We start from the raw sequence: 72,089 nt of genomic DNA, 5'->3' as shown, positions 1-72,089 counted from the left end.
GTAAAATATATTAATTGGTGTATAATATGAATATTCATTCCGATAACTCAAGAAACATTTATCTATACAGCTATAAAGAATTAATAGATTAACTTATTCTTATCTTTAAATCCCTTGTGCACAATATTCCCCACGACCCTGATTCAACAACATGTTTTAAAAGATTAAAATTTGTATATAGATTATGCATATATATCCAGAGCTATCCACAAAAGCTACACGAGTTGATTCTACCATCATCTCCAGTGATAGCGACACCATAATCGTTCCAGGTCATGTTTCATCTTATTAAATAGGTTTCCAATATCACTATGCCTATTTTACCGCATCTGATGGATCTTGATAGTAAATAATTTGGTAGCAAAAGAGCACTCCATTTCTTTCACGCGTGATAGGTGTTATCCAGCTTACAATAATAGAAGGATATACTTTTAGATTGGTCGCTGGTGCTATAATAAGCTGCTGAATGGGTCCGGTTGCTGGACAAAGAAAAAACATAGAGTCTCTTTTTTAAAAAGAATGTCAGTTTCGGGAAACGTTCATCAAACTATGCTGCAAATGTACGTTAAACCACTTTTTTGACTTAATCATACGAAGATCAAGCAAATTGACTTCTGGATATCAACTGTATTAGCTATTTTCAAAAGGATGGAAAAGAAAGAACTAAAACAGAAACAAAGACAGAAACAACCGAAAGGACCCGAAATGCGTGGCAGTGCTAGAAAACGCTTTGCAAATACAATTACTCTATCCAGGAAAGAAAGTTCAGACTGCTAACTATCTAAATTGACTGTTTCAGCTTATGACTACCATTGGGCAGTACACAATATTATCATGTGCGTTTTTTCCAACTTATCTCTTGTTGGTATATGCAACTTCACTACAATTTGACGAAAACATGTTGAGCACGACATATGTAATTTTTCATACGAGGTCACTATTCATTTATAAGGTGATAATCAGCCAGTATTGTTGGGATTTTATATAACTAGATGGTCTGAGCAATTCTGCATTGCATCTAAACTTAATCTTGAAATATATATAGTGATAATCAAGATCATCAGACAATTCACTTACTTGTTTCTAGAGTTCTTTCAATTATACTGGTACTGAAGTTTGACGAAAAACCAGCTAACGTAGCCATAACTGTGATTTTGTATTCTCAGTATTCTACTGGGTCTATAATGGTATATTTCCCATGATAAAAAGCTATAAAACAATTTATTTCAATACTTAATTAAGTGCAGTATAATCGCTCCTCAGTATAAAAGTTTTACTTTCAGAAAGATTTTGGAGCCACGTGGCCGAGACATTTTAGATTCTAAATTTTAAATGATGCAGAATAACAAATCTGTTTCTGCAACGAGAGTTTATTAGGCGTCTTATGATCAAGTCATATATAGGTATATATAGTTTCTTTTAAAGAGGTGTGCATATGTGGCGTACCAATTGATTATAACAATTTTATACATGTTTGGTTTAAATATCACATTCTCAGCGAACATTCATTTAGAGCATGACCAGTCATTAATTTGTAGCTAATATTTTGTTGCATTTTATAACCTTTATTTTCGAAGTCAAAGGCAGAAAATCGACGATTGTGAATTCAATAGTCTCCCTTTGTGCCATTACGTCTACATGAGTGTCAATCAGCATCCATCTTGAAGAGTGATAAAGGATTTTAAGATCAATTGACTTGAACATATCAATAAACTGTAGCAGCAAGGAGGCTGAACAGACCAAACGTATGAGACGTCTATTTTTAACATTAACACTTCCTCCAAAAATCGATTGGAAGGCGTCTCTTGGCTCAAGGAGACCGAACAGGCGACATGGTCTACGATGGCGAAGACCCGCAACTAGGATCCCTCGTGTTACTGCTTCGATGGTTAAACTATAATAGCTGACGGCGACAGGTCTGTAATTAAATTGTCGTTGTTATAATAGGGAGTGATTTTGCACTAACCATCGGATCTCGTACAGCAAAACTAGCTCGACAACTACTAGATAAAAGTAATAAATATCTCCCAGTCAGTGATTCTGTCAATCAGCAACTACAACAGCGTCAGGAAGTCAAAGAGGTATTTAGCAAAAAGTAAAGAAGAGTTGTTTATACCAGTCACTGATGCTACTGAAGGTCTTCTTTCTACGTTAGAGGAACCCGGCCAAGCAATTGTGAAGAAAAGAGATAAAGACCAAAAACTACAAGTAAGATTCTTCCTGCTGATAAACCTCAATTACAAGATAAAATACTGCAAGTGATGGATGGTATCGACAACGTTCGTGTTGAAATTGATGAAGTGAAGAATCTTCTTAAACCAGAACCAGAACCAGAGGCCCATAAAACACCACCTGCCTAATTAACGGTAAAAGGTCTCTAGAAACTTCAAAATAACCCTGTAGCGGTTGTTGAGACAAGATTATCCTGTTTGTAAAACCGTTTTAGATCCAGAAACCGCCGATATTCTAGAATCAAACTGACTTCCGTTTGTATTTGGAACGTTCCTTGGTATAAGTAAAATCACTAAAACTTATATGTCTGCATTTGACGCTTTTACAAGTTAAATCAATGAAGCAACAAAAGCTCCATTATCTGGAGATATATTATCGTCCAAACAAAACACTTCTCGGACCGACCCGTATTGAGGAAGAAGGAGCACTTGGAAATGGCCATGACACTGACAAACAGTACGGCGTGGTCGTAGAAAACAAACCCTTCTGATGATTCACGACAAACTCGCCCCAGTAATGTCCTTCCTGACGTTGATCGACTGGAAATTTTGATTTGCGTGCGACGAGCTGGTAATAATTCCCCTCAAATCATCAACGAACCAGTTAAAATCTGTCAGCGATATTTCTCTGGCGGTATAATGGACGCGGATATTTATTGGGTGATTATCGATGAAAATCTTGACGATTGCTACAGCAACTAATCGACACAATACAATTGGGTTAAGGACGAGAAAATAACGATCATAGACAATGCTCAACACAAACCTGAAATGGGTGATAAATTCACGAGTACCAGTATATAAAATTGCCTACGGAGATAGCAATATTGTTCAAGGTCTATTCAGTACGGTAAACCAAGAAGCAATTCCGATTGCAAAGCAACTAGGAATAAAAGCCATTGACGTTGTTCGTGATAAGGATATTGGCTCCACTGGCGATGTTGCTGGTCAAGCATTCTCGTCAATCCGTAACAAACATACGCGATTAATACGCAGATCGGCAGCGGTCAAACATCCAATCAAATTAACCAGCACCGAAGTGATAACAGCAGGGTAAGTAAAATAATAAATCAAGCTGCAAATAAGCGGTTAATAACCGTCAGTGAGAGAGAAAGGAATATAACAGTAAGTATGATAGCAGAAGGTGGTTTGACTCGACGTCGTCTTCGTTGATACACCAGTGCACGACCTCATTGGTAAATCATTGTAGACAACGGCGAATATAAATGTAATGTTCTAGCATATCTCTGTTACTGCATATGACATAAGCGCCCCAGTCCTAAAAGATGAATCGGTGCGAACCTATCAGTATTGTTCATATGATACGCGTGTACCTCACGCAAGTGTTCGAAGATAACTACAAATCCAGGATACAAGCATATATTGCTTGCCCATTAATCATTCATTGAGATTGAAGGTCGATTTTAAAAGCAAATAACATGATGCGGATGTCAATTTGGTATTGTTAATAATGGTGTTTTAACTTTGTTCAGTAGTGCCACGTATGGGATTGACTGAAAGGAGATTGAAACAAGTCTCACATACATTGGTGCCACAACAATTATGGGACTGGCCTGATGCATCGATGATTATTCACGGTCCGCTGGTGCGTCAGTCATGTTTGCGAAGGATACCACTAATCACCCCAAGAGCCACAACGTGACAATGAACGCCGCTAGAACTGAGGTCGCATGAATAAATTAAAATTTTGGATTCACAGGAAGTCGATCGACGGTAAATGACGTTGAATACATTTGATGCGTAATTCCACTGACACAAATATTTGGGCTCTGTTGGGGTTTCAGAAAAGTTATTTTTTAGCGCCAAACACACGTTGGTGCTTGTTAGAAAATCCACCGACAATGACGCAGTTTGGCGCTCCGATACAGTTGCTGCTGGTAAAGTAGTATCGACAAAACTTTCATGGTGGACGTCAACAATGATACCCTCGCTGACTGAAAAACGGCGGCAGCTCTCTTTCATGGAACCAGGAGGCAAATTGACGCTGTCGGGGTTTGCGTTGACCTTCGAAGGTGTAGAGAGTAACGTTATTGGGTTATTCAAATGGCAGGTAGCATCACAGCATGGAGTGTCAGCGTCACGCCATGTGTTCATAGTGTTTCAGTATACCGCCCTATTAAAGTCATAGAAATTCTATGGTGTTTGATAATCTCGGGGTTAGTGACGTTTTCCTGCTTATATAAGAAAATCAATTGCCATCCGAAGAAGGGTTGCTTAACTGTGAACACGTGTGCATCATCAGTTGATAGCATTTATGGCACGTGATATTGATTCTGGTTTGCATATATCTGAACGGAATTTCATATGGTTGTATCCGATCTAACACGACTTTAACACTTGGATTTGTTCAGGCAATCAATTGTCGTCGTATACTTCAGAGCTCACGTATCGAAACCAGCTTTCATTGTCAATTACAGGGCAATCGTTGTAATACTATCAGACAAAGCAATGCTACTTGAAGATGTTGGTGGAGGAATGAGAATCATTAACGCACCAGTGGAAAATATAATCGGATCACAAGTGATAGGATAAAAAGTGATCATTGCAAAGCAATTGGATACTTTGTGATATTATAATGACATATCATCACGTGTATGTGACTCTGAGTCCTGGTGAGGACTAACAGAAACGACTGACATCAGCGAAAAAGGCTGAAATCGGCTGGGTTGCAAGGCCCATATACATTATCGCTGACAAACACTACAACGACGCCAAGAAATCAACGACCCACGTGCGACTTGATCTGTATGCGGGAGCCATTAAAGACTTAGAAACAAAGGTAGGTATATATGCACTTCTTGCGGTTATGCTAACGCTGATTGCAGCTCAACCTCCGGCTCTTGCAAAAGAAGCTGTACTTGGTTCTGTTGGAACTGCTGACGGGATGGCATCGAAGAAAACGACAGGACACGGCCTTAAGTCCTCAACGAAAAGATAAGTGGAGAAGAGGTGTTAGACTTCCAGGAACGACATTCGGTCGAGCCGCTCTCCGCACAGGTCGGAGACTACTAGGAACCCGTCATTAACGATAGCGCTAAGCAACCTTTAGAACTCAAGACCTTCCAATGTCCACTTTTGGTCTACATAAAAACTAGAGGGGATTTCATGCGTCATCAGTTAATTGACAAAGCAAATCCCGTTAAAACTGGAATCATTAATCACGATGGATATTTCAGTCCCGGATTTCACTGGCTTGCATATGCTGTCGATCGACGTATTGTTTTTTATTTTGTTTCATATGAATTGGCACTAACAAAGGAATTTCTTAACTATATCATGAGAATTGCTAGCATATTGCAGTGCAAACCAAAGGTCTGGTATTCCACATTACCAACACATACATTAACAGAGCCAACTATATGCGGTCCTAAATCGCTAACGATTCTAGCTGCTATACCAAGGCCATGGGTCAATGGTTGTCCTCCACCGCATACAACCATGCACAAGTACACTAATGGTCGTTTCAGAACAGTTTAGTAGTTTGTAATGGTATGCACAGTAACGCATGGATCCGCAATATGGTCGATACAAAATAAAAATAACAAGCACAGTGCTGATGTCACCGAAGTGTACAGGCTCCCAGTGTTTAGCTCTGTCCGATTTAGAATATTTACCTCATACCCATGTTGCCATTCGACCGATCTATTTTCTGGAACCGTGTCAGTGGTGTTAAATCAAAATACCGAGAAAATAGTCATATTGACTTCCGAAGACAAAAACTTAACAGAAACGACGTATCTTGTATTTGTCGCAAAAACGCCTCAATTCTTTACGTAGGATTCACATAATAAATCCATCGACAATGATGGCGCTGGCAAATCATGTTCACATTAGATCATAGTGCAATCTCGAATCGTGTCATGGTCTCGTATAATCCTTCAGATATGAACAAGCTAGTTTGTGGCAATTAAGCTATCGTCGACACGAATACGGTAATACCATAATACCTATGTCGTATCACGGTTATCGACGTTGTTGAGTACTATTAATCGGCTGTAGTTGTTGGAAAAGTCATCTTTGTGATATCACCAGTAAAAGGAATCATCGCTGCCGTTATCGCTCGTGTTGCTGATGTTCTTAATATCATCGCAAAGAAACTATCAACTTGCGCGACTGAGGACATACATGAAAGTACTATACAGTTGTCAGCGACATCGCACGCACTAGCGAGGTTATCTTAGTTAATATCGTCGGGGCTCAATAACGCTTTAATATCAGATAAGGAATATTTTGAAACGAGCAATATATATCATGACGCGTGTGCCGCGCTGAAAGTAGAACGTTCCAACTCAGATCGCAATATGATCCCAGCACCATCGAGTGTACACATTCTATTGAATATATATATATATATATATATATATATATATATATATATATATATATATATATATATATATATATATATATATATATATATATATATATATATATATATAAAACTAGCAATTCAAGAATTGCCGATTGTGAAACGCGAGGCCCACTTGGATACATTGCTGCTAATATAACACTGCCAACAACGACGATATCAGCGACGTCAACGGAGCTGAAGTTTAACGTTAGCTTTCCCTCTGGTGTCCCATCCAAATAAATCGCGCTTCCAGAACTGCGAATCTATTATAGCTGGCCATATATTAGATCAAAGTCAATTTGGGTTTGTCCACCAACAACTCAATGGTATTTCCCTACAAGAATAACCTCGTAGGATCGCCCGACTGGGCCGAGGTCGGATTGTCGACTGGAAGTTATTAAATCGAACAAATCAACGTTGGGTTTCAAGGCAGAGTTTAATCTATGACACGGCGAGAATCCAAAATCACAATAACAGTACACGAGTCGACGTTATCTGTCACCACATGAATTTCAACGCTTGATTACACCGTCGATATATATCAATCATCGATCAGCACTGTGTTTGGATGGAAATTGGTATCAACACAGCAACAACCACCAGTACAACCGCCACGAAAATCCGACTTGTCACAAACAAACGAGCATTCAAAAAAACCCATCCAACTACAGAAATTCTAGCGACTAGAGCGAACTACTTGAAATAAAGGAGACAATAACCAGGATTCATCAAGTCTCTGATAGTCGGACTTATGATGAAGGACGGGTCACAGCAGAGCTCAGTAGGATTAATGATGAATATCAGCTAGAGGTCAGAGACTTACGGAGACTAATGTCAGATTACCTAAATAAATATACCAATGATTATTTAAAGAAACAAATCATTGCAACGATACAACATCTAAACATCTAAACAAAGTAATACTGGACGTAGCAAATTATAGCAAAAGCATTATATAATAAATTATTCATCTGGTTCGTCAAGAAGGCAACTCATATGCAGATATTTCTTGATTGTTATACGATTTCAGAAGCTGAATTACCGAAACTTAAAGAACCAGGTTTTCACAGAACGGTGTCGGAAAAAGCTGTCAGTAACGTCGTCGATGGCAGCTATGTAGAAGACCCTAGAAAATCAAAGTAGGCGCTAAAAAAGATGTTTAGGCCAGGGTGGTGCCCATTGGCAAGTATTTTGCTGGGGCTGGGCATACTGCTTGCCGTAAGTTGGTGTTGCTGGTATATTATTTACGTCCAACAGTCTTCTTTATATATATATATATTATTCACAGATTAAATAACACAGCCTGCATTTCAGTAACAAACTATTGACTATTTCATGCCCGGAACGTGAATATTCTGCAAACTATTACTAGCTATAAGACCAATCTGTTCATCAGAGATCGATTGTATTATAATAATAGGTTACGAAACTTTCACGTTCTGGGCAAGAATAACCCTTCTTTTTAGCTATACAGAAGAGCGAAACGCGACACCCTTTCATGACCAAACGCCTAATTCCCCGGGGGATATATTATATATTGCATATACGCATATAGAACCAGGCGTCGCAACTGCAAGAACATGCCATGAAAGAACTCGCATCCTAATTGGTGTGCCTGTATATACAGAAAAGATGGACAAACACAATTAGAACGTGTTATTGCGTTCTCTCTCATTAGCGGTTATAAAATACGTAGACGTGGCTTGAATACAAATTGGTGTAATGCTTAGTCAGGGGCTTACGTTCTGCAGAGTTATCTCCACGATACACAGTTTTAATGTATTCGAGATATTAAAATATTTTTTTTAGCATTTATATAAATTCTACCTTGCTGTGAGTTTGTTACACGAACAAAAAACATACTTGCATTATTTTTACACAAGTCGTGCTGTTTATTATCCTTCCAGTCGGCAATCTTAAATCTTGTGCGAGATCCTGGGATCGATATACTAGTGTCTGAGACATTAATGTCTCAGATATTGAAATCTTATTCGCTGATTATTCTTCGATCTTGTCGACGCAATTATGCCTTCTGCGACACTTCGTACTGAAGCTAAGGAAATGCTAAAATATCTGCCGGCTGCGGTAATTGATGCAAATACTATTCCTTCACCTGTCCGTGGGGTCACAGATCTAACTAGCCATGGATTCTTCTCGACTGATTAACCAAGAGCCGGATCGATCTGCAAATACCAAATTTGGAATTACTCAATTATATCCATAGGGCCAAGAACGTGTTGAAGAGTGATGATATAGCGTATGTATGGTCACCTTTCACAATTAAGCAAGACCATATTTTCATCGATTCTACGATTAAAGGACGAGTGAGCAGCGAAAATCATTGATTATCTAGCGGCTGGACAAAGATGAGTTTACAGAATAAACCTATCGTCGTCGTCTCTGACTTTGACTTCGTTGTCGATATTGATATCAGTGGCGACGCTGACATAACTTGCATTATCCGTGATAAATGTGACCCTGTTTGGGAATCACAAGATAGATAGAAATTCTAGACCAGGGGTGCTAACTGATATCGACAGACAATATAATGAGCGGACATATCCCGCGACCCCAGTTGTTTACGCGAAGCATCCAGTAAATGAACCTAATATTGATTCTCTTCATCCTTTGCGCCGATCACTCCAACTCGGGTCACTCGCTATAGGGTCCAAGGACATTGATGCAGGCGTGAAGAATGGTATCTTCGTCCGGAACTGTGAAGTAAAGCGAATTACATAACACTTTATGAACGCGTAAAGAGGAAATTATCCAACAGATCTGCGACGCAAAACATAAACCAATGACATAAGGTGTTAGATTGCGTGGAGCTATAATACAAAAAGAAAACACTGAGCTGGAGAAGATGTAGAAACGCCCAACTGAAGAACAATAACTAATTAAATCCTTTATGAGGCAAATAATCATTTGAGGGGTTCTCCGAAAGTAATCGTTGATCATAACGTACAAGCATGGACGTCGACTATAACAATATTTGTGAGGGAAAAAACGGTCAAGTATTACTTTGGTAACAGGTCGACCTGTGTCACTATGGTTGTTTGAGAGCGCTGAATGTTTTGCAGCCGGACGGCAGGCACGCAACGTCGCGAATTTGATCAATTGGTGACTCAGTCTGGTGAACTTCATCCTTTGCGCCGATCACTCGTACGAAATTTCTTCACGGTCAGATGAACAAGGTTGTGTTAAAATACAGCAATGATAAAGGTGTCATATACCAGTTACCGAATAATTGTTTTGCTCAGCAAAAGTATTCGTGGAGACCAACGTTTGGGGAATTTCTAGTATACGCTCAGCAGTCATGTGTCTAGCACTGGCACGGCGGTCCTTGGAACACAATTATGACTTCAGTGACGTCATCTAGGTTAATATGGTTTCGTGTTATAAAAGAAGCTTTCTTGGAATGGGCGAATGTACGAGGTATTTGAGATAAACCGCGACCTTCCGATGGATTTGGGAATGTAGAATCGTTCGAATTTGCTGAGAGTATTCATATGGTCATCGTTGTCAGGTATGGTCATTATTTTAACGAACCAGATCCAGACATAATGGTCGGTTGTGCAAAGAATTAGCGTGGCTGGGAACCAGTAGTGCTAGGATATATATACTCGATGCCAAGATATTGTTATCGCTGACAGTGAGTAAAACAATAACTTCATCCAGACGTCAAACAGAGGTTTGGTTGCAATTGTACAATATTGATCATCGACGACGCAGAACTCGGATTTCTAATTGCCTATATCGCGACATAAAAAGGTATATCTTAATGACCACCGTGGTTCTGGTAAAACGACACGCGCATTAAAATTGTATAGGGATTCAGACATGCTTGTACTACTCCCAATTCATCCACTTGCCAGAGAAATTAAATAATGAAGGGATAATATCATACTTATCACAGGTACTTGTAATGGCGTTGTGTTTCGTAGACTCCAACGCCAATGGGTGAAAAATATATTCCTAAAATCATCGTCTAGGATGAGATATGCACTGTATCCAAGGATACTTGAAAATGTTTCTTGGTTGGTTATCGCAAAATCAAATGCAATTATCATGTTCATCGATCATGGTCAACCACCACCCTTTGTCCGACAATCACCACATAGTCTGTTGAAAGAAACCGCAGATTATTACAAAGAAATACCATGCGACCACAGGGCCACCGATGAATCTCTGAGATAGCTAAACATGTTAATGCGACTGCAAAGTGACCAGATGCAATGTGAAAAAATGCGTAAGGTAATTCCAGAGACGACGATAGATCATTTCTGAATCTTTTGACGACCTAGAGATCGTACAGTCGCATCCAGGAAAATCGTCCATGATTCACTTCAACGTAAATTATTCTCATTTCATAAAGAAAAAATTCCAGATCTGCGCGTACTGATGTGTTATCGTCCAGAAGATACCCGTCGAAAGAATATTGATTCTGAGATTCTAGCGCGCTAGCAAGCAACGGAACGCAGATGAAACGAAAACGTGTTCTTGGTGATATCGTTGAATTCGATGTGCATGTTTTTGAGAAATCGCTAGCGGAGCCATGGGTGAGAGATTGTAAATCTCCATGGACTCTTGGATATGCTATAACCATGCATTCGTCACAGGGATTAACAATCGCGTATACTAATATCTGGATTGTCAATCGTCGCATCAAATGGTCACATTAGCAGTATTGAGGGTTACGAAAATGTTTCAACTACGGAGAATTGTCGTAGACAATTCCAAGATGCCTGCGGAAGTCAATCAAGTTCAGGAAACCAGCGATGCGAGAAAAATTAGTTGGTTATCAGCAAAATGACTTAAAGCATAAAAAACAAATTTGATCTTGATGTGGAGTTCATCATGGAGTTGAAAGAAAGACAAAACAATCGTTGTGCGCGCTATAACACAATACTGTTGTGGCAATATTCTTCTAATGACCCACGACAGTTCACCGTGGACAGAATCGATAGTAGTATCGGCCACACATGCCAAAATATGATGCTGAAATGCTTTAGTGTAAACGACGTCGGGGGGCAGACCCTTTAGGAATTAGTTCTAAGAAACTATTTGCAGGTGCCAGTGACATGATGCGCTAGCGAATCCATGCTGGTGGTAATTGGGTATCTTCACGAATTACGTGTAATTGTTAACGGATAAATCCACGTTGAGGAGTCTTTGAATGTATCCTATAGATTGAAGGCCTACCCGTAGATGTAACTATCTGTAAATTGTATGTCTGGTTACACTCCAAATAGGATCGGTTGCTCCTCTTTTAACACCTTCAAATTCGCCAGGTTCACATAAAAACCTGAGAGTCACGATACCGAGTACTGGTGAGGAAGAGTCATGTTGCTGCTCGCATAGTCGCTCACTGGTATGTATGTCTTCGCAATCGCATTGATGGACTGAATAGAAATTCCAGGAATGACTTCGTTCTTTAACTCGGATTTCACATGAGGTATTCTTGCAAGCCATTGACAAGATCTGTCCTTGCTCAGTAATTCATGGGCGTACTGATGCATAAAAAGTTGCTCAGCAATTGTTCGATGAAATCTCCCAACGATTGCCTGATCGCCATGTAACATAGTGTGCCTTCGTCTGATTTTCGCGTTGTGTTGTTTCACCAAAGATGTTACTGCACCACGAAATTCCCTGGCACGATCAACCTGTAGCAATTGAAGCTATCACAGGCCGCCATGCTGTCCAGCTCTAATAAAACCTCAGTTCGAAATAGTAGCTGAAAAAATAAAGTACTCTACGTGTTTATTTATTTCTTGTTTATTTTTTTGACGACCAACGTTGGTAGGTACCCTCTCTGCTGCTATTAATTTACCACCATACCAAGTTTGATGGATATTTTTCAACTCGTTCTCGCTGTCGTTTTTCCTCATCTGTTTCATCTTCATCTGTTTCATCTTTATTTGTTCTATGTTTCAAGTAATATTCAAGTTCTGATGGTGGTTTTTCTATTTTGGGATTTATGTTCTTTCTTTTTCTGTAATAGTTCATCAAACTTCTGTATCGATCTCCACCGCAATTTTTGCAAATCTGATATAATCCTCTAACGCCGTTGTTACAACCAACACAACTTCGTGGACCAGCATGAGGGTTTTTCTTTATAAGATAATTATGTTTCTTGCAATATTCTCCACGGCATTTTTTATTACATTTGTTAGTGGTTCCTTGACGCAGCCACGCACAGTTGTTCATTATATTAATGATATCTGTTTAATTTAATTTAATTTTATCATCACCCCTGTTACCCAAATATTTTATCAAGACCCACACGATATCTTGTTCTTGGATCATGTAAATTTATTGTTATAAATCCATGTGGGGTAGCTTGCGCTCGTGAGAAGAAATTTTTGAATTTAATTATATCCATGTCACCACCACACCAAGTTTGATGAATATTTCGCAACGTGTGTGTGTCTACGCCATTAAACACAACTAAAATGTTGCAGTTGTCTCTGATCACCTTCGGAATTTGTGTATATCGTTGAGTAACATAGATCACGTCTGTATTTTTGTGTCTACCTCGGGAAAATATTCTGGCTGGATTTGATTGTTTATCTAGCATCACATCGTCGTATACAACTAAATTATTAATAAATCCGTCTATGGAATCTACGGATGGTGCTTCATCAATATCGGTTATAAACTCTATAACATCATTATCTTCATCCAGTAATCGTGCGTTTTCATTGAAATCTTTAAGTACATCATAACATCGTTGATCATCAACGGATGGTGCTACTAAATATAATATATCCCATTTCAACCATCTCATTATCAGATTAAGTAATAATTGCGTCTTACCCGATCCAGATGGTCCTATGATAATCATTCTGATGGAGTTCGGTAGCGCAGGATGATGCTTAACTGGCTCTCGCTGCCGAGTTGCTGAGAAATCAATTATATCCATATATATTATAACATGAATCTATATTGTTTACGCTGTAAAGTTAAAACTCCAACTACTGATTTAGCTACAGTTATAACAAAAAATAAAAAAATAGCGTACGGTGGAAAATGTTCTATATGCGGTAGAAAGAAATTTTCGTTTTTACCTAATAGGCGCGGTGGTGATATTGCTAATTTGATGTCAAAGTTTCCAGGTACTCCATGGGCTAAATATCCAGGAGAAAAACATCTACCAGGATATAATTATTGCGGTCCTGGTACTCGACTCGATATCAGGCTCGATGATCAAGATCAACCAAAACCAGGCGAGGAACCAATAAACGCTATTGATCGAGCTTGTCATGCTCATGATGTAGCTTATAAAAGTCAAAATCTACAAGATAGGCATATTGCAGATGTAAAATTAATTCATTCATTAAATTCCATAAAAAATAAAAATATTAGAGAATCATTAGCTAATTGGTTAGTAAGATCCTCGATGAAAGGTAAATTAGCGATTGGGGCTGGTAATTAATAATGGAATCAATTTATTATTCACCAGTTGGATACTGGAGAGGCAAAGCAGCAATTGGTAAACTCGCTGATGCAGCGGCGGTTAAACATTCTACTGCTAAAGCGTGGTTATCTAAACAAGCAATATGGCAAATTTATCTACCACGTCCTAAACAAATTCAGTACGCGTATTTCGATGTCAGTGTTCCTAATGAAGTTCATCAAGCTGATATTCTGTTTTTACCGCATGATACTGTGCGTGGAAAAACGTACAAGTACGCGTTAACCGTAGTTGATGTTGCAAGTAGATATAAAGAAGCAGAGCCGCTATCAGCGAAAACATCATCTGAAGTAGCCGATGCGTTTGAACGAATTTATCAACGAGGTGGTCTGCGATGGCCACAGCTACTACAGGTTGATCCTGGTAAGGAATTTCTTGGTCCAGTATCATCGCTGATGAAACAACATAATACCAAAATACGACGAGGTCATACTGCAATTCACCGTGATCAAGCAATTGTTGAGCGATTTAATCGAACACTTGCTGAGCGGTTATTTGGATATCAATACGCGAGGAAATTTATTCAGGATAAAAGATCTCGCGAGTGGGTTGCAAGATTATCAGGCGTGATAGCTGCATTAAATAATGAGATCACACGAACAACCAACATGAAACCCATTAGCGCGGTTACAAAAAAAATATACCAACACAACGAAAAGATGTTGGAAAACAAAAAATATTAGGTGATGTTACAGTCAGATATTTATATGAGCCTGGTGAACTTGAAGGTGGTAAAGCGAGAGCGACTGATCCTATTTGGAGTGTTACCACACACAAAATATCTACCGTGACAAGATCCACCGGGAGAAACGTAGGCGTTTCCAGACCTGCAATCTACAGATTAGATTCAACGTGGATTTACACGTGAACAACTACAAATAATTCCCGCGGATACACAACTACCATCAAAATCACTCCGGTGATTTCGATCACTTAACTAGCACTAGCGCTAAGGGTGCCAGCGCCTCTACGTCGATTACACTCAAGACAGGTTAACATGGTATTTTCTCGTGTATGACCGCGACTATTATCTTTTCTATCTACGGTAAATTGTCTTGAATCATTACTAGAATACCGCCATAACATTATACAATTACAACTGGTGCAATGATTATTCTGCTGCTGTTTTAACTCAATAATAAATTCAACATCAAGATCAAAGTCACGTTTATTTTTTTTATCAGATTGTTTGTATCCGATTAATTTTTTTCTTATTATATCATCATCGATGATGTTAAATTTATCAACGATTTCAGGAATTATGATTCTACGTAATTGAGATATATTTCTGACCCTCGATACCGCCAAATAAACTAAATTTGACCACTCGATGCGATCGTCTACAATCCAGACTCGTGTGTCAGAAATAGTTAATCCCTGAGACGAGTGGATTGTCATAGCGTATCCCAACACCCATGGAGATTTGTCAGCGTTTATTGCATCTTCGACCACACTGATATCAACAGCGACAATATCATTTAATACGAGATTCTGTTTCCTTGACTCTGTCAAGGGTCCTGGAATATCAACATTAATATTCTGTTTTCGTGTATCTGATGGTCTATAACACAACGGTACGGGCAATTCTGAGTATTTTTCTTTATGTAGTTGAAATAACTGTTGTTGTAAAGCGTCTCTGATTATTTTTCTACTTGCTACGATCAAATCGGTGGGTCTCCATAAATTCAAAAAATCACTCATTGATGTCTCTGAGATCACTCCACGTATTATTTCACACTGAATTTTGTTTGATTGTAATCTGATTAATTTTTTTAATTCCTTTAAATTTGCATCAAGAGCTCTATGATCATCATCTATTTCTTCGTAATAATCAACGAAATTTTTTAACCAATCATGTGGAGATGGTCCAACAAAGGGCGGCGGTTGACCATGATCGCCACACATTATTATGGCGGTATTTTTTGTCAACAACCAATCAAGAAACATTTTTAATGTATCCAATGACACCGTGCATATCTCATCCCAAATAATTATTTTAGGTATATATTTTTCTCCCATCCGTTCAGGAGTCCATGTATCTCCGCGCCACCGAAAGAAACTATGATACGTACACGATTGTACTTGCCGTTGTTTCATCTCACGTGCGAGTCTATGTGTGGGTGTCAGCACGATCATATCTGAATTTCTAAAAACATTAATCGTTCGAGTTGTTTTGCCGCATCCACCAGGTCCATTGAGATATACTGTCTTATATCTGGTTATTGGATCACTCAACGATGGTGCTTTCGACATTTCTGATATTTTATTACCCTCACGATAAAAATCTCTCATTGGAACATCTGCTGATTCTGTGTAATTGTGTAATAGTTCCTTTTTTATTCTCCACGAACCCCATCGTTCATCATTACTTGTAAATTTCATAACAGGTTCTAAATATTTACTTGAAATATAAAACGAATCGGTTGCGACTCTGACTGCGGTCTCAGGAAATCTATTAATCATCGATAATAAATTTATAGAAACATAAGCCAACATGGAAGATCTTAGATGAGTATATTGCGGGGATACGTCATTTATGTAACTAACGATCGTACCTAATTTTGTTCCGTCGGATAAATAAACACTCTCTCGATTTACAAATATATTTTTCGCTGTTGTGTCAGCGATTATAAAATCGTACTCGGCATCATCTAAAATTAATCGTGCGTGATGTCTTTTATAATCATATGCACCACCTTGAGTAAATTTACCTATAATTTTTCTACCGAGATCTTTTGCGGTTTTGAGTTTATTAGGAATATCATCTTCGGAAACATCCTTAAACTCGCTGATAACTTCAGAATCTGACATGGGCAACCAAACTTTGGTCTGTGCATGATATGATATAATTGCCTCACTGACCACCAACGATGTCAGTATCGCACAATCTAGCATATATCGTAACAAAACTATAGGTGCCCAACGTTTTTCACAAAAATGTCTACCAAACCAAACATAACAAATCTTGTGAAGATTTTCGTTAAACTCGAATGATTCAATACAGGCGAATCCAGTCAGATCAAAATCAGGTAATGGTCCATTAATTGCCACTCGCGTCATCTCGTTTGTAGGGTGACCAAATCTTTTAAAGTACACAGAACAATCTCCGTATCCCAGAAAACTTCCTGGATAACATGCAACCATATCAACCGAAATAACATCATTGTAATTGTATTTGGTATTCCATAATCCGCCATGTCCATATTCGACGCAACTTGCGCGTACGTCCTCGAGTAAATCAAATCGTGTTGGTTTCCATGAATTTCGTTCTCTGGCGAAATGAGCCGCAACAGATGGAACGGTAAAACAATTAGTTAGTAATTTGTCAGTATTTTCCGCGTGCTTGCACTGTAAAAACGTCGCAAGATTTTTCATCTCGTCATGGAGGGATTCTGTGCGATATATTTCACCGTTCGGTTTGACAAACTGATCAAATTCACCCTCCTCATTACTTTTAAATAACCATACCGATACAGGATCGGTTTTACTTATTTCTTTAATAAAATCAAACATATCTGTGGGGTAAAATCTAACAGTTCGATCACGTGGAAATATTGTTACTGCGTTAGTCCATGCGTGCGCGTTATGATCGATAATATTTATTGGAGCTCCCTTCGATTTATATTTCGATTGGTACAGTACTTCTCCCGTTATTGTCGCCACAGTTATTGGAAATTTTAATATTTTTCCTAACTCAGCAACATCTTTTATTGTAGCACCGGTATCCTTAACCGAATCAGCCCACGAGTTTATTTTTTCACGCCTTAAATCAGTTAATCCATTTCCACGCATCGCGTTTGTAAAGTGTTCTATTACTCGCTCGGCTACACAATTTAACCTTGAAAATTTCATCGGCGCTAGTTTATCAACGTTGGGTTTTTTATTTATCTCATAAATTCCATAAATAACCGCTGTTACAGGATACGCTCGTTCATAATACGGTTTGTCAATACCCGTCAGTAGACCCGGTCTGGAATTTTTACTTAATATGACGGTTTTATTATTACCAAGGACAGGATCATATTTGTCACGGATAATCCAACTACCTGTTTCTGTTAATACAATAAATTTTACTCTGAAGAAATATTTTTGATTGCCCTCGTATTCAGCGATGTAGTTAATGATAGTTGCCGCTCGCTTGTCGTTCATTGTGGCGTCCGTGACTTCGTCGACACTGACTTTGTCGACACTGACTTTGTCAGTGTTGCTTATAATCTTGAACGTTGACCATGCATGAGATGCACCATCCGTGTAAAATTCTTTCTTGACGTCGTGAATTTTCGAGATCAAACTTTTATTTTTCGGATCAACCAAATCTCGCACTGGCAAGTCAGAAGATAATCTGTCAAGGTTGAATTTATATTTAACAGGCCTAGTTTGGGATAATCTCTCAAACTCGTTCATATAATTAAAACAAATATTTAAATAAAGAAAATTATATATATATATATATATATATATATATATATATATATATATATATATATATATATATATATATATACAATGTCTCAATGCAGATGGTTGATGATCGGCTCAGTAAATCGATGCAACAAATCCTGCAGAAAGGAATTTTGTTGGATGCACTCACAAAACATACGACGAGGAAGTCTAGGACCAATACCATGTCTGCGGTGTGGTATTGGAGTGCGAGGAAAAACAGAATTATGTGGAAAGTGCGGCGGAAAACGGTTCAGAGAACTTAAAAGATATTATGACAAAAAAAATAATAGCGGTGAAAACGCTATAAAATCCGTGAGGGATTATATATCAAGATTTCAGACAAACAATGATTTAAACGTATAATATTATTATAATGGAGCAAAATATATTTGTCCCACATCCTGTCATAACAAACTATGAATCAAATATTAATGGTATCATCAGACACTGAAAGTTGAAGAGACAAGTTGGTTATATTAATAATTTTGGTTATCTTAGATTTACAATTGGAAAGAAACATTATCTGTGTCATAGATTTACGTATGAATGTCATAATGGGATGATCAATGACGGTCTTGTTATTGATCATATTGATGGAAATCCTCAAAACAATAATTTATCCAACCTTCGTGTTGTCACATACAGCGAGAATAATACGCGCGGTAATACAGGAAGATGTAAGACAATCGGAAAGAGAGCGGTAATTTCCACAAACATAGAAACTGGTGAAGAAATAATATTTCGTTCAATGCATTCAGCTGCAAAATATTTTGATATTCACTCGCAATCAGTACAAAGAGTGGCAGAAAATATATATAAAACAGCTTTATCGAAAAAATATAAGCAGAAAATCATCTTTCAGTATCAATAATTATCATCACCACATTATTAACTATCATCACCACATTGAATTAATTTTTTTAATTTATGTCACAGTAGGTCCTCCATACACTACTGAATTTTTGATTATATAAAAGGGAGATTACTTTGCAATATATAGTTTTCTTCGTAGATTTTGATTTTTTATGATCGTAATTAGTCAGTTTAACTAATTACATTGTAATTAATTACTCGTAGAAGTATTATTTATGGTTTTTAAATATTTCCCATCATACAACATTACGAGAGATCATGACAATGTTATTGATCCGCAGGAAGCTGTGTGTAGAACAGAAACCGTTGTCATGGTAATCGATCTGCAGGTGTGTTCATGCCACTGCTATTATCGATTCACAGTCTGCTTAGGAAAAATGCTGTTATAAATACAGAAACTGTTATTATTCAGAAACTGTTATTATTCAGAAACTGTTGTTATAAATACAGAAACTGTTATTATTCAGAAACTGTTATTATTCAGAAACTGTTGTTATTCAGAAACTGTTATTATTCAGAAACCGCTGTTTAGTGTAAATATTGGTTCCTTAGCTATATAGCTTAACTATATATTAACTTCCAAAACATATGTTCGTAACAAGGTTTGATAGCTCAATCAGTATGGTATTGGACTGTGACGCTCGCGGTCCAGGATCAACCCCCCATGGCTGACAATTTGTCGGTGGTGTACGCATAATTGCGATTTTTATCATAGTGGGGGGAACCGCAAACCCCCCCCCCCCCGCGCTCAGCAAAATTCCCACCCACAATATTGACTTGTGGGTGATACATATTTTCGTATCACCCACTGGATTAATTATTGTGGGTGGGTTTTTGCTGAGCGTGTATGTTTGTACTGTCCTTAGTTAGTTATATGATTGTGCCGTCCAATGCATAATCTGAGCTCGCTAATACACTCGATAGGGGCTCTTCATTCATTGTATATATCCATTTCATTGTATATATCCATTTCCTTAGTTAGTTATATGTTTGTGCCGTCCAATTCATAATCTGAGCTCGCTAATACACTCGATAGGGGCTCTTCATTCATTGTATATAACCATTTCATTGTATATAACCATTTCATTGTATATATCCATTTCATTGTATATATCCATTTCATTGTATATATCCATTTCATTGTATATATCCATTTCCTTAGTTAGTTATATGTTTGTGCCGTCCAATTCATAATCTGAGCTCGCTAATACACTCGATAGGGGCTCTTCATTCATTGTATATAACCATTTCATTGTATATAACCATTTCATTGTATATATCCATTTCATTGTATATATCCATTTCATTGTATATATCCATTTCATTGTATATAACCATTTCATTGTATATGTTGTGCTGTCCCTGAAACATCCCGACGAACTCGCTAATACACTCGATAGGGGTTCTGGGATATTTTTTTTTATTTTAAAGATTTATATATTATATAATGAACCATGAAAATATCAATGATGTAATTGTTGCTATTAAAAAATTGAAAAAAGATGGAATTAATATATCTGATGAACTTAATCCTGAAAAAATAGTTTCTGATTTTGAGATTTTACAAGAACGTAAAACCCAGGGGACACACACACTATCATCTGAATACAGGCTCATGAAACGGATTCAGGCGGCAATGTTTCAGTCGCTAGCTACCGTAGAAGATGATCATGTGAAGGAGTTCGTTCCTCTCTCTGCCGCCGTAGAAAGAATTAAATCGTTATTATCCCACGAGTATGAGGCAAAGAAAACGATTAGTACTCGCATAAGACTATTAAGAAAAATTATGTTAGAGAGTAACTTCGTTACTGGTGAAACGATCCAGAGTAGTAATTCCGATGAAGATGACTGAGATCTTTGATCAGAAATATTATTTCTGAATTTGATGGGTTAGTTGGTACTTAGAATCGAAGATTCTTATTTATGCAATTTATAACTCTGATTGGCTACTTGGTACTTAGAATCAAAGATTCTTATTTATTATTTATTTCTGAATTAATTTATTTATTTACTGAATTAATTTGTTTTTTTTTTACTGAAATTTAACAAAATTGTACAAATTTCTTAATTTTGACTACCATTTACCCCATCAAAAACATAAAATTGTACAAATTTCTTAATTTTGACTACCATTTACCCCATCAAAAACATAAAATTGTACAAATTTCTTAATTTTGACTACCATTTACCCCATCAAAAGCATAAAATTGTACAAATTTCTTAATTTTACAAATTATTTATTTCTGAATTATTATTTTATTTCTGAATTATTATTTATTTATTTCTGAATTAATTAATTTATTTTTACTGAAATTTAACAAAATTGTACAAATTTCTTAATTTGAGTACCATTTACCCCATCAAAAACATAAAATTGTACAAATTTCTTAATTTGACTACCATTTACCCCATCAAAAACATAAAATTGTACAAATTTCTTAATTTGACTACCATTTACCCCATCAAATTTACAAAATTGTACAAATTTCTTAATTTGAGTACCATTTACCCCATCAAAAACATAAAATTGTACAAATTTCTTAATTTTACAAATTATTTATTTCTGAATTATTATTTTATTTCTGAATTATTATTTATTTATAACTCTGATGGGTGAGTTGGTAAACCCTCCATTACATAAAGATCTACGATAAAAGTCTTACGACAGAAATCCTAAAGATTTCACATACAGATTTATTACAAGTTCTTCTTCACGTATGTCAATTAAGCGATTAAGGTGGTCTGTGAGTTTAAAATTGATTCCTGTTAACATATTATTGTGACACCGCAAATACACGGGATTAGTTGGTTCTTGCACGATTAAACTTCCAGGGGGAACTTGTGGTGTGAACGTGTACAGGATGTATCCTTGTTGAGCCTGATTTGATCTTCCGAGATCTATTTGATAGCTGCCATCGATTACGTCACAAACCAGATTGACCGCGACCATCGGTGTTATATTAACGATTCCCGGAGATATGTGTCTTCCGCCGCCGTGTGGATCATTATCATGTCTAAGAACAGCTGCTGGTGGAATTAATTTTCTCCATGCATCGAGTATTTTAGGAAAAAACTCATCAATGACATCACTGACAGATTTTCTTAACTCGGTTACACTATACCCGGGAAATTTAAAATTTGGTACATCGGCTTCTGTTAATTTATATTTATCTAACCATATTTTTGCAAAAGTTCCTTCAGAAAATCCTAAACTAAGCATTGCTTGAACTATTCGGTTATTAATATATTCCATATCTGATATAAGCTGATTTAATATTTCCACACGCGTGATGATTTTTTCACGCGATGACGCTGATATGTCAAAAATATGTTCGTTAAAATATTGATTTAGTTGATCTAGTTGTTTTTTACATTCTTGATTGATTTCCTGAAAATATTTAATAATATCACTACGATAAATAGCAAAACTATTTGCTCTTTCCCCGGAATTGTTAAAAGCCCATAACTCATCAAAATCGTGAATTAAAACCTTGCTGAGCATTGATTTACCTTTTAAAATACGTAGTTTTTCCCCGTATGATGGATTAATTTCATGATATGATTGCCTATCCGTGACATAATCAGACTTTTTCGGCTCTGATGGTATCGGTGTTATCGGTGGTGATATTTCAGGCCATCCTAGCACGGATCTTATCGTGGATTGATAAATATCAACGGCATAATCAGGCGAGTTTATTTCAATCGTCGAGGACAGGGTGGGTTCATGAACATTAATTGATATTTTTGATTCTTTTCCCGTTATTGATTTTATTCTACGCGCAAATTCCTCACTGATCTCTTCAATCTCGTAACTGCCAGTTGGTATTCCAACAACAACCCAGTCAGGTGTTCCATCGGGTTTGTTGTTGTTAGCAAATATAAGCGAATTATTTGCTGGTGTACCATTAAATGATTTTGATCTGATATTTGGCCAGCTGTAATATACTCGTAATTGTGCTAGTGCTATTTCTTTTACTGGAATTGCAGTGGGAAAATTAACACTAAATTCAGGATTAATTGAACTTACCGAGATCATCGTTATCTTTGGCGGAGTTGTGTTGGTCACGATCTGCTGGAGTAATTCTGTCATTATTGATACTTGTATCTTTAATACCTTCGTCGTATATTTTGGTTATCATTGAAAACTCGAAATCAGATATAATTCCATCACTGAGACTCGCTGATAACAACGAGGATAATTTCGAGTATGTTACCGTCGCTGTATGTAATTTTATTTTGTAATCGGATAATTTTTCGTTCGTACAAGTACATATTTTTTTTGTGATGATATTGAGCACACCTGCAATCGTTGTTGCTGCTGAAATACAAATAGTTACAGCTACTGGTGCCATCGTTGTCAACGCTGATAATATTACACCGGTTCCAGCAACAACAGCGGATACTGAATAAACAATCACATCAACGATAACCAATCGTCGTCGATATTTTTTTACTTTTACTGTATATTGATCGACTTGATCTTTTAGCGCCGCCTGCCATTCACGCGCTTGATTGTACCTGTATTGTGCACCGTCCATATATATTTTTATGCAGTAACCAATTGAGGTGTTTCAGCTACAAATTCCAAACACCACCAGAAGGATGTTGCGGTTAATTTCTTATCATCTGCTTCCAGAATAAATATTTCTTCGGTTCCGTTATTTAATACAACAGATACAACCCCGGAAAACCTGTCGGTGGAATGACGCCATGGAAACGTTGTAAATATTTCAAATTTTGCAGCACTGAACACGGACAACCTGTACACGCCAGTGACTGTTGCGGTATATTTGATAGTATTATTTTGCTGCGACCATGTTGCAAATCCCGATGATACCGTGCATACGATGTTTGTGATATGCCCGGGAGTTATTCCAGCTGGAATTTTAATCAAATTGGTTTTATTGATAATCTCAGGAATTCCCGCTACGGCGTCTTGCTGTGTTTGTTTGATCGTGTCTAGGTTACTTTTGATATCAACGAGTTTCATGTCAATGGCGCGTGGAGTACCGAAGAATTTATCTATGGCATCATCGGTTTTTTGAAAATTTCTTCGAAATCTTCCAAAAGCGCCTGCGTGAACGTCATACTCAGCCCGTAACGTGGATAATTTACCGTCTACGGTGCCATAGTTGACGTCGACGTATTTTTTTGTTGCTGCGTCTTCGTCAGATGTTGGATCTCTTAAAACTACTATTTTGTTCCCGTTCATGCTGAGTTCACCCATCATTGTGTCACCGGTGTTTCTCACGCGATTAGCAACACTTTTTGCAATTTCATCTCTGATGGTTTTAAGTGACATACTTGAATCTCTGATTCTACCACCGTCAGTAAACACGGGAATATTATCCGTAACTGCACCGAGTACTCGCCGGACTATATCATTCCATTTGATATTGCTGGTTTTTAGTTTACCATATCGATCCTGAAAAATAACAACTTCATCTGGGTCAACTCCAGCCAGGTTCATGATATCAGCGAGGTCATCCTTAGTCACATACTTCGACAGATCAACGTCGCCGGGCTTTTTCTTAACGCGTGAAGAAGATCTTCCGTAAATGTCAACCATTATAATAAGACCCGTTGTTTAAAATGCTTTACGCGCAACAAATCGGTTGCTTGTATAATCGTGCTCGACTTTATGTGGCGGCCTGGATGATTTTGATATAGCGTCGAGTACATTAATTACTTCACGGCCGCATATTGGCGGATCTGTCATTGTTTGTGTGGGTAGCGTTGAATACCAAACTTTGGAACCTCTGGTTGTTGCGTGGAGTGGTGCAACATACTTGATAAATTCAACAGGTGGAGCTAACCCGTACGAATCAAAATAAACAATTCCACGCGGATCAACCGCGTATGATACCCAATGAGTACCGGGTCCGGAACGTTCATCGAGATTAATAATACCTGTTTCTAGTTTGTTTGGTTGTTTCGGTAATTGATCTCGCATAAAAACACCTCTAAAGGCAGATATTTTTAATTTTTTAGCGGCATTAAGTAAATCAAAATTTGATGCTGGAACGTCTAACGAAATGATCCTAGAAGCCTTAGGCCTCTCCCCCAACGAGATCCTGGCAATCTTAAGCCGCGCCCCTTTTCTTTGTATCCTTGCCCTGTTGCTTTCTTTAGTGCCATTCCAGCGGCTGTTCCAACAGCACCTAACGCGGCCGCTTTTGCTACGGCTGGAACAGCTGCAGCTATTAATGCCGGAATAGCCGCGAGTAGTGGAAATATACCACCCGTTTTAACCATGTCTTTGATGGCGCTCGGGGAGAGATGGAATTGAACTCCAGTTTTTGATTCTAGGGCTTTATTGAAATGTTTAATCTGATTATTTGTCAACGATAATTTGTTTGGACCACCACTAATATGATCTCGTTTTAGTGATATTTTAGTTCCGCATTTGTTGGCGGTTTTTGATTGAAGCTTTTTTACCTGACCGGGGGTCAGAGTAACATTAACATGACTATACGACATTTTTATATAAATAATATTTTTCTAAATAACACGATTAAAGATTTTCCACTGGTGCATCAACGACCCTCATTCGACCACTACCACCTTCAAGTAACATGGCCTTGTCGCTAAGTATGACCGCGATTGCTCTGTAAAAGGCACCACCAGGTGGTGGGTTAGTAACATGAGCTCGAAAGTGTATATCAACAACAGATTGTTTGGATAAATCAAGATGTTCTAGTGAAAAATAATAAATCGGATATAGACCTGTAAAATCTAATTGTGATATTTGCAAACCGGTATCTATATTTTGATCACGTCCCATGAATGACATTAAACGATGATATGCGCGCGCTACATGATTTTGATCAAAATTTAACAATATATCCTCGGCTGGTTCTTGATGTCCATTTATCCGTAAGGAAACTTCATTAACTCCAAGGTTATCAAATATCATATGCGAATGTTCTTGATTATTTATCCGGTTAATATTTTGCAATGCAATAAAAATATGTCGTGGTGCAGAAACACCCTGTTGTGATGCTATATGCCATGTAAATAAACCATTAATATTGCTTTGAGCAGCATCTGTGGTTACTGTTAACCATGATAGCAATGATTTACCGCCTTGATCCATAAAAGATAGTAATTTTTGTTCCTCAGTAATAGATGGAGTCATTACTGGCATCCATAGTGAAAGTTTTGATATATTTACTTTACCATCAGCAACACCATCACCTCGCCAGATTGCATCATTATCATCACCTTTTCTTACGAGCACAATTGTGTGTTTAGCTCCAAAGATGACTTTTCTAACATTTCTGCAAAATCCAAAGATGTGAGATAATGGAATTGCACACGAAAAATTTCTATCATTTCCTAACAGCGCTGATCGGCGTGTTGCAAATCCTAGGTTGTAAGTCGCATTAACGGTTCCTATAATATCAAAAGCAGCAGCTGGTCTGGCTGCGTGTTCAAAGTCAACTGGCTGTGGATCAACTGCAGTATCTCGGTCTGTTTGTATTTTGGTATACTGAACATGATCAGCGTTGTTGGTAATATCTTTGGCAAACATCATTGTTGGACCAGCTGATCTTGTAAAGTCGTCAGAATATCTCGCCAGACCAATTATTGTTGTAGCAACGTCGACATCATTCTGAATTGATTCAATATTTTTTCCATCAATCATGTATGTGGCGCCACTAAATAATGCCATGATCCCGTTGTTGACAAAACCAACACGCAAATTAGCAGCATATGCCGTATTAGCTACAACATTCGTTACAAGTCTACCTTCTACTTCAATAAACGCTTCAGCGGGCAAGAAATATCTACTTGTATCATGAACCTGTAATTCGATTCTCCCTCGCTGATTTGGTAGTCTTGCGTCATAAGAATAAAATTGATAATCACGTATAGATTCATACTTAAGGACAGGTGCCTCCATATCAAATGCTGGGTCTGATTCGCGCCTGAACATTTTTATTATAGTTACCATTTTTCAAATGATGATCATCGTCGACGAAGACCGCTCCCTGCTATTAAATTTTTTGCTGTTATATTTTTTTCTGCTTCTTCAGATATCGCCGCTAGTTTTTGATTTGCAGCCTGATTTATTATTTTACTTACGTCTGCGGGCATCACCTCAGTACTTGCCAGTTTCACCGGTGGTTGTTGTTTTCGTCGCAATAATCGTGCTAGTCTTTCCTTGATCGCCGAGAACGCCTTACCAGCAACATTGACAATTGCACCAGGAGCTTTATCACGAACAATATCAATAGCCTTCATCGATAATTGTTTTGCTACAGGTGCTACTTTTGGAGCTATCCTCGTGAATAATCCCCGAATGACATCACCAAGTCCATTTCCGTAAATAACACTATAGATTGGTAATCGTGAGTTTACCGCTCTAACCTGTGTGGGTTTACGATGATTATTATGCACAATCATCTTATTTTATTTACCATTTATCTAACAACTAGTCATCAACGAGCTCATCAATAAGTTCTCGGTAAACGCCAATATCCATGATACCACCTTGAAATAGTCGCCGACAAATATCAGCTGCTTCATTGGTTATTTCCGGTGAATTATTTCCGGCACGTTTTCCTCCTATGAGAACTTCTAACCGTGACACGTCATTGATGATATTATCAGGACATAAACCAGATCCTGTTTTAGGTTCATCTTGAGGTGTTTTAAATACTGGTGGTTGCATTACCGGAGTAAGTACTTCAGTGGTGGCCGGGGGTGATCCAGGTGGTGAATCTGTCGGTGTAAATGTCATTTTCGGTGCAGAAATTTTACGTAAAGGTGAAGGAATTTTCTTCGAGGAGGGTGATTTAAGTGACTCTTTAGCCCTTTTAATTTCCGACTTCAACCTTTGCTGCGGCGAAGAAGATTGCTGTTGTTCTATTTGTTGCAGAGGTGGAGGAAGCTGATACTGGGAGGACTCTCCTTGTCCTAGTTGTTCCCGTCTCCCTCTAAGTCTATTTACTTCTTCATTAAATCTTTTAAATTCTTGACCTCTAGCTTGTTTTTTATTGTAATATACGCGATATATCCATTTAATGAAATCATCATCATTTGTTTTTCCATAAAAGGGTTTTAAAAAATTAGATTTATCAGATATATTATCTAATATCATCTCAGGTAATTTCTCTATTTCAGTTTTTCTAATTTCCTCAACAACTCCTTCGTTAAATCTTGCAATTAATTTTAAGCTTTCTCCTGCTGATTTGGATTTAGATGCAAGTTTTTTTCTCACATCGGCGACTTCAGTACGAAGTTCTCCAATACCTTCAAGTATTTCCTCACCAACAGGTGGAGGTTGAGCTGCAGCTATGTCAGTTGGAAGGTCTCGTAAAATCTTCTTTGCCTGTTTAGTTCTTCTTGCTATTTTTTCTGATACCGGAAGAAGATCTTCTTTGATGACAGTTGTAACTTTCTCAGTAGCTGCAGTGACGGGTTTAAATAGTTTTTTAGTTTCTTCTTCATACTCAACTTTTGCTTCTTGCTGCGCTTGTAGATTTTTTCTAAATGAGTCTTTGACAGGAAGAAATTTTTTAATTGCTTCTAATCGTTCTCGAGCTGTTCTTGCAGTATGAGATTCTGGATGTATCATTTTATTATAACATAATAATTTAATTAATATCAGCAGAAGAGGAGCAGCAGAGAGGGTACCTACCAACGTTGGTCGTCAAAAAAATAAACAAGAAATAAATAAACACGTAGAGTACTTTATTTTTTCAGCTACTATTTCGAACTGAGGTTTTATTAGTCCAATCGGTCATTGCAGAAATAAAACATCTCAAGGAAAAGTTCATTTGTAAAATCTTGACCTTTCTACGAGATGATTTTATTTGTTTGTTTTATTTGTTTTGTCGGAATTCTATGGTCTGTTCACCCTCTCTGCTGCTACAGGTACCTTAGATAAAACGGATAATTACACCAATTTAAAACTGTCAGCGTTGAATTGAACAGACTTGTTGAATTATGAAATGGAAATAAGCATTCAGCTTTCTCAGTACAGTCCAAAATGGCAGGCATGATCCAGGGAAGAGAACTACTAGACTAAAAAGTATATGATTTTCTGAAGGGAAGAGGTGTGGTCAGAACAAAAATGGAGGAAGAGACGGCAGGGTTGTGTTGTTCTTCACTTTATTGGTTTCAGCCATTGACAGTAGTTAAAACATGCTTGAAACATTTTGAAGATTTTGCTTGTTTAGACTCTTTAAAGTGTTCAAGAGAAATTAACAACATAATAAATATATTGGTATATTCCAATGTTATTTCTATACTTTGTAACGTTTGTTAGCATTTTACTCTCGATATTTGACTCATATCATGGCAGGTAGGTCTCTGGCCAGTTGTTCAGCTTAAGTAATTCATAACGTGTCTAACAATCATCAGTATGTATGGTGAACTATCCAAACAGCTGATTAAAAGAGATATTCTAATTAATGAAGGGATAAATATCCATAGCTAAGAAAACGAAGAATTTGTCTGCTGTTTTATCAGATCATAAGTGATGCACATATCTTGAATAGTCAGAATACTTGTTAGGCTTACATAAAAACTGTGGCTTGTCTACGATTAATATGTCATCTGGTAAGGAACAATGTAAAATTACAGTTCTGATTCAGTAACATATGTTATGGATATGAATGGAATGAAAGAAAAATTCTGGCAAGGAAGATTTTGAAACTTTTGATTCAGATATTTGAAAATAAAAATTATGAAGCCACCAAAATAAATTTGGACTGGTAGGTGACCCTAATTAATATAGAATCATCTTATATTCCCCATGAGAAAGTTATGTAAACACTTTTATTGAACAAATAATTATGGAATAAGAATCTTCCGGAAATGATATCACTTGTATATTTTTCCTATGACCTGATGGTCATGCAGTTTCTTACTTGTATCTAAATGTTAGAAGCTCTGACCATATATACCATTAGAGGGAGCCACCGTGGTTGCCTTTAGATACAATTAAGGCGGAGCCACTGTTGCTACATAGTTAGTCTCCTAGTCAGCGGTTTGTGAGTTTGAAACCTGTCTGGACTAGCTCTGGTTAATTTATGTTGGTCAAGGCAATTTACTCCTGTTTTCTTAACAGTCAGTAGTTTCATATGTGCAAGTGCCATTTCAAAACAAATCAATATCAGTCAAAAAAGCTAGTTCTGATGCCTTCTCTTTTTGTAATAGGGAGGGGGTCCCATACCTCATAAAAATGAGGGCCAGAAAATACAGAATGTTTACTAGAGTAAGTTTTCTTTAGAGTCAGATGGTGAAAAATATGTCCTGGAAATGCTTCAAATATAGAATCTTTCAGGGGCCCACAGAATCTGTTGCCTACTAACCCCACTCCAATGATACTAAATATTTCTGCTTTCACCCCAGTGTGCATATGAATGTGTCTCAGTAACTTAGAAAAGTAGATCATGTCATACAATGGTGTCTGTTTTAGATTATTCAGGCAATATGAATGTGTACTGTTCATAATTTCCAATATATAATTTTTTTTAATTCCTTATGGGTCATTTCATTTGTAATTTGCGATGGCTACCAGTAATATTTGACAAATTCAAATCTTGCATTGCTTGCCAAGTCATCATTGCCCCAGATAAACTGCGAATCAATGTATTTCACTCAGTTAGTTTCATACAGGTTCTTTCCTTCGAATATGCCACATTTGTAAGCATTTTTCTTTCACTTACAAGATTGATGTCTCTATATACATTTGTTTAAACAAAGACCCAATTTAAACATTGTCTAATATTATTACATGATGCCACATAGAACATTGATAGAATAAACTTAAAAAGGAAACACTTGTGATGTAAACAAGTACAGTAAACTAGTCCAACTTAAACCAGTCCAGCTTAAACGAGCCCCTTTCCTATAGTCTCAGTTGACAGGGTGTTTGCTTGTTTCTTGCATAAAATCAGTTGTTCAGATAATATCAAACACTAAAAATGCCAGGAAAACAAGGGAGAAAATCATTGAAGCCTGAAATTCTATTGAAAATTAAACAATCTTTGGGAATTGTATTTCATCAGTACATGTAGTCTTTTCTCAGATGTAGCTGATGAATTTGTTGAATCAGACTCAATTACTCATCCAAATATATGAGGAAATAAAAAAAAATAAGAAACATTATTTTTGGAGACAACCCTTACCATGCTTGGAAGTAACTAATGTCAATGATACCGAAAAGAGGCTGAGATATATGCATTGTACCAAATGTACAAATGTATGCATTGTACTAAGTGAAAAATGTTTGGTCTGATGAAGATACACCAAATGTAAAGAGGTCATTGATAGAGAGAATGCCTCCAAGGATCATATGGCTGTGGAGATATTGATTTTGCTTGATTGTGATTATCATTTAAAATTAAAAAATACCTCGTTATTTTAGTAAAAGTTTAACTTCACTCAGTTCATTTTAATTTTATGAGTGAAATACACCAATAGGTCCCAAAAGTTATCTGGTGCACTGAGTAATGTTTGTATTTATTTATTTAACTTTTTATGCTTCTTTGGAATAAATGTAACTCCTTGTGGAGATGGGGTTCAAAATGTTAGACATCTTTCTCATAGTCAGTTACGAATCATCTAACAGCTACATTTGCTTATAGGGATCAGCTACATCGGATTGATAATTTATCACACACAACACACACACGCACACACACACACACAATTGGAGGGAGAGATCTGTCCATCACACTTTATTGTAGGCAAGATAGCAGAAAACTGTTGAGCTTGGTCAGACCATATTGGACATTTAAATAATTTGATTTGATGCCAAGACCTGATTAGGTTCCAGTGACTGTGACCTTATTTTAAAACTTTTTAAACATTCACTAGATTTATTTTAAATAAATTTAGGCATTTTTTACCAGACATTGTTAGCACATTTACATAAAAAGTAATCTGAGGTTCATGAATAAAATTTGGTACACATAGTTTCTTTTTATATTATTATGTAAACGACACTATTAGATTTCCAGGCCATTGTAGCAATTTACACATTTTAAAAAGTTTTGTAGCTGTACTGTTCATAGACCAGAGCTTATGGGATGGTCTGTTGACTATCGTCTAAATGACCATATGTCCATTAGAGCATGTATTATTGCTACACTTACTAAACTACTTGAAGGATTGCTATTAAACTTTACACACACATTATTTCATGGTCAAGTTGGTCTTGATTAAAATGATGCCACATGGACATCCAAAATAATATTGCCACCATACTGTCACTAATCCTGCTGAATAGATGGTCACTTAAACATGGCATTTTCACCAAGACTTCTTAAGATATCTAGTTGGTCCTAAAAGAACATGGTGCTGATCTGACTTCCAATATTTCCACCATAGCAGCCATCTTAAACATGTTATCATTACTTCTTCTGCATGGAAAGTCATAATGACTTGAGGTTTCACCAGAACACTTCTTATCATGTCTAATTGGCCCGAACTGAACATGTGCCAATTTGATGTCAGCAGCCATCTTGAAAATCTTGTTGTCATTACTTCGCCTTAATGGATGGTCATATCATAATGGGTTTTTTACTGAACGTTTTCTTATGACGTGGTCCTGAACGAAAATGGTTTCAATGTGATGTACAGTGTGACCACCATAGCAGTCTTCTTGAAAATCTTGTTTTATAGTTATACCTCCAAAAGGGAAAATCGTATCAACATGGTTTTCCTCCAGAAGATTTATTATGATATAGTGTTGGTGCTAAATAAAGTATTGATTATCCTAAATGAATTGGCTCCAATCTCATTCTGACATTGAATATATCCACCACAGCAGCTAACTGGAACATCTTGTTATTGGGGAATAAAGGTTATGATACTCAGCAGAAATGCTGTTCTGCCAGGAGAGCATAAGTCACATTGAACGATTTTTGTGTGGACTTTGATATTTTTGGTATGCAGTGTTTTATAATTGTTAATATCTTGTTTTTTCAACATTTGGGTTTGTTTTGTGGAGAGGTCCATGATTTATGCCTCCTGGTCCATTGTTTTGACAAATGTAAAACTTAGCTTCACTTTTGAAAAGCTGTAGCTTTCTGTATGCTCCTTACTTTGACTGAACTATTGTATATCATGAGAGGAGGATTAAATATAGACCTGAAAAATCTCAATGTTTCCATATCAGCTTTTTAAAAAAAATATTTTTACACCTTGCTATAGTTTTCCTTCACTCTGTGAAGTACCAGCATCACATAATACTATCAATTGTTGTGATGGTTAGGGGGAAAATTGTTATTTATATTTTTTAAAAGCAACTCATTCTTCTTCTTTTTATCGTCATCCTTGTCATTATTCCAACATTATAGGTTGACGAGTCTGTCGTCGCTCTGAAGACAGATGAGGATTTAAAGGAATATGTTCCTAAGTAAGGTAACAGAATAGCAGTGCTTGCCTTCGCTAGATGCATTGTATCTTCCGAATCCATGAAGAAAGGAAGCTAAAGTGAGGATAGAAAGCGTAATCGTTTGATGCAGTTGAAAGATCGACTCAGTTCGAAGAAATGTAATGTTGCTAATGAAGACAATAATCAGTCTCATGGACGCTATCTTTCATTAATTGGAAATAGAAATGCAAAGAAGGTACAGAGAAGGTTGGAAGTTTGATGGTTGGAGTTTGATCCAGTAACAGAGACTCATAAGCTGGTCAAAACAGATAATGGTGGAGGTACAAGACAATTTAGACTTGACTTGCACATTACAATGACAAAAGTACTGGAAATAGCACAGATATTATTCTTTAATAATGGAGAGTCAATGCGAGGCAAGCTGGAAGAGTTTACATTTGATATCAGTGACTTTAGCAGATGTTCCATTCCTCAAGAAAATCTTTAGAGGAAGTATATAATGAAACAAAAATGAAATTGTTGCGTGTATATATGGCAACAACTAGGAGAAGCACCTCATTTGGACATGATGAGACTACAGATAATGAATCATCAGACCTTACCACCAATAAAGAAGCATCGGAAGTTCAAAGAGACTTACACTTGGGACAATTACCAGAACTTGGCATATAAACTAGCGTGAATGTAGTTTCCAATGATTCTTCATTTGATAATACCTTACGACTCTGTCCAGAAAAAATTAATTTGTCCCATGATATGGCAACTTGTGGTCACTCTCTAGATGATAGCAGTGAGATTATGTTCTCCCTCTTAAATCCAACATCTGAAATTTCTGACATAAATGAGACCATTGAGGCATGTGTGAAAGTAATTCAGCTCATAGAGGACATGTCTTTAAAGAATTTGTTGAGTTCTTCTTGAAAAATAGTAGTTTGGATTTAAGGGGAACAAACATTGAAATAGATATTATATTACCCAATGGTCAAAATGAGGCTGGGGAGAACAGGGGTGATATTTTACGCGATGCGCTATCAGACTATTGGCATGCATTCTATGAAACAGGCACAGTTGGCAATCATATTAAAGTTCCAGTGATTTCTCACATTATGATTGAGAAACATTGGAAAACATGTGCCAGAATAATTGCTCTTGAGTACAAACAAGAGAGATATTTTCCTATTCAGCTTGCTTTACCTTCTCAGTCAAGTGCAATGGATGGTCCAGGCAACAGTGACACCTACAGTGACTGTCTTGTCAGTACATGTATGGAGTATGTTCCTGACATGGAAAGGGATGTTACTTATGAAAGCATCAACTGATTTTGAATCTAAACTTTGACGATATACTTGAAGCTTGTGAATCGAATGATGTGTGTCACAGACCAACCACAGATAACATTAGTACAATACTGAAACAGGTCGCCCAAAAGGAACTCATCCAGGCATCTGCCTTTGTTGCTGAATGTTGGCTTGATATTTTCTGTTTGGCTTTTCAACCACTGCTACCAGGACACCTTAGTGAATTATTTTTTTGTCTGTCACCCACAACACAAAAAGTGCTGCAGCTACTGGATGTTCAAGATGTTCAGTGCACAGAGGGAAACTGTTCAGTACCTGAAGAAGTATATTAAAGGTCTTTCTGAAGACATGCAGGCACTTCTTGAGATTTGTCACAGGTAAGCATGCAAAGTATAGGAAACTCATAGTATATGAATAATTATTTAAACTCATCAGGTAGTAGTCCCAAAGGATTTTGAAAGATTAATAACCGCAGAAAACAAATGATGATGAAGAATTAGCCATTTCAGTATTTTTCTGACATGAATAATTTTTGCAATTTATAGGCTTCAAACAGTGGATGATTAATAAGTTATGCAGGCAGTTTGGGTGAGAGTGAACATAGGGAAGTAGGCAGTATCTAGGATGAAAGTAAATATATCCATGACAGAAATAATACTTGTGTAGATGATTGATTAGTATGAAGAGGATTTATGGGGTCATTGTGAATTAGATATTTGAAATCAATAACTTTTCATCATGTTTTCTACAATAACTAATAATAATAATAATAATAATAATAAAGAGGACTTTGCATTGTGCCTAATCTTTAGAAGCTCTAAGCGCTTTACAGCATTAAGCAACACCTATAACATAAAAAATCATATAATGATATGATTACGAAAAACAAACACCATGAAATTAGAAAACATATAAACATGATGCAAATATTTAAGGTAGGAAACATTATTAGGTCTTTAAGTCGAAATAGGTGAGCTTTAAGAGCACTCTTGAATGGGATCACTGTGTCTTTGTGTCTAAGTTCAGTTGGCAATTCGTTCCACGTTGCTGGGCCCTGGTATGCAAAAGAACATTGTCCATAGGACTTTGTTTTCATAGTATGAATAATGAGTATACGATTGTCAGAAGAGGAGCGTATGTATCATGCTGGTGTCTACACATGGGGGAGGTCGGATAGATATGTTAGACTGGAGTCCGTTAGTGAAATGTAGCATAGAGAGAGAACAAAAATGTGTTTGATTCTGGATCGAATGGATAGCCAGTGTAGGATACAGAGCAGCGGGAAAGTGTGCTCTGATCGTGGTATTCTAAGGATGATCAGAGCAGCTGTGTTTTGAACTTTTTGAAGTTTCTGAAGTAGATATTGAGATGAACCAGACATAATTGAGTTACAATAGTCCAGTCTTGAAAGTACTAATGAACACACAAGTGTTTTAGTGGCATCAACTGAAAGATATTTCAAATGGAGCTGATGAGTCTCGGCTCAAGATATGCAGCCTTGCATATGTTCATGACATGTTGGTGCAGTGTGAGAGTACTGTCCAGAGTAACACCTAGGATTCGTACTGACTGCGTGAATTTAATGTTGGTGTTGCTGATATTTATTGTTTGAGGTAAAGGATGTGAATGAGAAATTCTTTGTGTTGCTTTCAGAATGGCCTCGGTTTTTTCATCATTCATCTGCAGCTTGTTACATGCCATGTATTATTTCACATCAGAAATGCACCTCTCTATACCTTGGATGGTAGCATCAACTTCATTAGGGTGTCTAGATTTTTAAAATTGGGTTTCGTCAGCGTACAATTGGTGAGACACTGGATGATGATCTATGACACTTGAGAGCGGCTGAGTGTATCGAGTGAAGAGAACAGGTCCAAGAACAGACCCCTTTGGAACACCACATAGATCAACTGGGATGCAGTGTGTCCTGTTGACCAAGTAGGACTTGAACCACTGTAAGGCTGTATTATGAATGCCAAATACATGCTGGAAACGGTGAAGTAATATATCATGTTCTATTGTGTCAAATGTTGCAAACAAATCAAAAACGGTGAGGACTGTAATCTTTCCTCTATGCAAAGCAATGAAAATGCCATTAATTACTTTTAGAAGAGTTGTTGTTGTTGTGGGGTTTAACACCATTTTTCAGCACACGATAGGTAATACATTGCGGCCAGTATTAATGGTGGAGGAAGAACCCGGGAAAACCCCGGAAAGAACCACCGACCCACGAGAATCTACTGGCAAGCTTTCTCATATACCCACATTGGCCGAATCGGAGACTCGAACCCACGCTGACAGATGTGAGATGGCAGTGATCTGTAACGGAGTGCGCTTTAGACCACTCGGCCACTCGGGGCCCCTAGAAGAGTAGTTTCAGTACTGTGGCAAGGGCGATATGCAGATTGTAGATTGCTAAAAAATTGTTTGAATTCACATAAGATACAAGTTGGGATAGAACAACCTTTTCTAAGATTTTTTATATGAATGGGAAAGTAGAAACTGGGCGGTAGTTCTTTAAATCATTATGGTCGAGTGTTGGTTTCTTCAGCAGAGGTTTACAATGGCAGTTTTGAAAAATGACGGGAATTCACCGGATGAGAGAGGTATTAATAACATCAGTTAGTGAAGGCAATACTGGATTTAAGCACTCAAGGATCAGTGATGTTGGAGTTGGATCAAGTTCACATGATTTTGGTGTGCACTCTTCATCATGATTGGACGTACTAAATCCATAGAGACAGGTTCAAATGCTGCTAATGCTTGCCACTGAAAGTCTGTATCCCAAACGTATGGTGACGACGAGTCAATTTAAATTGTCTTGTCAACCTTATCTCTAATGGTTTATTCTTTGTCACGGAAGAAATTTGCAAACAGATCCGGAAGGTCGACTAGAGAGAAGGAAGTGGTGTTCATTTGTTCCGAGACATTGGCTTGTTAGTAATCTCGAAGAGCTCTTTGCAGCTGGAACTTTCCATGATGTTAGTACTGTAGTGGGCTGATTTCGCTGCATGGACTATGTTTGTGACGTTCTTCTTAGCGGCTTCATAGAGTTGCTTATGAACAGTGAGTCTGGTGGAAAGCCAAAACCTCTCCGGTTTACGGCGGTATCTTTTAGCAGTGCGTAGCTGGTCTCTAACACTGATATACCATAGAGAACACTTTTGAATTGGTACTCTGCGCTTGGTGGCTGGGACATGTTTGTTGAGCAATGAATGCAGGCAGTTATCAAGTTGTTCTACTGTAGGAGGTATGTAAGTTGTTAGGTTTTCTTGGATGCCATGCATTGATTTGGTTCTATTTATCATACGGAGGTTTCTCTTAGTGGCACATAAAGGTGGAGGGTTAGGGACTGATATCTCAAGATGGCGTACAATGCAGAGGTGATCTAATGCAAAATCGTGGGGTACCAAGGAGGACCGTAGAATATTATCATCAGGTCTATGAAGAATCCAGTCTAAAATGTGACCATGTTTATGAGTGGATAGATTACCTGACTGTTTAAGGTTGAAAACATTAATGGAATCTAGGAGTTTTTATGTGTTTTGGTTTTATTAAGTGCATTGCATTGCAATTGATTACCCACCAAAGTACCTAATTACATAACAAATCTGTTAATTTTGGATGGAAAAAGGGTGAACTGTTTCCAGATATATTGCATGAAAGGTAAAACAAAACCCTATTGGATACGTGAAGGTTAAGGTTGCTGTTACCCAAGTAATAAGCATTTTATTCATCCTGAGCTTTTAACACCTGTTACTACTACACAGCATCAGACCAGCTTGGGAATTTAACAAACAGTATGATGACCTTCTGGGGAAGATGTAATTAGATTTTCACTTTTGTGTTGAGCTCCCATTTGTTGTGTAGCTATAGTTGCCAGTGTGGTCTTTATATGCCCTTCCTGTTCATCCCAAGGGACATATTGTTACCTCCGTATTTTCGTAAGTACATACTTGCACCCTGAAGTTTGTACATTACATTGTTCATCTGGAATATCTTACACCAAGTTACATTTTTAATAAAATCTGATTTTATATACTAGCTTCAATTTTATCTCCTTTAATCAAAATTAGAATTTTATTTTCACTCATTTACTTTCAATATATGGTATTAAAAACCTTTACAAAAAAAGATGATGCAAAACTGCCTTGGTTAACTGGGAGTATAACTGAAATCACTTCATGTTTGATAGAGTTATGGCACTTTACCTAATTCAAACTATAATTGCCTCTAAATAACTTTTGAAATATATTTAAATTAAATTGTGCACAAAGTTTATCTCAAGAATATCTATACTGTTAAACTGGAAACCATCATCATGCTTCCTTAACGTGGGGCCCACATGATCACAGGTATGATGGATTGAAGGAGTTAGTGGCTGTGTGTACACAGTACAACAAACTGCTTCAGTCCATCATCACAGCACTTTGTGGTTTGTCAGATGTTACACAATCAGTGCACCTAGTGCAAATGCATCAAGCCATACAAAATGGTGATAAGGTTATGCCATAGGTTCTTCTGGAAATACCACTGAACTGTTCATACCTGGTATTCATACACCGATGTAAATAATACATCAAGCTGACATGTATAGAAGACATCTAAATAAGTGTAATATAACTAGCCTGCAAAAATGAAATGAAGCAGTTTATGAGATTATGTAACATAAGATGTTACAAGAGATTTCTGTAATGAGGCAGTATGGTGCTGTTTATAGTCAAGAGGATGGCACAGTCATCATATTAGGCCTCAACACAGTAAATCAAGTAAAAGTACCAAACATTTTTTTTTAGTATTGAAATGGTTTAATTGAAACATGGCTCCAAGCAGGGTGTTACTAACTTATAAAAGAAGCCTTTATTATTTCATAAAATGAAATTTACAGTTTTTTGCTTGGCTGAACTGTAAGTGTCGATGATGTATGCCTCCTTCATTTATAACATTGCTGCTTTAAAAGTAATATTTGACAACATGTATTTCATCAAGTTTGGTCATCAAATAATATGACTAGTAGAACGAGTTGGGCACTAAATCTGATTACTTCATTACATGTATTATGTATTATGTCCGTGGGTTATTTTGATCTCATAAAAAGATCCCTCCCCCCCCAAACACTCCACTTCTCATCATTTTCATAATTGTATGCTTAAGATTCAATAAACATAAACAATACTGCATGAAAATATACTTGCGGCTAATCAAATAGAACAATGATATGTATGTATTGTGTGTAAAAGCTTTTCCATGATTGAGGGTTGATCCTACCTGACTTTTGTCATGTTTCTAAGAAGTAAACAAGATGTTTACTTGAATTTGAGTTGATGACTTGACCTTGTATATGGGTTAGTGGGTTTTGTTGGAATTACAAAGTACTTATTAACTTTTAGAACTAAAACACTACTTTGAGATTATTGACAGCCCATTCCAAGACATTCTGGATTACATACTTGTTCATCAGGACATTCAAGACTGTTAGAATTCATTCAGAACATTCTATAATTTTGGACTTGTGATAGGACATCTTGAATTGTTTTCGATTTTATTCACAATACTGTAAGTGTTTCTTAGATTTTCATGTTGTATTTTAGGGAAACGCATCATTTGGTGATTGTTGGTTTCACTTCCATTCTGTTATATACCGTAAGACTTGGAGTCATAATGTATAGAACATTAAATTCAACAAGCATAAAGGCAACTTGAAAAGGAAACTCAAATTAATTGAAAGCATGCATATACTACTTACATGATATGAATATCAATGAAAAAGGGAAGGTTTTGTCAGAGTATTAGATGGTTCTGTGGTTGTATATACCACAGAGATAATTTCCTCAAACAAAAGAAGTGATTTAGCCTGTGTAAATAAAGAATCGTGGATTTTGTGTTTTAATAAATCAATGCAAGTTAGGGATTTTTAAATTTAAAGGTTTCTGGTTACAGAAACAAGTGGGAATAATTAAGAGCATGCAACATACAGTATTCTGCACTACCTGGCATGGCATGTAAGAGATGTCCAATGAAAAATTCTTAATAATTCCAAGGACTTTTCATCATTTATAAGATAATCACTGTGCTTAAGATAGCTTGTGAAATACAGCAGACTTTAACCTGAGAAAGTAAAAAAAATATCTGCATGAAAACTATAAAATATCAAGTTAACGTACATACAACATTTTTTTTTAATGTTCTGAATATTTTGATATAACTTTTTAGTTTCTTTGAAACTGTCAATAAATTTAATGACAATCTATAGACAAAGTAACACACTATGCAATGAGATGCAGCTGCTTGTGCATCATGCTAGACACCAGCAGATGTATGAAAGTGATGTAGCATACATATAGGTAAATGATGGTGACATAAAATGTCAGAGAAGGGGAAACAATTTAACAAGAAATGTCCCACATTTATTGACATGATCAAAAGTGAGTCCGGTTGAAATTGCCACACAGCTATTCACAAATATTTTAATAAAATTGTCACAGGTGACAAGATGGATTTACTTAATTTTGTACCTAACATTAGAGAAGAGAGAAAAATAATAAAGTTTGGATTGGAGAAAACAAGCAAGGATCACACATCGTTTGACATAGTTGGATTGTCAAGATAGTTTTAGATGCATTTTATTTATGCAAATGGCACGTTCAAACAGATACTGATGCCTGATTCAACTAGTATCACTGGATAATTTTAACCTTCAAAGTGTTGCCATTGGTTGTTGACCAGTACCCACGATGTTATCTTACTACATGACATTGCATCCGCATATAAATCTGCCATCTTGACAGACTCCTTGAAGGAGAATATCATCCAAACTTTGCCACAGTCTCGAAACAGTCCTGATTTACAGTGCAGCTCAAGCTGATTTTTGCCTGAATCTCGTTATCTATGATTAGCTGATGAGCAGATGATTTGAAAGTCACCATGCAGCTGAAGTAGAGTTTTCCAGTATATGAACAAACATACTAGAAATTAAAAACAAAATGGCATTTAACAACTGATAATTAGACTCTGAAAGTATACAGAAGTGCACGGAGAGAACGTTGAAGGCATGCACTGTTCAATAATACAGAACTTTGGTGTATAGTTCACGAATATTTAGACACTTCCCCAAACCTTAAATAATTATGCTTCATATATTTCCCCTGAAATCCATATTTTGCAAATCTGTGTTAATCTTTCAGGCACATCTAAAGGTCATATATTTGAATAACATTATACTGATTTGTTGCAGGTGCTGATCTACTGACTGTACAATGGATATGTTCGGTTAGTGTGTTGTGACTCTGAAGTCACCAGGAGACCAATCACACACACCTGCGGCCGTGTTCTTGAATTACCATCAAATTATGAGAGCTTTGTCAAATTCCGCAGAGAATTTAATGGTATATTGGAATCACGCATCTGGATCATGGATATAATATAATGGATATAATATAACTATGCAGTAACTTTATGAAGTAAAGTCATTCATTTTTTTTTAATGATATTAAGGACAGTGTGGAATATATTCAGAATCATGTGTATTCTTGCTTTCAATATGCTTGCATAACTATTCTTGAATATATTTTCATAGTAGTTGTTTGTACCTTTGGTTTCAGGGCATTAGTTCACCTGAATTTGTTCATATTGTTCCATTTTGTGCAGATTCCTAAATTCATTTCCTCTGTGTGTGTGTGTGTGTTTGGCTCTAGTAGTACCATACTGTATTTAATATAGAAATTTGTTACAAAACTGCATGCAGTTCATTCAGTTGGTTAAAATGCATTCTTGGTGATGCATGTCATTGAACATTTGTAGTATGCAGATAATAAAAACATGTTTGTTTGTAAATTTATTTCATTTTGAACTGTCATTGGTTGCAAATAGCATGAGTAATGTACAAATTGTTATTCTGAGGATATAAAAACTATTCATATTTTTAAAAAATATTTTGATATAGGGTGACTTCTGAATTGTAAGCTAATGTGTCTTAATATGGTATGGACCTGCATCTGTCATGCATCGTACTTAGCTGTTTTCAAATCTGTTCAGCATTTAAACAAATTTAACAGGCAGCATCCTGAGACAGTATCTCAAAAAATTTTGAGGTTCTTTCCAGTATTATCACTATATGTAAAATCCGTTATAACGCGATGCTAATGGTCCAAAGAATAACATAGCAATAAAAATGTGATTGTGTTAAAACAATTTTTGAAAAACGTCACCATAGAAATGCATTGAATCTTATCATTAGTTTTAACTTACCTCTTGATCATACAATCTGCTAGGGATACAAATAATTGGCTTTTCCGAGAGCATGTATATGGGATGTAAAAATGAGAGGTCACCTTAAATTAAAAAATGGGAGCCATGCTGCCATGGCGTTAAAAGCTGAATCGCATTATAACGAATATTGTTATAATGGGTTTTATCTGTATTCCTACAAATGGAAACAGAACTTAGAGTGACTACTCTTTAACCAGGTGACATAATTTGACCATATTCCGTGTTTTGATAAATTATACCAATCCATTGGCAAAAGCTATGGATAATAAAGAAGTAGTATGGGCTCATGTTGCCTTTTTCATTTACCAGGCATAATTTTGTGTAAGCATATTTTGGTGAAGTATGTGAAGCTAGCATGATGAGTTTTATTGCCAGTGAAATACCAGCATAATAATGAGGTGATCTGTGTTTTCTTATTTCTGTTTTAGAAGTTTTCAAAACAGATTTTGATGACAATTGCTATATGTCAGACTTTATTGTCTTTAGAAATTTAGAATACCAGAATAATCTGTGCATATTGTTCATCTACCTTTGCTTTCATACATCACAAGTTTGTGTTAAAACTAATTCACATTTTGAATGCAAATTATTATTAAACTTTGTCAGAATGCATGTAATTGCATTAAACCTACTTATTTTGGATAATAAGAATTAGATAAAGATACTGACCACAAATTTATCCATAGAAAATGTTTCAGACACAATTTGAGTTAAATATGTACTCAAGTTGAAAAGTTATATATAAGTGAGACTGGATATTTAATGTTTTCGCTTTACACTCATTTGTGCTTCAGAAATCCCCAAATGTTTAATATGACCCACAGTTATGACACCAAGGGGATATTTCTTTTTTACTCAAGTTGACCTCCGGTTCAAACATAAATGTGACTTACTACTCTCAGTCGTGCACCTCTAGGGAAGACTGAATCTAGTGTCCAGCTGGTTGACCTTGTGGATATACTAGAGGTGTTATTTATAAAAAAAACTGATTCAGCTTGCTATTCTGAATTGATGTTAATACAATCTTGATAGAATTTGCTACTTACAAAACAAATGCCTATAAATGACTTACTCTTGGCATAGATTAGTTGTCCTTGCTACCATCGCTGAGACTTTATGACGGATACAAAATGTTGATGACATTTAATGTTTTGGATCAAACTGATATCTTGATCAAACTTCATTCTTATACTTTTAGTGGGGTATGTATCAAGGCCAATACAAGGTTAACAATATGAAGTCCACTTGGTCCACTTGGTAGCACTAATAACGTTTTGAGGAAATTTGAACATACTTGTTGATTGCATGTCTTTTTATTCATTTATTAGTATTTTCTTGCAAACACTTGGCTGAAAGAAGTATAGTGTGATAGAACATAGTATGATCTCCATAAGGTTGATACTTCACAATATTAAACCTTTTTTTTACAATTCACCAAACATAATTAGATCAAATATATACAGATATGTTGATAAATGCTTTGTCATAATGAACACCTCATTCCAATGAATATTTTACTTATATTAAAATACATTATAGCATGGGACCATTATATGTGGCACTTACCAAGGTCACAGCAATATTATTGTACTTGAAAACATTTGTTATGTTGTAAACGATACAGAGTAATACATGTATATTTAGTAAATAGCATTTTATTTGATCAGCTGTGGTGAAACATGTTCGATCCACATGATGCCTTGTCTTTAATGGAGTTTTCTTTAATCAGTATTTCCATGTATCCATCCTTCCATGCATTGGCTTTTCTTGTACGATATATCATGAGGATTTTAGCTGGTGCTACGAGATATTACTGAGACAATCAGAACATAGGATTTGTGTAAACTTACTTGCAGTCAAGTAAAACCAAAGCAATTTGACACATCAAAGTCATCAGTGTCCATAGTTAATCCAAACTTGCCATGTATATGACTTCTTTTATGACATCGTTGTTTCTACCATATCCATCTATTTATTGATTTATTCATGCATCCATGAATAAATAGAAGATAAAAATGTCATAAAATAGGCATTATATATTAAAATGTAAACTTTTGTTACTTCAGGATATTTTTTTCAAAGTAGTCGTTGAAGTACACACTGATTTTTATTTATTTTAACTGTATGCGGGACCTTTTGGTTAAGGAAAAAGAAGACATATTAATAGATATTACCCAATTTTTTTATGCACACAGCATTTAAAATTTTTCAAAAATCCACACATTTATGGAACTAAAAGAATATTTACATTTCTTTAACTATTGTTTGAGAGAGCTGATAAATTGTAATTCCTAATCAAGGACAAACACCACAGATATACAGCCTTTGTTACGCTCTTGATTAGTAAGTAACTAAATAAGATTTCACGGTAGATTTTCAGCATCCTGTCTGATATTGTTCCTTAGAAAAAGGTACACATTTAGGCCTTCATATGGGTCAGTAGGGCATGCTATTCTCTCTTCTTCCAAGATGAATGCACATAAGACAAATATTTCCTTGTCACGAGGATATGTTTCTCTAAAAAAAACCACTCAGCTCTTCAATTGTCAATGTCTTCCATTGGGACACCTGATTGATAATTTTGAGTTCCTTGTAGTGTAGGAATTTGGAACATAACTGCAGGGAGTCCACTTGTCATAACTGAGTTTCTTGTTGGCCAAATGAGATGCATGTTCCACACCTCCACAACTTCATCCAACTCATCTTTCAATAGTGTTAGATCTCTGTTGCATACCCATCTTTAACAGTCTACACGTATTATTTGTAAGACAAAAATTATATTCTTGTCATTTGTTATGGAATAAGTACAATTTTATAGTGAATATTTAGGATTAATGTTTTGGATGATACATCATCATCATAATTCTTAAAATACGTTGAAACATTTATTTTGTGATTGTAATTAGTCGTGAAGACTTTACTGCCATGCATTAAGAAAAAATTACCCACATGTCCAAATTCTTAATGTGCCTAAAGGATCATTTAAGAACAATTTTTTTGCAGAATAGATAAATAGTCTTACTTCAAGCAAAGACTTAAAAAATTGTTACATATCTTGAAAAACTATAAAAAGGAAATATTTTAAGAATCTTTATCACACATGTTTATGTCAAAAATGCATAACAGATGGGATACAACTGGAGAAGATCATCTTTCATACATGTGGCATACATAATTCCGAAATGTGGTCTGTCACAAATTTTTTAAAATATGGTGTAGTTCAGAGGTCATAGATTCTTAACAATTGACATATATTCAAGTTTCCTTTAAGGCAATGATACAAAAGCAATAGGGACTTTTAAGTGATAAAACTATACTAAGTCTTTCATTTTCTCTTGTCATTTATGATCTCAAGCAGCAGAGAGGGCGAACAGCCTCTAATTGACCCACTCTCTAATTCAATAAATACGCCTTCCTGGAAATCGCAGATAAATGTTCAAAATAAATGTCCTTGGAAAATCGTAGCGTAAAAGGATTTTCCAATCGAGTGCCGAGTAGGAGACTTCGCCCTTTCTGCTGCTATTAATTAAATAAAATTATATCAAATAATGGCAAACATCGGAAAAGCTTATACAACTCGATTAGCTCGAGAGCGACTAGAAGCAATAAAAAGGTATATTCCTTTGAGTGATGCTGTAAAGTGCATAACAATTGTTTAAACCCGTTACAAAAGTTACTGAAAGTCTTCTTCCGCCAATAACACAAACCGTCTAACAAACTGCAAAAATAGCAGAAAGAACTAAAAGAGCAAAGAAGATTTTACAAGATCTTCCAACTGATATAGCTGCCGCACAACCTCCGCCTGATGACGAAGAAATACTTGAAGGTATTGGCAAAATTCGTACTAAAGTCGCCGACGTAAAAGAAAAACTTGTACCTAAACCTAAATCAATAAAAGAATATATTGAACTTATTGCAAAATGTAACGAAGGTTTTATTAAGCAGCTTAAAAAAATTGAAGAAAAATATTTACCTGCTATGATATTGGAAAGTATAGCTCAAAATGACAAAATTTTAAAACTAACATTTACCACCGTAAACAATGATACTTTCATCAGGTGGATATATGTATATATTACAACAAAAAACAAGCCAGAAATGATGATAAAAAATTTAATGGATTTGTGAGGGAAATACAAAGAATTTATAATGAAAAGGTAAAACGATTTGAATCACAACCACCACCTCCCTAATTGCCACCACCACATCCTCTTGAGCAGGAGCCTTCCTATCAACTTCCTCCACCTCTGCAACAAATAAAACAACAAAAACCACAACCCAAACCTAAGTCTACTGGGTTACCCTCACAAACTGCAGTAATGTTTACCAATGAAGCTCTTAATATTTTTGCTGATCGGGATGAATTAATCAATATTGCTTTGCATCAATATAATTCCAGAAAAGATTATTTAAAACCTGAATTTGTTTAAAAAAAAGTAGAACCTAAAATTTGGAATTCTGCATTATATTTTGCGTCCCAAAAATCACGGGTTAATGCAAAAGATCCAGAGTATATAAAATTTAGACAAGATGCAAACAAAGCGAGGCAACAACAAACTACTCGACTACAGTCTCCAGAAGAATAATTCCACAATGCGCCTACTGATAGCGGTTTCACAGGAAGTGATCTTGTTACTTGTCCTAACAACATCATCGATGACGTGCAACGGCTAGAATTTCTCATATGAGGAAAACGAACTGGAAATAATTCCAGAGAAATAATCAATGAAGCGGCTGATATAGGTCAACAATTATTTCGCGGCGGCATCATGGATATTAATGTTTATCGATCTCTCATTGATGAACTCGTTGATGACTACAGTGATTAGATAAATGAATAATAAATACGATGATCATACACAACAACGGTCACCGCAGACCCGTGATGGTCAGAACAGTAAACTCACGATGGCCTGTTTATAGAGCGTATTACGGAGATGGACTTGGTAATATTATTCAGTGATTATTTAGAAGGATGGCTCCCAAAGCAGCACCAAATGCAAATTAATTATCAATGAAAGCTATGGATGTTATTAGTGAAAAAGCTCCTAGTGCAGTTGCTAGTGCTGCTGGTAAAGCTTTCACAGCAATCAAAGACAGAATAGCTCAACTATTACGCAGACGTCAGACTGCTAAACCACAAGTAAACTTGCCATCCATAGAGGTTATGCCGGCGGATGTCAGTAAAATAATAAACCAAGCAGCAAATCAAAAACTAGTAGCCTTGGTAAATCAGCGTGGAGATGAAAAAATAAACACGAGTTTTACTTCAGGAAGCGGAGTTTCCCGAAGGTCTAGGCGACCACGATTTAAAAAATGAGCAGTATAATAAAGATGTTCAAACGTATATCCAATACAGCATTTTACATGATGAACCTGTCCAAAAAGATGAATCTGTGCGTGGTTATCAGTATTATTCTTATGAAGCACGTGTAATTAACGCACGAGGAAGAATTGAATTGCAGGTCCATGATACAAGTAGATATTTTCTACCCGCTGTGGCTTTTATGGAAGTAGAAGGTGAGCTTGTAACATATGTTGTCCCCAATACACCATATGGGGATGGTGCCATAGTTGGTTTTGTTAATAACGGTATTATGGCGTTATTTGACAGTACTACATATATGACTGATGGACAAAAACATAGAAACAATTCAAAACAACGTTGACGTTGCGCCACAATAGTAGGGTTAGCAAGATACTCTGACGATTATACCGGATTAACCGGTCCGTCAGTGATGTTTGCCAAGGATAATTCTGATAATCCTGATCGTAGGCAATTTCTTCAAGTACAAGTATCACGTGATACTGCGGTTGATCCACAACCAGGTCCACCTCTCAGACCCGGCGCCGCATTTTTGATGCTACATGGTAACAGCACCGATTACAATATGGGATTTTCTAACCATAAACTAATGTTGAATGGTAATCGTAGAAGATATTCATGCGCGATTCCACTATCACATATATTCTGAGTTTGCAGAAATGTCTGAAACGTCATCTTTGGAGCGAAACACACAGCTGTGCTTGTACGAAAAAGTAATGATGCTGCTGGTAAAGTAATACTGTTTAAACTATCGCTGTGGATGCCAGTAATGACTCCATCCATTGCTGAAGAACAGCGGTTACTTTCTTTTATGAATACAGTGGGTATATCTCTGTTGTCGTGGTACTTAATGTCCACCGATAGTATCCAAAGTAATGTTGCTGGGTTATTCACGTGGCAAATAGCAACTCAACAGGGTATTTCTGCGCCGAGGCACATATTTGTTGCACTGCAAAATGTTGATCGGGTGGATAGTCAAGAACGCTCCCATATGATATTTGACACCCTTTGAGTCAGTGAGGTTTCTTTGAGGATAAATGGACATCAAGAACCATCCGAGGATATAAGTTCAAATTTTGAAAACAATTATGTTGCGCGCGTGTATCATCGATTTTTGTCCTTGTATGGGACGTGATCGAAACGTAGATACTGGTTTACAAATATCACAGTTGGATTTTACAACATTGTATCCAATCTATTACTTTTCACTAGAACATTTAGATTTATATAGGCAATCTGTCGTTGATATACACTTAAGGGCTAACGTGAATCCAGGTGCTGTTGCTAATTACAGAGCAATCGCGGTTATACGTAGCGACAAAGCAGTGTTACTTGAAGGTGTTGGTGGTCGAATGAAAGTCGTTGCTGCCCCAGTGGAAAATCGTAATGTGTTAACTTAATCCACGTTATTTAGAAACACAAGTATTTTATAAAAATGTCTTACCATCACATTAGTGGTAGTCTGAATACTGATCAGATCAAGAAGCTACAATCCGCATCAGCAAATAAACGTAGGACCACAATAACGCTAAAGCGCAATCAAATCACAGGCGGTGAAAACAAACTATCATTGACAGAACGTCAGCGCAATCATTTTGATAAAGCCAAAAATCCAAGACTGGAATACGATTTAAAATTTCCGCCGGAGCCATCAGCGTCACCGCTAAGACAGGCGGGATATTTCCGCTTCTCGCAGCAATACCAGCGTTGATAGCTACTGATGCCCCAGCTGTTGCAAAGGCGGCCGCGTTAGGTGCTGTTGGAACAGCTGCTGCAATGGCATTAAATAAAGCAACGGGAAATGGTTTAAGACTTCCAGGAACTTATCGAGGAAAAGGTCTAAAACTTCCAGGAACACTTCGTTGAAGTTCCGATGAGGTTTAACACTGTTGTCAAATTTTTATTTACTTGATGCTACTAAGCAACAAAAAAAAATTCAGAGGTGTTTTTATGCGAGACCAATTAACACAACAACCAAATAATCCAGAAACAGGTATTATTAATCTCGATAACAGCACTGGACCTGGAACTCATTGGGTATCAGACGCGATTATACAAGTCAGCGCTGGAAATCTGCGATTTCTAATCATTAATTTAGATCAGAAAGAAAAGAATAATGGTAGATATTTACGGAAGATTCCGCGGTGGTATTACTGAGAGTAAAAAAAACTGACATAGATCTGTCAAATTACGCGACAAAAGACGATCTTAATTATCTCATGAACCTCGCTGGAATTGACCGAGATGAAGTTTTTATTTTTCAGGACAGATACATTGTTTTGAAAACGAGCAATATCAAATGAAATGATATGGTTCGACGAGTGCTCGGTGCGGTCACGGATAACATCCCTGTGTTTACTGACAGCGGTAGAATCAGAGACTCAAGTATATAGTTTACAACTATCAGAGATGAAATTGCAAGAATTGTTGCTAATCGTTTGAAGAATACCGGTGACACAATGTCAGGTGAACTCAGCATGAACGGAAATAAAATAGTGGTCATCCGACGAAGATGCGGCAACAAAAAAATATGTGGACGTTAACTACAGCACCGTAGATAATAAATTATCCACGTTACGGGCCGAGTATGACACGTTCATGTAAATATGTTCACGAATCTTCGTAGAAATGTTAGAAAAATTAATTTAACTGCAGAGGAATTCTCTGGAACTCTGTTGACCGTTGACATGAAACTCTCTGATATCAAGACGAACATTAACACGATTAAAAAACCACAAGAAGATATCGTAAGTGGAACTCCTGATATTGTTAACAAAATTAATCTCTTTAAAATTCCTCACAAACAGCTCATCAATAACGTATATACAGTGTCATCCGGGCTCGCAACATGGTCACAGCAAAATAATACTATTAAACATACCGCAGAAGTCACTGGTGTATACAGGTTGTCTGTGTTCAGCGCTGCAAAATTTAGTATATACACTACATATCCCTAGCGGCATTCAACCGATAAGTTTTCCGGGCTTGTGTCTGTTGTCTTAAATAGCGGGAACGAAGAGACATTTATGCTGGAAGCAGATGATAAGAAATTAACCGCAACATCTTACTGGTAGCGTCTGGAATTTGTTGCTGACACGCCTCAGTTGTTTACTGTGTAAGGTATAATGGAAGTTAAAAAATTTAGATATGATCAAGTACGTGAATGGCAATCAGCGTTAAAAACCGTCATTGACAAGTATACCGCGAAAGTAAAAAAATACCGAAGACGTGTAGTTTCCATCGATGTTGTAGTATAATCGGTATCTACACTCGTTGCGTCCACCGGTGTGTGTTATCAGCGCTGACCCTGCTAACGGTAGCAGCAGCAACAATATGTGTTTCATCATCAGCAGCAATTGCTGAGGTCTTTAATATTATCGCTAAAAAGATATCCATGTGCGCGAGTACAAAATTGCACGATTATATTACGCGGTTACACGCGGCAACAAACGCATACTCGAAACTATCGTCGCTGATATCATCCAGCCTTGACGATACAACGATATCAGATTCCGAATTTGCCATAATGGTTAAGATATACAATAAAGTAATTGATTTAGAAAACCACCATTTGAAAAATGACGGTTTAAATAATGACTGAACTACTTCAGCAGATAGCCGCAAATACAAGTCCGCGGAAAACCACAATGTTAATAGTAAATTCCACTAACCCTGAATTCAGTATTAAGTTTCCAACTGCGATTCCGGTAAAAGAAACAGTCCTTGCGCAGTTGCGAGTATACTACAGTTGGCCAAATATCTGGTCAAAATCATTCGGTGGATTATAATGAAATAATTCGCTGGTGTTTGCAAAAAAAAGTAAAGCAGATGGAACCCACGACTGGAACGTTGTTGGAATACCAAACGGAGGTTATCAAATCGAACAGATCAAAATAGCAATAACAGTTCATGAAACAATATTAGCATCTGCAATAGAGATAAACAGTTGATATCTATCAGTCATCAATCAGATCAGTGTTAGGATAGCCTGATGTTGCACCGCCGATACCTCCACCGATGCCTGAACCAACCCGGGCTGATTTCACGACAGATAATGCTTCATACTCGACAGGAAAAACGGGAAGATTTCTTAGAATTTATCCTCATTTGTTTGGTCCGAGTGGAACATATGCCATAATAAATAAAGATTAAACTGCTACCTTTAGTCCTTCCAATAATGAGTTGATTTGGATCTATCAATCTCGAGATGTAAAAATAACTGACGTTAAGTTCATCCTATTTATCGAAGAAATTATTGAAAGGTCATACAAATTTTTACTAAAGGATTTACGTAAAGGTTTTGCAAAATATCTTAAGATCAGATAGCAAAAAAGATATCATTGAACATATTGAAGCATTAAATAAAGTTATGATCGATCTTAAATATATAAATCAAAGTAGTTTACAAGGAGTAATTAACTCAGAAGATAAATTTAAGCAAACATTTCTTGATGAATATCCGATAACAGAAGCTGATTCACCAAATTTTAAATTTCCAGGGTATAACCCAGACGAACTTAAAAAAATCCGTCAATGATATCATTGATGAGTTTTTCCCTAAAATACTCGCTGAGTGGAGAAAGATAACACCACCCCGGGATAACATTCTCCTGTGAAGGACAAGGGAACAGCACATACTTTAAAAATGTCACTGACACATTAAAAACAGCACCAAAAAACAATAATCTCCGTCCTTGACAGTCAAGGTGGATAATTTTTTGGTACTGACAAATGGACCCAAATTTGACATACTTTCATTTTTATTTCCACGAATGTGTCTAACTTTCATTTTTCATTACCACTAGCAGTTTCTGATATAATTTTTCTTAGTTGTCTCACACGAGTATTAATTGTCCTTTTTGCTTCGTATTCACGAGATAATTCTGATCTAATTTTTTTCTACTGCGAGAGAGAGAGAGAGAGAGAGAGAAGCAAATTCCCTCACCTCATTTTCTTTTACTATGGCTAACGATTGAAACATCGCCGTCTAAATTTTCTTTACGAATCTGTATTCCGATGGTAACGTATATCCTCCCTCCTACTTACGTTCTTGCAATGTTCCAAAATCAGAAATAATTTTTTCAAGATTTAGGTCATCAGATATCTGTATGCCGTCTTTTTCTAATTTTGTAATAGCAGAAATAATATCACTGATATTTTCGTAATTCATTATATATAATATATATTTAAAAGAAACATATTTTACACCCCTATGTGAACATCTAGGGTGCCCATATGACATCCTAGTCCAGGAGGGTGTTATTTTTTTGGACTAAAGATGGGACAACTCCATGTGAAACTCTAGAGTGTCCATATGACATCCTAGCAGGCTCAGGTCACAGAAACACAACCCCTATGTGAACTCCTAACATATCAAACAATGATCTAGCAGGCTTAAGAGGGCGTATTTAGTGGAGGACGACACAAGACATAAATCTTAATTCTAAGGATGACACAACCCCCATGTGAGCCCCTAACCTGTCAAACAACAGTCTAGTAGGCTCAAGAGGACGTGCTTCCCAAGGAAAGCACAACACATAAATCTTAATTCTAGGGAGGACGGCACAATCACCTTATGTGAAAACCTCGGGTGTCATATGATATCCTAGCAAGTCCACAAGGATACAGTAAACCTTAATTCTAAGGACGGCACAACACATATAGTATTTACATTATTTACAGTATTTACAGTAAGGACGGCACAACACACATAGTATTTACAGTATTTATAGTAAGGTATTTACAGTATTTACAGTAAGGACGGCACAAGACATATAGTATTTACTGTATTTACAATAAGGTATTTACAGTATTTACAGTAAGGACGGCACAACACATATAAGGCGGTCAGACGGACTTCGGGGTCATTCTCTACGCTCAACATATTTTGCACACCCTCCTTAAAATCAACCCCTGGAGAGTACGTACAAAAGGCAACCGCCACGTGTTGACATGACAGAAAGGTGTGTTTATCTGTTGAGTTTCGATGGGGAAAACCCCAAGTAATAAAACAGGTCCTATAGTATATAAGCTGACTAATACTTGGAAATTCAAAGATAGCTCACGCGATAGCGTGACTTATTTGTTGTTTATATTCTCACATTTTTTAATTATATTAGTCGAAAAATGTAGATGAACCAGGAATCTGGACGGATTCACTAAAGCAAATATATTGTCTCTGAAAAAATATATTATTTATCCCCAATAATCAATAACTCCTACCCGTACTGACAGTCCTTGATACAAATCTACGGGAAGTAATATTATAAAACAGCGGAGATAATTGTTAGGGCTTCAAATAGATCTTTCCTGAAATATGATGCCAGACTGATTGTTGAGATAGACCGTAGTTATTTTACTTCCGTGTTTGTCCAACCGTTACCACAAAAAATATTTCTTGCAGGTATTTTGAAATCAAGGACAGAGAAAAAAATAAAGATACTGACTAAACGAGGAAAAAATGATAATTTACCTTTGAGTCTATTTGAGCCAGCATTTACATTTATGATACATTGAGAAACTGTAATAGTCCAGATAAGCGGCTTATTGATTTGGTGCAATGTGTATACAACTTCCGAGAACGCAATAAAGAAACTAGGAGGCGGTTAATCGGTACAGAAAACAACAATAGCTCTATCAACCGCGTTACATATCCGCGGAAGAGTTATCTCTCTTCATTGCCTGTATCTAAACATAAGAAAATGAGATCCAATTTTCATACTTGTTTGAAAACACTGATTTGGTTTTTTTATCTGCTACATATTGAACCCCCCCCCCCCGGTGGATTGATACCGAAATACTTACCAGCTGTGGTCATTGACCGAAATATTATTTCGTTACCGGTCTCTATATTGAAAGCTTTGACAGTTCTCTTTCCAATGGTCTTATACCGACCAGTATCCTCCCGTGCAGAGTACTCACTCTGTGTGATATCTTGAAGGTTCTGTAAAGAATTATTAAGTTTGTGCCCGTCAATATCATCGATCACAAGACCGTTTTTTGATCATCCCCCCAAAAAACACTCGTACACACACCTGTGACAGTAATACTTTTTCTTTCCTTCGGCGGTGAACACTAGATAACCGGTATTATTAACAACACCGACTGGTTTTTTCAGTCGACAGTGTCTGATTGTACCATCACGATATGCTTCATAATTCTTGATGATAGGATGTTTGACCAATTCTTTTTGCTCCATTTATATATAATATTATTTGTCTTAATTATAATTCATCTTCAAATATGGCTATATAGTCTTCAGGGTTTCTTATAACCTTATCAATGGCAGGGTTGCTTTTTTATATCTTAATAACGTTTTAGTTCCCTATATCTTTTACTAGAACAACGCACACACAGCTGTGTTTTCCCTCTAACTCCAACACTACATCTTAAACACGGTTATGGACCAAGACCCCTCCTTACACTTTGCAAATGTTGACTGCAGAATTCATTTACGCAGGATTTGTTACAAGAAGTTGAAGACCCTACAATCAACCACTTGCACTGATTTCTTATTTGATTCATAATATATATAATATTTTGTATCTAAATACTTGTCCGAAATATAATATGGAAGAGTTTGAGAGACTATACACAACACAGCCTGGAAAACTTCCAGATTCGATCTTGACAGAAGAACCCCTGACTTGCGGAGGCGAACTCTGACTAATCCGACGATTAATCTGATTAATATTATCAGGAATGCTAAAAAAGAATTGTATGATGATGGGGTAATCTCATACGTGGTCGACATCCAAAATTATACGTGACACCAAAGGTGCCAACAAAGGTGTCGACAAAGTCATTGATGCCCATTGATACAGGCGAAGACGATTATCGATTAAATTAACTATCAGAAATATTTTTTCAGAATAAAGTTTATTGTATTATCAGAAGAAACAGATTATGATGGGTAGATTATCCGCGACAAACGTGACCCTGTCCTTGCTAATGTAAAAACCGTTATGTTAAGTAAAAATTCCAAGCCAGGAATGATGACTGGTATTGACAGACCATATTAAGTTCGAGCGTATCCTATGACCGCGGTTGGTTATGTAATTTATCAGCTAAATGATAACCCCAACATTATTGATCTTGCACCAATGAGATTTTCAAATCTGATTTGTGTAGCCGAACGAGTAATCAAACATTTTACGAATGCGATGCGTGGAAATGGGTTAACAAATCTACAACGTGAAAAAATAAACAAATGGGCTGAATCGGTTAAGGAAACCGGAGCTACAATAAAAGATGTTGCCGAGTTAGGAAGTAAATAAAAATTTCCAATAAAAGTAAAAACGTTAAACGAGAGATTTTATATGGATCAAAGAACAAGTCGAAGGGAGATCCGACTGAAATTATTGATCATAATTTTACACGCGTGGACCAGCGCAGTAACAATATTTCCACGAGATCGAACTGTAAGATTTTACCCAGACTCTGGAGAAAACATGTTTATTTTATTCAGTATGGTTATTTAAAAGTTCAAATGATGAAAAATATGATCAATTTGTACGACCTAACGGCGAAATATATCGTAAAGAATCTCTTCATGAAGAAATGTAAAATGTTGCGCAGAAATTTTCAGCAGAGAATACTGAGCAATTACTAAATAATTGTTTTACAGTTCCATCTGTTGCAGCTCACTTTGCAAGAGAGAAAAATTCGTGGAAGCCAACACGATTTGAATTCTCGAAAACGTACAATTAAGTTGCTGAGAATACGGACACGGTGGATTGTGGAATACCAAGTATGACCACAACGACGTTATCTCGGCTGATATGGTCGCGTGTTATCCGGGAAGTTTTCCTGGATTGGGGTAGTGTTCTGGATATATTAAAAGATTTGGACACCCCACAAATGAGATGACAAGAGTATCGATAAATGGACCACTACCTGATTTTGATCTCACCGGATTCGCTTGCATTGTATCATTCGAGTTTGCGAAGGGTCTTCATCCGATCTGTTATGTTTGGTTTGGTAGGCACTTTTCAGAAAAACATTGGGCACCAATAGTTCTATTACGATATATGATGGATTGTAAAATATTAATATCGTTGATTGTAAGTAAAGCAATTATGTCATATCAGAAGGAGACCGAAGTTTGGTTATCACCACCTGATGGTGATAAAACCGCAAAGGATCTCGGTAGTAGAATAATCGGTAAACTTGCTCAAGGGGGGGGGTGGCATATGATCACAAACGACATTATGATGAATATGATTTTATAATCGCTGATAAAACGCTAACGTATCTGACAGAAAACGGTTAGGTACAATTGTTGGTTATATTGATGGCTTGTCGCCTCAGTTGACTCATTTAAGATCTTCAATGCTCGCTTATGTTTCTATAAATTTGTTATCGATGATTAATAGATTCCCTGACACTGCAGTCAGAGTTGCAACGGATTCGTTTTATATCGATACAAAATATTCAGAATTACTGACTCGTTTTACAAGTACTGATGCATCATGGGGCAAACGGAGAATAAAAGAAGAAATGTTATATAATTATTCTGAACCCGCAGATGTTGAGATCAAGGATATTTATTACAGCAATCGGATATCCGAATTATTGTCAGCGGCATCCGTGTATGATCCAGTATCCAGGCACAAGACAGTTTATCTAAACGGGCCGGGGGGTTCTGGTAAGACGACTCGCGTGATCGAATTATTTCGACAGAATTCAGATGATATGGTTGTTTTAACACCTACACACAGCCTCGCAAGAGAAATGAAACAAGGAGGAGTGCAATCATGTACTTATCACAGTTTTTTTTTTATACAATGGTGACTCATGGACTCCTGACCGAATGGGAGAGAAATATATTCCAAAAATTATTATTTGGGATGAAGTGTGCACAGTATTTAAAGATACATTAAAAATGTTTCTCGATTGGTTGTTATTGAAAAATACAGCTGTGATAATGTGCGGCGATCACGGTCAACCACCACCGTTTGTTGGACCATCTCCACATCATTGGCTAAAGAATTTTTTTTTGATTATTAAAAGGAGATAACTGATGATCATAGATCGCTTGATGCAGAATTAAGAGAATTAAAAAAAATAATCAGACTACAACCGAATAAATTTAATGTGAAATAATGCGTAAAATAATTTCGGAAACTTCAATGAACGACTTTCTACAAGTGTGGAGACCAAATGATTTGATAGTGGCAAGTATAAAGATAGTTCGTGATACACTTCAACAGCGGTTATTTGAAAAGCATAAAGAAAAGTTTTCAGATCTACGTGTACCATTGTGTTATAGATCACCTGATACACGACGACAGAATATCGACGTTGATATACCAGGACAGACTGAGAAACAGAATCTCGTATTAAATTATGTTGTTTTGGTTGATGTCAGTGTTGTTGAGGATGCGCTACACGCTGATAAATCCCAGTGGACGTTAGGATACGCAATGACAATTCACTCATTTCAGGGGTTAACCATTTCTAATACTCGAGTTTGGATTGTCGACAATCGTGTCGAGTGGTCAAACTTAGTTTATATCGCAGTGTCTCGAGTCAGAAGAATATCTCAGCTGCGGAGAATTGTCATAGACGTTACAGAAACCATCAATGATGTTATTGACAGCGATATAGTAAGAAAAAAAAATTAGCCGGTTATAAACAAATTGACAAGAAACAAAAAGAAAACGCGACTTTGATCTAGATGTTGAATTTGTCATAGCGCTGAAGCAGTAGCAGAATAATCATTGTGCGAGCTGTAATCGTATAATGTTGTGGCAGTACTCGAGTAATAATCCAAGACAATTTACCGTAGGTAGAAAAGATAGTAGTCGCGGCCATACACGTGAAAATACTATGTTGACCTGTCTCGAGTGTAAACGACGTAACGGCGCTAGTTAAGTAATCGCGGTGGTAATTGCGTGTCTTCGGAAATTACTTGTAATTGTTCACGTGTAAATCCACGTTGAGGAGCAGTTGAATCTAATCTGTAGATTGCGGGTCTACCAGTAGATCTTACCACGCTGAAAATTTTGTGTGTGGTAATAATCCAGATAGGACCAGTCGCTCTTTTTTACCACCTTCAAGTTCACCGGGTTCTTCTAAATATCTTACAGTGACAGTACCCAGCACTGGCTGCGCTGAAAAATCACGTCGTTGTATTGGTATATAAGCGCTTGTGATCGCATTAATGGGTTTCATAGAAATCGTACGAGTAATTTCATTATTTAATGCAGCTATCACACTTGGTAATCTTGAAACCCACTCGCGTGATCTAGTACCTTGAATTATTTCCTTCGCGTATTGATATCCAAATAACCGCTCAGCAAGTGTTCGATTACATCGCTCAACAATTGCCTGATCGCAGTGAATTGCAGTATGTCTTCGTCGTATTTGGACGTTCTGTTGCTTCATCAGCGATGATACTACACCTTGAAATTCTCTGCCCGGATCAACCTGTAACAGCCGTGGCCATCGTAGGCTACCTCATTGATAAATTCGTTTAAACGCAGAAGCTACTTCAGCAGCTGGCTTTGTTGATAACGGATCTGCTTCCTTGTATATGCTTGCAACATCAACGACAGTTAATGCGTATTTGTACGTTAATCGGCGTCTTCCAATTTTAATAGTATCATGTGGTAAAAATAGAATATCAGCCTGATGAACTTCATTAGGGACGGTGACATCACAATGCGCGTATTGTATTGTTTTAGGCGGTGGTAAATACATCTGCCATATTGCCTGTCGGGCTAACCATTTTGCTGCGGCTGTACGTTCGACACCTGCTGCTTCAGCGAGTTTACTAATTGCTGCTCTACCTTTCCAGTATCCTCTTGGGGAATAATAAATCGACTCCATTATTTCAATAATCGGATGATTAATTACCAGCTTAGGAAACTCCGTTTCCAATACAAACTTACCCTTCATTGCAGATCTCACCAACCAATTAGCTAATGATTCTTCGAAAGATTTATCTTTTATGGAATTTAGCGCGTGAATTAATTTCACATCTGCGATATGCCTATGCTGTAGATCTTTACTTTTATAAGCTATACCATGAGCGTGACACGCTTTATCAATATCATTTATTGGATACTCACCTGGTTTTGGTTGGTCTTGATTATCAAGTCTGATATCAAGTCTGATATCAAGTCGGGTTCCAGGGCCACATTAATTATATCCTGGGAGGTGTTTTTCTCCTGGGTACTTAGCCTACGAAGTTCCTGGTAGTTTGGCTAACTGGGCAGCAGTATCATCTCCTCTTTTTTAAAAAATATTGTTTGGATCAGAAATAAACTTATATTTCTTTGGACCGCATCGTTCACACTTACCTGTAACTGCTGACCTGTTATTTTTTGTTGGAATAGTTGTTAGTCCACATGTGGGGGTAGGCGTCCTGCATTTCACACATTATAAATCCATATTATAATTATATGGATGTAATTGATTTTTCAGCGACAAGAAAACGAGAACCTGTCAAGCATCATGCGACGTTACCAAATTCTGTCCGAATGATTATCATGGGTCCATCTGGATCTGGTAAGACGCAACTGCTGCTTAATTGGATAATGAAGTGGCTCAAATGGGATAAGTTGTACTTGGTTGCACCGTCAGTTGATGATCAGCGATGTTATGATGTATTGAAAGACTTTAATGAAAACGCAAAGTTGCTGGATGAGCGGGGTGATGATGTTATTGAATTTATCACTGACATTAATGAAGCACCGTCTGTAGATGATATTGACGGATTCATTAATAATTTAGTTTGTATACGATGATGTAATGATGGATAAGCTATCAAATCCAGCTAGAATATTTTCTACAGGCAGGCATAAAAACACAGACGTGATTTATGTTACCCAACAAGGGATAACTGTAATATGCTTGCTGTGTTTAACGGAGTTGATACGCAAACGTTGCGAAATATTCATCAGACTTGGCGTAGCGGTGATATGGATATAATTAAGTTTATAAATTTATTTAATCAGACTCAGTTATCCCCGCATGGTTTCGTAACAATAAACTTACATGACCCACGGTCACGATATCGAATCGGTCTTGATAAAATTTTTAATTAATAGCAGCAGAGAGGGCGAAGTCTCCTACTCGCTACGATTTTTCAAGGATGTTCATTTCGAACCTTTTTTGCGATTTCCAGGAAGGCGTATTTATTTAAATAGAGAGTGAGTCAATTAGAAGCTGTTCGCCATCTCTGTTGCTTTTCATGTCTATATCCATCAGACTAAACTAGAGGAAAAACAAAACAAAAAAATATCAAGAAATTATAATCATCATCACAACCACAGGTTCACTTCATCAACACCAACAATATTTGTATTGCTTGTATTTTATGAGGTTTAAAGTCTTTCAACATTTGCATACGTACAGCAAATTGGTATATATCAAAAGCACAATACTCCGCGTGCAGTACAAATAAAAACAAAAAAACATGCACACACTCAATATGTGCTAAATATCCATGTGACATAAGGTCAGCATTTACTCACAGCCTCGTCTTGGAGCAATGACAATGCAATTATCATCAGTCTGTCCAGTTTTCAATACAATTTTCTAATATTACGTCATTTCTGTAAGCATTGGATCATGTGTTGTTGTTGGTCGACACTTCAATTTGTATAAGAAAAAATGAATGTCATTTAAATAAGGAAAGTGATATGCATAAAGTGTACACATATATTTCATATTTCTATTCTAAATGCATGAGAAAATGTGAAACCTAATGGTCGACCACAGGTGCTCATCGCGAGGTTGATGCTGAAAAAAAAATTTGAAGGCACAAAATCATACAGTGACAAAATTATCTCAGATTACCACCATAGCCTCGTTCTGACATAGGACCCTGTTTATCATACCTTAAACGAGACAACCTGTCAACTTGCCGTTCGAACTGATTCTCAGTAGTCTGTTTCTAAATTCTTTATTATATTTTCCCATAAAAGAGATGTTGTAAACACATTACATCATTTTCTTTTTTGTTTCTCTTCAACATAATTGCTTATTTTTATAAAATGTTGAATTTTTACAAATTTTATTTTACAAAATTGGTTTAGTTTGCTTAATATATCTTGCCATTTAGTGGCATTGTTAAACTGAGTTTTGTAAAACCAGCTATAAACCTGACCTAGTTCATCGGCTGAAATGCAGACAGAAAGAGTCCAAAGTAATGCATTTCATTGCCATAGCCTGACGCATAAACATTACACCTTTTCAAAGCCATGTGCAGAATAGGCCGATATATCGCGAATCAAAAAAAAAAACACAGGGGTGGTATCATGTATGTCCAAAATTAGTATTATGTTGAACATAATGTTCTGGTAACAATTACAACTTTTCAAATGGTAAGCATTGCAGTATTTTATTTTCGTCAATCGGTCGAATTCGGTATGCGGTTTGAGCCAATATTGTTGACAGAACCCTTACAGGCGCAGAAAAGCCCGAGAGCAGTATTTACACGAGATTCTGTAAAACTGATTATAGCCACTATGACATTGTTAAGATGATACTTTTCGTGCTAACTCTGAAAACTGACAGAATTTACTTGCAAAATACTTTGTTCTGTTTCAGTCTGTTATTTAGTTGTTCTAAGTACGTACAACTTTGAGTGTGCGTGAGTATGTGTGCGTTTGTTTTGGATTTTTAACGTCACTTTAACAATTTTTCAGTCATATCCCTTCCATTTCTGCAGTGTGGCAGTTTACAGTGATTCTAGCACAGAAGCATCATGCCTCAGACATGTGGCATCATGTCCCACCAGGTCACATTATCCTGACACCAGGCCAACCAGTCCTAACCTCTTAATGCTGAGAGCCAAGCGAGGCAGCTGCTAGTACCATTTCTATAAGTCTTCATGACTCGGCTGGGGTTAAAACCTGCGATCTCCCGCATTCGAAGCGGACGCTCAAACCGCTTAGGCCACTGGAGCGGTCCGCACAACTTTGAAAATTGAAACAATATGTGAGAATAAAATATCTCACCCAACAATATCCTTGGTTTTCTGGTGCAAATTTCAGTACCAACGTTAAAATTAGATGTAATGTTTACCATATCAAAGACACAACTTATTTCGAATGTCCGCTTTAAAGCATGCAAAGAGATCTCAGTGTAAGTGCAGTAAAAAAATAAATAGCCGCAGCTGAAATATCCGAAGGGATAAGTTCTGATCATTTATGATCATGTTCAGTCATCTATATCCTAATTTTTTTCTTCACAAAAGGTAATTAATTTTATACCTGAATCATTCCCATGAAGCAAAAAGGCCCATTTATGTATTAATTACCAATTACTAGTATCATGTCTAATAAAAGTAACTAATACGTAATATCAAATTCTTGTTTTACTGGTAAATGTATATAAATAATGTGCAGCAGAGAATCATTGTGCCGTATGTCACAATCGTACGTCAAGTGATCATGAAAATAATTGCGACACGCTACATGTTCTATGTAAAATGAACATATATATATATATATATATATATATATATATATATATATATATATATATGAATCTCATAGAAAGTAAAATTTTCTATTACAGTATTTAAAAAAGCAATAAACGTAAATAATATGAATCTTGTCTTGTAACAAAAAAGAGTTTAACCCTGAATGATCTGTGCCAATAAAATCCCAAGTAAGGTTTTTCAAACAACCTAATCTCCTTAAGATGATCTGGTTAAAAATCCATCATTAAAAATATTTTCAAAAGGGTTGATTTAAATTTTGACAAAATACCTTCAAAATTATATACATTTGTATAAATTAGGACTGAATTTGCTGTAAAATCAACTTGTCTTCTTGTAATTTGTGAAACCAGTCCACAAACCTGTATTTATACAGGGCTCGTATCGTTTTTTAATATATAATACAAGGGACGACAATTTCTCATTTCAACTCTTAGATTCAACAATTAGGAATACAAATTTAGCTTAAAACGAATAGCAGCCCGTTTTCTAGTCCGAGTTTCCTCCGAATATTCCCACCCCATTTGTCATATTTGGACATTTAGGTTCGGGTGTGGGGTCATTGCAACTGCATATCGAAAATTTGGTACAGTAGTCGCTTACCAGCGGGCCTAGAATATTTAAACTTATGTTTTATCGACTCATATCTGCATGAAATCGATATGAAAATTATATATTTTCTCAGAAATGTCAAGTATTATAATCATTATGTCGTTAATCCGATGACAGACAAGACGAAACTACGGCGTAGATGAAACATAACCCAGTACTCGTCATTTGCATTACTAGTCACATGACTTCTCCAATCTCAAAAGACGGCATCGGAAGTCCATTAGTCACGTGATATCAACAACAAACTCCTTAATAATGTTGTTGTACAGAAATTCAATTATATTAAATGACAGTCAGATACTTTTTGTAAAAACCAGCATTATGGCCATTCTGATTTATCAAGCACAGAGCATATGCCAACGTGATAGTCATGTGATACAGCAAAACTCCAGAAGTTGTTCTCGGAATATATAAATAAGGAGAATTTTGTGTTCTTTCGTTTTTTGTATTTTTATTACAACCAGTATACGATTTGCATTTAATATCGTTTTTAAGTTTTTTCTGTACAACTTTTGAAAGTCAGGGTTGTTAGATTTGTGTAATCTTGCTACTAAAACTTTGGAAATTGCAAGTACCAGGTCACATTTCATCAACGACGTAGTTAATCATGTCTTTCAGCAGAATAAAGACATAACGATTTTAATACTCACAATTCATGAGAAAATAAGTAATTTTCATATCGATTTCATGCATGTATCACTATATCTAACAAAGTTTAAAGTTTGTTAGGTCATCCGGTAAGCGGCAACTCTTTGCCACCACCATGTTAGAACTCGATAAATTTAACTCACGATCAGTTTGGTTGCGACCCAGTTACGTGATTATTTCGGGCGTCAAGTGGTGTCGGAAAATTCCCGGGTTTTCCCCGACTTTCGTCAATATTTGCGAAATTTAAAGACTTTTCAAGGTCGGGAAAAAATTATCATTTCTCCCGACTTTTTCCAGATTTCCTGGTAGCGTGGGAACCCTGTGTTGTGGCTAGAGTGTTTATACTTACACTCTGAGATCATACAGCTCGCCGACGGAACTCAAAAACTCGGAGGTTTTGATCTCGTGTAGCATGTAATGGTTCCAACGTGTATTTAGTGATGTTTCAAATTTGTAGCTTCGTCTCTCACGTCCTAGATCGTTACACAAAACGGCTAAGCGCACCAGATCGGTCTCTCTTCGCATCAGTGGCACTAACTGGTAGAAGCCTAGTCGCATGTGTTCTGCCCTTGAATTTATACGATGGTGCCAGCCTGAAAATGTATAACAGATAACGGACAAATGAATTGTAAACGTAATAATTTTTTTTTATACATCAACATGTATAAATATTAATATGATACTGAGAATCATGTCATGCATATTAATATACTAATGTCTTTATACTGATATGCTTTATTTTTGCTGTGCTTACCTTCAACGTCGTTGTTCGTTCGTACTTTCTGGCGGTATACTGACCAGGCCTCCGCTGGAAAAACTGGATTGTCCAGCCACTGCCTGCGGAGGTACCCGGTAAGGGTCCGCGTAGCATCGGTGGTAGCCTTCATTTGCAGCATCTAGCATCTGCACTTCTTGACGTATGTGAGCGCTGGTCAGAAACTGAAGGGCCAGCACTTCACGAACGAATGAGTGAAAGCCCTCTTGTCAAATGTACGTTTCAGCCAATCCAACAGACTTAACGTGTCGCCACACGGCCTGGGACCAGTGGAAGGCACAGCCTTTAAGTTCGACGCCGGGAAAGGATGGTGAGCCGTGCAGCTAAAAATATGCAAATAAAAATCCCTTAATGATACTGTTTGTGTATGAAGCTGTTCTATGTGAAAGGTAATACGGTGTCCTAATCATATTGCGTGATGTCATTAATTTTTGCAGACATGCACTGTTAAAGTTGTTGAGTAATGTTCAACAATAAGCTGCCAATGTAACACGATATGCTGACAAACAATTACCTTGGCGTACACCTGTGCCTTTAGCTGACGGTCAGGTACAACGGTGTGTGTGTGTGTGTGTGTGTTGAGCCAAGCTTTGAACAAACAAGTTCCCTTGCTGGCGTATTGTCACTGTATACTTCACGTTGAGACTTCTAGAAGTGCAGCGCCACAAAGTAGAGTTTACATTACGAAATAAATCAAACAATAAAACCATTCTATTTTCTATTTTTCTTCGCATCCCATATAATGATTTTTTAAAATTATTTTCGTCATATGTAAAACGGCAACTTGTGACTCAAGGAAATATAAATATTAAGGTAGTCGATAACCGAGTGGTTTAATTCATCGCTTTGCAAATACATCCAGCTCACCGCCACAGGTTCGATTCCAATGTCAGACAGGTTAAAATTGTTCATGTGAGAAAACGAGAAAACTTGCAATCGTTTAAGGCAGGTCGATGGTTGTTGCTGGATGTATCCGTGCTCTCCCTCCCCTCCGCTTCAAATACCGGCAATAGGCAAATCAGGGCACTTTTAGATTAAAGACGTCTGCATTATTTCTGGATTTTATGAGAAATTAATCAACTATATCTTTTAGTTGTTTATAAATACAACATAAATACACCGTGAATACGATTTTACTGTTATTTACCTTATTACAAGTGTACTTAAAATTCATCATGTCGCCTTATGAAGTTTAAACACTTACACTTAACTTCAAAAAGGCGGGTCCACTGGTTCGTCTTGGTCTTCACCTAATACACCTATGCTCACTGGAACCTATTGTAAATGATTAAGGTATATTTATTAAATGCAAAATTTTCCTCGATAAATGCTAATCATAAACAAAATAGTGTTATTACTTGTCAGCAGTGTTTCTGGAAAACCGCCGTGAATTTTAAGAGAAATTAATCAACTAAATTTTTGATTGTTTATATATACAACAAAGTTGGGTTCATCGACTCGTCTTTGTCTTCACCTATCACAGCTATGGTTATACGTGATAAAATAATTTCTTATATTTTAGTTACTTTATATCACCTGATTCAATTGTCTGCATGGCCTGCATGTAAAACTGATTTACCCTCTGTTATTTACAGCCTCCTTGTACGCCAGCAAGGATATTCCTAGAATAAATAATTTATTATATAATCTTCTTAGATAAATGTTTTCGATTCATACTCTGTAGGATGTACATTTAAAACATGCAAAGGATAAGCATTCATACGAGATATAATTGAATACATGAAGTTAAATATCGCCATCATTAACAGAGAATGAGAAAATACTTCATCTTAGGTGTTTTGGTGTGTTATCGTTCTAAAGAAAGAGTGATCGATATATATATATATATATATATATATATATATATATATATATATATATATATATATATATATATATATATTGTAACCAGAGGATGACTCGTAAATTTAAAAGTTATTCTAAATGGTATAAATTATTATATATACAAGTTAGGTACTAAGAATGTAATATGTGTGTGAAATGAGAAATAGGCATTTTGTCTTTATTCCTGGAATGTACTTTTCACTCCTTAGGAAGGACAGGGTTTTTTTAGCCTGGGAAAATGGAGACATATTTACAAATTTAAAAAAACTTCTATAAATTATGAAGCCCATCAAATAAACACTATTTTAGGAAGAAATCAAATTTCTAGAAGTTCCTCAAGTCTGTCAATGTATAACTAAAGACTGACAGTACTGCTTGATTAAGTCTCCTTTTACGTTTTGATCCGTTAAAGTTAATGAAAGTTAATGGCCTCCCATGGCTTGAGTTTTCATTCCGAATATGTTTTGCATAGGTGTACCCTTAAAATTTCGTAATCTTATGAATTTATCATTACACGGAAAACGAAAACATGAGACATTTCCACTTTAAATGGGTTGATTTGGACTAAGTCAAAACTACGTGCTATATCATATCGAATGATGTTATAGCAATGAAATAGAGTGGTAAAATACAGCTTGTAAATAATAATAATAATAATAATAATAATAATAATAATGATAATAACAATAATAATAATCACAATAATTACAATACTAATCTTATATATTCAGTTAACACCCCAGACGACAAGCTGAACTGATTATACCATCATTCGACCAAATCTGTATTGAAAGATCAAATATAGAAACTATTTGATTAATATCTCTGAGGTAGGTAGGATATAAAAGCAGGTTCTAACCATTAAAATGTTGGTAGAATAAATGACTTGCGTCCCCGAAAGCCTAATAACGGATTGCAATTGTAATGGTTAGTAACGAACAACAAAAGATTAAATTATTTTTGGGAACTGAAAATGCACACGAGACGATTATTTTCTTTTCAAGTATAGTGAAATAGCATGGTCTATAACCAATGACTGATACTATAATAGTACTTATAGCATAGTCGTAATAGTAGGTGCTGTAGTAGTTTTGTATGACTAAGATTTCCCATCCATGAAGTGTAGGATCGTACTCTGATACTGTAACTGACACAGGGCTTTAAATTTTCCAGCAAAAAATAACCCGTTTTCGAAAACCTGGCTATACGGCAATTTGCAATAGTTGGCCACTGTCCTGTGTTTAAAACACACTGAGAGTATACAACAGGAAAGAAATATGACATGTCAAGACAAGCAGCTTTTGGATACTCAAATGAAACATCTTCGAGAGGTCAATATCGTGACTGAAATATAATTAATTAGCGAATCATATTTTGATCAAAAATTCTAGCCGGTTAAATTCAAAATGCATATTATTTCAGATATATTAAGAAAGTGGTCAAACTATTGCTGCATCTTACTTAGGTTGTGGAATGGTATTCGCTTTAATGAAATGTGTGGGAGGATCAGTCGATACGTAATATTTGTAAATATATTTATTACAAAAAGAAGTTTACTTGACAAGTTATATATCTAACAACATATGGGTGAGTGGAAAGAGTACAGTTTTGTACAGATTTTGGTTTCTCCAAACAATATCTGGACATCTCTTATACAGTCAAATAATAACCGCGTATCACCCATTACTCACTGCTGGAGGTAACTAGTTAATTCTCAAGGCAGAAGAGGTTATAGCGATATTACTAAAATTGGTGACAGGTCCAAGAATTAAGCGAATTGTTTAAAACTATATGGATGAATAATAGTGCCAGATAGAAGATAATCTTTCTATTAATCCTGTATTTTGGAATTTTGTTTTCACTATATATCAATTAAGTGTTCTGTACGAACACAGCATGAAAACGTTACAATACTGATATAATTTTAAAGTCATAATCCGTATATATATATATATATATATATATATATATATATATATATATATATATATATATATATATATGGGCTATGCTTGGCTGAAAATACCGTTCCGGTCGATTAGAATTAAAACCAATAGCTTTAAGGGCTATTATATTTATTGGTTTAAAATACTTCTATATGACAAAATGTATGTATCCATTTACATCATAACAATTCATTTGCTGTAAATATGATTTTTAATTAATATTTGAATTTGCAGTTTGTAAATTAAGAATTTCAATGCCAATCTGTATTATTGTTTCTCCATGACTTATTATCATGGATCATCTTACTTTCTGTCTGATTTCTCAGTCTTGTGTTTGTAACGTATTGACAGCAAGACTGATGCATAGCCATGGATTCACCTTAAAAGGTGAGACTACCTGAAATCGTTGCAGATAAAATATAATACTTTGAGAACTCACCGGTTTCTTTAGTGGTCGATCGTTCGAGAAGCGTGTAGCAAGTTTTTTTTTCTTTCCGACCACTTCATATATTCTTAGTTCACAGTATGTTCTATGGTCCATTATTTAATGTTGTGTAAGAGTTCATTCCTGGAAAGAGATAACGTTGAACATCCAGAAGAATGCATGGCTTATTAGGACTTGAACGATTGTTATTACTGCATAGCAGACCATGCAGCAAGTATCGTTTCTCCATGAGATTCTAAACGTATAAGGTGTCCGCTTGAGCTCTTTACAATATGTTGGTTTTGACGGCACTGGACAAAAGGTATGACATATTAACTATTAGTTACTAATTTGTACATTTTAATTTGTAACTCAAATTATTGACAGTTTAGTTATTTGTGAGTGGCAAACACACACACACACACACACACACACACACACACACACACATATATGTGAGATCATTTAGTAGGTGTTTAGTTTAGATCAGTAAGCGGCAGAGTCAAACTTATGCATTTTATATGCATCAAGAATAGTGCACGTCAAAGAAGGTTTTGTTGTATCACGTGACTACCGCGTTCAGGACTGCTCTCTGATTGGTGCATCTGACTTTGTTAAGGTGGGTGCGACAGCGACAGTTATAAGGTTGTTGTTCTATGAATGTTTGCTAGGTCCATTGGTAGGCAGCAATCCTATGATGAAAGCGAACTTCATGTTTTCGATAACCAAATGGCTCTGACGTTACTCCCCAGCATAAATGTCAAAATACCCAAACGATGGGGTGAGAAGGATCAGACGAAAAACTGACCATGAAATAATGAGTTGTTTGTAGAAATGCATCCAAACTAGTCCAAACATATGAAACAATCTTCATCATTTAATTATTATCGCATAGGAATTCCTGCGTTTGGACCTAATCTTTTACACCATTGGCATTACCTGATATTCTTCATAAGTCGCCGTTTTATGTAAGGCAGATCGCACCCGGAAGCATACCGCTCTGTAAACAATGCATCAAAACTTTGCAGCTATGCTGCAATTTTGTAAAAGAGCCAGAATAAACAACTTTATCAAATGGATGCAAGTACTTTGATCTCTTTTAGTAAACAGCAGCAGACAGGGTGAACAGACCACTTGATCCGTCACGTACGTTTTTGTCCACAAAAAATAGTGACCCTTCATAGAGGTAACTACCATTACCGCGTCATTGATTGACCCAGGCAAACAAGGGATGCGGTCACCACCCTCTCTGCTGCTATAATTAAATCATTATGTTATATTAAAATAATGGTACATCCAGAATCTCATACTGCAAGGATAGCTCGAGAACGATTAGAAGCAATCAACAAATTTCTTCCTGTCAGAGACTCATTTAGAAAAAACTTGCAAGCGCAGCAACAATCACAAGTTGAGTACGAAGAGGACACTAAAAAACTATTTAAACCCGTCACTGTAGCTACTAAGAAAGTTTCAGCGGCTGTTGAAAAAACTATATGGGGAGATATTGCGGAGGAAGATGAGCAGAGGAAAAAGGGTATTTTTCCGGTATTAGAACAAACTGAAGCGCAGACTGAAAAAATAGCAAGAAGAACTAAACAGACAAAGAAGATTTTACGAGATCTTCCAACTGATATAGCTGCGGCTCAACCTCCACCCATTGGTGAAGAAATACTTGAAGATATTGGAAAACTTCGTACTGAGATAGGTGATATGAAAGATCGTGAATTAATAAAACCAGAAGAAG

The sequence above is a fragment of the Sinohyriopsis cumingii genome, chromosome 12 (genome assembly GCF_028554795.1).
Source record: "Sinohyriopsis cumingii isolate HCF-2022 chromosome 12, ASM2855479v2, whole genome shotgun sequence".
NCBI lineage: Eukaryota > Metazoa > Mollusca > Bivalvia > Unionida > Unionidae > Sinohyriopsis > Sinohyriopsis cumingii.
This window is presented reverse-complemented; position numbering follows the sequence as displayed.